This window comes from Lycium ferocissimum, chromosome 5 (genome assembly GCF_029784015.1).
Source record: "Lycium ferocissimum isolate CSIRO_LF1 chromosome 5, AGI_CSIRO_Lferr_CH_V1, whole genome shotgun sequence".
Lineage (NCBI taxonomy): Eukaryota > Viridiplantae > Streptophyta > Magnoliopsida > Solanales > Solanaceae > Lycium > Lycium ferocissimum.
In genome coordinates, this window is record NC_081346.1 from 74,057,388 (window position 1) to 74,111,247 (window position 53,860).

At 37.0% G+C, this 53,860-nt stretch overlaps 3 protein-coding genes and 1 long non-coding RNA gene across 4 annotated transcripts in view; 1 reads left to right on the forward strand and 3 right to left on the reverse strand.

Annotated features, from left to right (window-relative positions):
• The window catches only part of LOC132058031 (uncharacterized), a 7,520-nt gene extending 4,130 nt beyond the window's left edge, over window positions 1-3,390 (forward strand). Inside the window, exons 3-5 of the mRNA XM_059450599.1 lie at window positions 479-2,060; window positions 3,030-3,115; window positions 3,211-3,390. Coding sequence (XP_059306582.1) covers window positions 479-2,060; window positions 3,030-3,115; window positions 3,211-3,390 — 1,848 coding nt within the window. The remainder of the gene's footprint in view (window positions 1-478; window positions 2,061-3,029; window positions 3,116-3,210) is intronic.
• Window positions 3,391-15,033: 11,643 nt separating this feature from the next.
• Window positions 15,034-17,876, reverse strand: LOC132057424 (cytochrome P450 93A3-like). Its single transcript, XM_059450021.1, has 2 exons — window positions 15,970-17,876; window positions 15,034-15,762 (listed from the first exon to the last, which is right to left on the reverse strand). The coding sequence occupies exons 1-2, from the start codon at window positions 16,870-16,872 to the stop codon at window positions 15,118-15,120; spliced, it is 1,548 nt and encodes a 515-aa protein (XP_059306004.1). The 5' UTR covers window positions 16,873-17,876; the 3' UTR covers window positions 15,034-15,117.
• A 110-nt stretch (window positions 17,877-17,986) lies between these two features.
• Window positions 17,987-18,786, reverse strand: LOC132057426 (uncharacterized). The gene is made up of 3 exons (XR_009415146.1): window positions 18,666-18,786; window positions 18,472-18,577; window positions 17,987-18,390 (listed from the first exon to the last, which is right to left on the reverse strand). It is a non-coding gene; the product is annotated as an uncharacterized LOC132057426 (long non-coding RNA).
• A 22,409-nt stretch (window positions 18,787-41,195) lies between these two features.
• Window positions 41,196-46,834, reverse strand: LOC132058032 (uncharacterized). Its single transcript, XM_059450601.1, has 7 exons — window positions 46,245-46,834; window positions 44,888-45,715; window positions 43,245-43,709; window positions 43,053-43,145; window positions 42,840-42,965; window positions 41,663-41,976; window positions 41,196-41,553 (listed from the first exon to the last, which is right to left on the reverse strand). Exons 1-7 carry the CDS (start codon window positions 46,545-46,547, stop codon window positions 41,196-41,198), a joined length of 2,487 nt encoding a protein of 828 aa, XP_059306584.1. The 5' UTR covers window positions 46,548-46,834.
• Window positions 46,835-53,860: the final 7,026 nt, after the last annotated feature.

A 53,860-nucleotide genomic window follows, 5' to 3' on the forward strand; every position in this document is an offset into this window, starting at 1 on the left:
TTTAGCACATCCTAGTGCATTTTTTAGCATCCGACACGAGTGCTCCAACATTTTGGAGTATCCAAGCAACACAGGGAGCAAGTACAATGAGATGGAAGAAATACCTCATTGCTCACAATATATGTGTTTGTTTAGCCTATGAATCTAATACAGTAGAAACCGCTGCATTTGATCTTTTTTCTCTTGCTATTCTTTTTAATCTTGTTTTGCTTAAACCCTCTTAATGAATTTGGTTTGTATTTTTGGTGGAACAACGCATTAGTGTCTCCTTTTGCCAGAGTTTTAGAAAATGCTGGCTTATTGACAGAACCATTGCCAACAGTTCAAATCTTTAGTCTGTTTTTTTCTTTTTTGGGATCTTCCATGTTTTAACTTTTAAAACCATATTCTGTATTGTTTAGGTGTTGTAAGATGTGAAAATTTGGGTCACCATATGCAAGTTGTCAGCTTTTATTCTCTCCACTCTTGGTCTTGTTAGATTGAATTCTGCATGGACAAAGGATTATTTGGTACTCTGGAGCAGAAAATAAAGGAATCGGATAGTGGTTTGATTGTTACTGAGGTTTTTGTTCCTAATCCTGCAAATTCCTCTGAATTTATATTAGGTCCGTGCTTCAGAGATGGATTTCCTTCAGAGCTTGAGCCATTTTATCCCTTAGCAAAAGGGGAAAAGCTCCGTATGCACTCTCTGGGACGTGATTGGCAGAGACGCAAAACATGGAAGTCATGGCCAAATATGACTAGCAGATGGACTGATTGGGTTGATCGACTGGAGAAGGTAAAAGGGGAGAAGTGGAGAACTGCTGGTATATATGATGCCATCCAGCTTTCTAAAATCGACATACCCCGTGACAGCAGTCTTCTGTATGCTGCTTTGTGCTTTTGGTCAATCTCAAGTAACTCCTTCCACTTTAACTTTGGCATGATGGGTCCAACAGTACTGGATATTGTTGCCTTGACAGGGCTCAGACCTCATGGCGAGGAGATTAGCGCAATGCTCTACGTGCCAAGGTCCTTTACTTTACCGACGGGTGAGAACGATAAAAGTTTATCTTATGGGGAATTTCTTGAGGTCTCCATGCAAAAAAAGGATGTAACGGAGGATGAACATATCTTTTTCCTAATTATGTGGCTTTGCAAGTACGTCTTTTGCAATGGTTCATTAAGGGTAACAAAGGAATGCAGCCAATTAGCCGTTGCTCTTGCTTCGGGCAGGAAGCTTGCTTTGGCTCCTTTTGAATTATCTCATCTGTATCGAGGCTGTAGAGATTTAGTTACCAGAGAATTTGGTCGTTCAAGGGGTCCCTTCTGGATTCTACAGCTCTGGTTGCAGTCTTATTTCCCTGAATATGGACCTTGGCCTTTTGATTCACAAAATTGTCCAACTTTTGGGGTTTCCCTGGCTCGAGGGAAGTTAAAACAGAAAAGCTTCCGGGAATGCTTTAAATTCTTTTGTTCATGCTCCTCCAGAACTCCCAGCCAGTTCACTCCATTTTCTTCTAAGACCCATGGTCCTGAGTGGCTGACATTGTCACTGCATCATCACTGCCGAACATCTAGTAAGCAAGAGCTAAGCGACATATGGTCCAGTTACCTCATTGCTCGAGACCTCCATTATGGCCTTCATTTGGACAAATCAATTCTCTCCAAAGCTGGAGTGGAGTATTACGCACCAAATCAGTATGCTCGGCAGTTTGGCATGATTCAGGCTGTGCCTCTTGCTCATCAGTCTGCCAATACTTCATCACATAGTAGAATCGTTTTCAATTCAGTAAATTGTATCCAAGAAGTTGATTTAAGGTTTGTCCAATTGAAGAGAAAATTTTCACCTGTATACTTTGATGCCAATCCAAAATGTACTTCATCCTTTGAGTCCTGGTGGTCGACTTATATTGGTAGAACTCGGACTGAATCAGCTGAGGAGATCCTTGATAGGATTTTACCAGATTTTGGATTAACTACAACTCTGGTGCAAGAAAAAAAGAATTTCCAACCTGAGAATTCAGAAAGCCATGAACACATTGCTGGAGAACAAACAACCAAAAAAAGGTGGAAAGAAGGTATGGTAAAAAAAAAAAAGTGAAACAACTAAAATTTTTTTAGTACCTGAAAATAAAAGCGAAGTTGTTAAAACTATCATTTGGAACTTCTGCCTTTCTTTAGTTCTCGTTGTCTGTAAAAGTTGTAACTCTGTTTCCTTCCATTTAGACCCATAGAAATGAAGGGCCACTTTCTGAGAAGGAGTTGATATAATATGCGATACATAGCAGTCACACGGGGCTTACATCTGTGCTTTTTAACATAGTTTCTTGCTTCATGTCCCAGCTTAATTTGTTTGCCATGTCAAACTAAGTCATCTAATGTGCAATGGATGGAATGCTATTGGCTTTTCAGCTTTTAGTTACATGGCAATATATTTAGTTTCAAGAATGAATTTTATCCAGATATCAACTCGCAAGTATGCACAAATATGTGCTTGACGCACTTGCATGCAGAAGAATCATGAATTCATAATTGTCCGGTTTAATCTACATTCCATACTAAATAGACGCATCCCCTTCTTTTCTGACCTTAAAATCCATCATCTGTTATTATGGTTGCGGAGTTTGTGGGTTCCAGAAGGTAAAATGTTGCGTTCTCCACTTGATTTGAAGCAAAAGACGACTTCTTCACTTTAGCATACTTAATTTTTCCAGTGGTATCTGGGATTAAAAAAAAAAAACATAACAAACATCTCCACAGAGGAAGTTGGTGGAAACTAAAATAGGCAACTACGAGTTCATAATTGTTACAGTGTTATTTACCTCTGCTTGTACAATCTCTCAAGTGAAAGGCGATGGATGGCATCTGTTTTAAGTTCTCCATTTGACACTTATTGGGTATTGAATAAACCAGAAACGCAGTGCACTACTTATCAATCAATATACTTCAACATGGCTGTGAGAGATTGTCAAATTCTATACGACTTCTTTAGAAGGAACTTGTTACCCTTTCTCTAACTGTCTATAAATTTTTTCTCTTTTTCGTAGATTCTATTCCACAGCAACAGAAGTTTGAAGGTCAAGAAAAGGATGAGAGGCCTTCTAAAAAGGCAGAGAGGGAACCTTTCCAGGCTGTAAGTTAAACCCTTGAAGCCAAATTGTTGGTTTAATTTAACCCATTACACTTGCAACTTTTGTGGGGTAATATCTCCTCTCTTTCTTGTTTCAGGGCTTCCCGGATATCATTGCAAATAACATGCCAAAATCTGCTATTAACATAACCAAACATTCTCCTTGTGTCCATGGCTCAAATCACTCGTCCGCAGACGCTGTTAATTGTCAGAAGTCTGATGATGGCATTGCTGTGTCACAGATGAGACATCCCTTCCACATCACCACTTTCATCTGATGAAGTAAGTACGTATTCTTAGTCTTATCTCATGCACTATGCAAGCAAGGTTTGGATTGCACAAAAATATTTAAGTATGTATTTGTTTATGAAAAAAGTGGATGATAGAGTTCTGAGGACTAGCTTCGAGGCTTGATAGAAGGAGGTTTGGGAACTGGAACTGAAAGCAGAAAAACATAAATTATCGAGGATATGTAATGAATTTGACTAGAATATAGTAACAGAAATGGCAGACAAATGCTGTGATAACCGTTATAGAAGTAGAAGAAATTGTTGCATTTAGTGGGGAAAAATATCTAGCAAGAGAAAAAAAAACTTGATTTATTTGTTTGTACCTAAACTTTTTAGTTCATAATGATTTTTGTTTGTAGAAGTACGTAAAATATTTTGAATATCTCAAAATTAAAAGTAGTCATATAGTATTCAGCTTGTTAATAAGAAGGTACTGAACCCGTCATTTCAGAAGTACAATGTGTTTAATACCAACCAAGAATCTTAAGGTTAAACCCATTAAATTTAAATCATGGATATGCCTCGGGAGATAGTACTAGAATAACTGTGAATGAAAACTTCAAGATCCATATAAGGTAAAGTAGAAAAGATAAGCTAAGAAGTTAAATTTAGAGAAATAGGAAAAAGAGCAAGATGGTCCGAGCACATTCGCTGAAGGCTTAAAGTAATAGCATGTTGAAGGGAACACTAGGAATCCTCATAATAACAAGTAACATAGGTTGACTTGCACTTACTTGGGTGATGTACTTTGTCAAACCTTATCTTTTTCGAGGAGTATTTTGTCAAACCTTCGTGTTTTGTGGCTAGCAGTTCAATTAACAGTAGCAGGTGAGCTCTATTTCTTTTCCCCCTTGCTCCTTTATATTTTCCGATGTAAGAAATGGTTGACACAGTTCACGGCAGTTGGATCATAAATTTCTTCGATACTGATTACTTAGGTTGTTACAATTTAATTGTTATATGATTTTTTAATATATATTATTTTGTTACGATTAGAGAAGCGGGATTTTTTCCAGTGATACATTGCTAAGGTGGATGGCTGAGATGCCATGATGTTTTGAGCTCTTATCTAACTACCTTATTTATAGTTACTTCTCTTCTAATGTGGGTAACTTTTAATTCTCTTATGATTGTGTTCTATTGAAATTATATCATTTGATTATTAACCTCCGTTGTAGTAGGTTTCTTTATTTGTAGATTGGTTCAAGTAAAATGAATTTTCTTTTAAATCTGTTGCTAGGATGCTGCATCTTTATCATCTTTGTGGAAGACTCAGAGCAAGGTATCTTTTGGAGGAGACTTAAGTGGTGATTTCAAAATAAGTGAGGTGCAAGACTTCTTTACTCGAGTTAAAGCACAACTCCAAGATGTTCAATCCCCACTAAAATGTCTCGATACTCAGCTCAAGAACTTAACAAAACCACAGCTGAAGTTCAGAAGCTCCTGGTGATGCGTTTACACGAAGTGGTTCTCCCTGAAAACTATTCAGTTTTAGTGGATGCCCTTCCTATATATGCGGCATCACCCAATCTCTCGGTTGAGAAAGCACGTGCTTTGGAGAAACTCAAGAAGAATCTTCCATCCCTATTCTCTGATTTTCAGCAGGCAAAGACGTTGCAGGATGAGTATTATAGGAAGACTGCCAAGAAGGTTGTCCTGATTGACGAGCTTATTAAAGGGCAGGAGCTTTACAATGATCTCAAACACCATAGCATTGAAATTGATACATCTATTTCAGAGTTGAAGGTGAGCCTAAAAAATGCCAAGATGAAAAAGAGAGCAATCGAGCAACTAGAATTAAATTTGAAAAATAAAATTTCTCCTAAGTTAGCTGCATTGGAAGAACTGGGAGCTGAATTTCTTGATTCAAAGAAAGACTTGGCTGATTCTCTGACTACTCAAGCAGAGGCTAGTTGGGCAGACTACAAAAAAAAGATAATTGGCTTGGGAATGTGAAATTGTCAAGACACCTTCAATGTGAATTAGACCGGTAGTGCTTTGAGTAATTCACGTAAATATGTTTTGCTATGTACTCAACTTGCTTTTGTGGATGGTCTAAACGCACGTTTGTAACTTTTTGGTATCATGACAAGGTATATATTTAAATGTAACTTTATCATGACTTATTCGCTTTTGTTATTTTCTTTTTATACTGTTTTGAATTGATTGTCCTTATGTTGAGGTTTATCAGAAACAACCTCTCTACCTCTCAAGGTAGGGTAAGGTCTGCGTACATTCTACTCTCTTTAAACCTTACTTTGTGTGATTTCACTGGATGGGTATTATGTTGTTGTTGCTGCGAAGGTACTTTACCTTATTAGTTTGTTGCTAGGAGGATCCCTTCTCCAACTTTACCAATCTACTGTAGCTGAAGGTATTTTACCTTATTAGTTTGTTGCTAGGAGGATCCCTCCTCCAACTTTACCAATCTACTGTAGCTGACCGGGACCTTCATGCATTATCTTCTAGAGGCCACCTTTATCATGTGTAACCACAATGCCACTCAAATAGAAATATTTTAAATAGTTTGTTCCTTTGATTTTTTGCACTTAGGGTGTGATCGGTATGGAGGAAAATATTTTCAATTTTCTCATGTTCGTTTGATCAAAAATTTTGAAATTTTTTTTCTTTTGGAAAACATTTTCCTCAAAATTAGGGAAAATGACTTCCCTAATAAAAGTAAGGAAAACAAGTTCACAAGTCCATTCCACCAACCACCACTCAACCCAATCCCAACCACCAAACCCCAACCACTCCCAATCCCCCACCCACCCCATCACCCCACCACTCCACCCCACTCCCACCCACCACCCACCCCGCCTAAAAATAATTTTTTTTTGGAAAAATTTTTTTGACATTATTTTTGTTTTTTGCACCCCCCCACGAAAACCCCGCACCCTACCCCCTCCCCCCGGGCAAAAAAATTATTTCTTTTAAAAAAAAAAAAGTTGACTTTTTTATTTGCATCCCGCACCCTACCCCACCCCGCACCCCCTACCCCCTAATCGCCCCCCCCCAAAAAAAAAAAATATTTTTGAAAAAAAAGTTTTGACGTTATTTTTTTGGTTTTTGCACTATCCCCCCCCCGGCACAAAAAAATTATTTTTAATTTTTTCCACCCACACCTACCCCCTATCCCCCCCCACCCCACTCCACCCCAAGCAAAAAAAAATTATTATTTTGGAAAAAAAAATTATTTTTCCACCCCCCCACCCTACCCCCACCCCCCCCCCCCCCGGCAAAAATATTTTTTTTTTTGACAAAAAAAAGTTTTGACCTACCCCCCCCCACTACCCCCCCCTCACCCAACAAAAAAAAAAATTAGAAACCCAAAAAAATAATAAAAAGCTTCAAAAAAAAATGTTTGCGGGTTAAAAATTAAAACTTTTGGAAGGAGGGGGGTATTTTTTTTCGGGGGGGGGGGGGGGGAAAAGATTTTTTTTGGGGGCCACGCTACATGAAAAGATAATAAAAAACAAAAAAAAAATGTTGGGGTTGGGGGAGGGGGGGTGGGTATGGGTTCACGCAAGGGGGGAGGGGGGGTGATGGGGGATGTCGTCGGGTAGAAAATTTAGAAAAAAATTAAAAACTTCAAAAAAAATGTTGTGGGATGGGGTGGGTAGGTGGCGGGTAGGGTGCGAGGGGAGGGGTGGGTGTATGGGTTACGGTGGAGTGGTTGGGGGTGGGGGTGCAAAAAATAAAAAAAAAAAAATAATGGAGGGGGTGGGGGCATGGGGTGTGGGTGAGTGGGGTGGGGTGTGGGTGGGGGTATGGGGTTGGAGTTGGTGAGGGTTGGGGTGGGGGTGCAAAAAACAAAAAAAGAAAAAAAGAAATTTTTTTTGGAGGGGGTGGGGGTGTAAGTGGGTGGGTAGGAGTGGGGTGTGGGTGGGGTTGGGGGTATGGGGTTGAGTTGGAGTTGGTGAGGCTTGGATGAGTATTTTCCGGAAAACGTTTTCTATCAACCAAAAGAACATGAGAAAATAAGTAAGAAATTCACTTATTTTCCACCACCAAAACGAACATGAGAAAATAAGTGGAAATTCACTTATTTTCTAGAAAAAAATTTTCCAGGAAAACATTTTCCTCCATACCGAACACACCCTTAGGGTGTGTTGGTATGGAAAAAAGTGTTTTGCACAGTCTGTAGCGGAGCCAGAATTTTTACTAAGGGAACTTAAAATCTAAAAAAAGTATATATGAAGAAGCCAAGCGATTCAAGTCTACTATACATGCATAATGCGCTTCATTCATTTTGGACCATCGGCTAAAATTGATTATGGGCGCTAGCCGAAATATACAAAATCTATACACTGATCATGTATACTATATGTATATTACATGTATTTTTATACTAACATATACAAAACCTATACATTTGCTGGATATTTTGTAAATTAGATCACTAAAATGTATTGGACTGTACTTATCTCAAAATAAATTGGGATGACCTTATGAACCCCTTTTGGTATACATGCAAACAAGTATGTGACTCTAAACTCTATAACCTTGATTGAAACGAGGGTATACGGAAGTGGGTTGGTTCGATTTTTTAAATACTAAACCAAACCAAACCAATTGCGTCGGGTTTTTAAATTTATATACCAAGCCAAACTAATAAAATTCGGGTTTTTCAACATCGGGTTTTCTCGGGTTTTTTTTTTTGGAATAGCCTTGATACAAAACATATAACTTTTACTTCAAATATTTCTTTAGTCCTAATAAGATACAACTATAAAATTAAGGTGTTTCATAAGAAAATAACAAAAAATGTGATAAGAGTGATGACATTGTATTAAAATATTCAACAAAAGATAATAAAATCGGTTATAATAAATATTGCTAATTAATAAGCTATAAAGAAAATGACCATAATCTAAAAATACTAAGTCATGCTAAAATAAGTACGGCTAATAAGTATTAATTACATGACAAAAAAAACTTAAGTTATGTATTTTCACTCTCTAAACCAATTATGCAAAAATAAAGAATAGATATTCAACATTATTGTCATTCCTAGTGATAAATTGAATTTCTTTTATTAGTATTAGTGTTGAGTTGGTTTTAGTTTGGACTTTATATGAGTTACTAACATCCATAGGATATAAAACTTATTGACATTCAAAATTTTAAGTTCAAACTTGAATAATATGATAATCTATATTATTATAAAAGCGTGAATACAAATGTTGATTGACCAATATACCCTTAAAATATTGAACGACTTTTATACCCTTAACAAGTTTTAATCCCATTTTGAACATACTTCTTAAACCTAATATCTAAAAGAACGTTACAAGTATTTCTTTCTAGATTTAATCCTATGACAACTAAAATAGTCAATACCTAATTAAGGTCTAAAACGTTGACTATAGAGCATATTTCCGCAAATACTACTAGATTGACAAAAACCTGATTATTCCCTCGGAGTAAATATCTGATAGTCTTTCTATTGTAATTTTTATATATATAAAGTTGAGAATGTTAAATTTTCTAATAACATCTTTAATATCACTATTAAAATTATTTTCTGATGGAGTAACAATTTTGTACCTCATAAAACAACTATAATGTAATTACAAGTAATATTACCTAACATTTCTTTTTTGGTGATAATTGAAAGGGAATAATGTGCAAAGCATTAAAAGCGTGAATATAAATATTAGTTGATCAAAATATTCTTTAAATATTGAACGGTTATTATACCCTTTTATGTTAAAAAAATTTCTACAAAATAATATCATATTGGATAAAATTATAATATTAACTTTTCTCCCTATTATTTAGGACTTCAAACCCAACTGAAAAACTACAATCTTAAAACCCACGTAATTATATTAGGATTTGACTAAATATCTTAGACTTTAATTTTCAGTAAAGAATTGTTATTTCACTACAATTGTGAAACTATAATCCTAAATATCTACGCTATCAAGAACAGAGATAACATTATTATCATCTTGAAGTCTAAACAAAAGATGCACAAATTAAATCAGAATCAATAGTAGATTGGTTTTATATATTAACAGAAATTGTAATGTAATTACAAGTAATATTACCTAATTACTTTTTAGTGATAATGATAGGGAATAACGTGCAAGCGCACGTTGGTAGAGACTAGTAGATAAAAAACTACGAAAAAATTTAAAAAATATTTATAAATTACATTACAAATAAATATTTTTATGTATAAAATATTTTAAAAATTGAATACATGTAACGTCGGGTTGGTTTGGTTCATAATGAATTTTTTTAGCTAAAACCAAACCAAACCAATTATGGTCGGTTTCTTTTTTAACACCAAACCAAGTCAAACCAAACTACTAGTCAGGTTTTTTTTCTCTGTTTGACTCGGTTTATCGATTTGATGCGGTTTGTCGGTTTACTTTGTACAACCCTAGTTGAAACCCTACACGTTTTAGTTAATAAGTACAAATAATAGATTTTGAATCAAAATAATAAAACTGGTTAGGGTAAAATTTTAAACTCGAACCCATAAAGTTTAATTTTTTTCACTATTATAACTGTCGATAAACATTCCGAATGCAGACCACCAATTCCTCAGAGTCAAAAGATGCAGATTAAGAAGAAGAGACAGAGCGAGAGAGTATAGAACAAAAGTAAATTAATTGACAAATTTCACTGTAAAGTTTGCCAGAAATTAAGTTTGCATGTAAGAGCTTTCTGCTTTTACAAGAATAAACAGTTGAATATTGAAAAAGCTACTCCTCCCCTCCCAATTTGTTTGTCACTTTTTATTTTTTGAGAGTCAAACTTCTTAATTTTGATCGTGTATTTGAACATAAATTTTTTTTAAAAAATGTAATAAATTTACATATTTAGAAATTACCTAAAAAGTATTATAAGTCGTCATAATTAATATTTTAAAACACATATGAAAAATTACGGTAAAAAAATAATTCATTTAACTCTCAAAAAGTAAAAAGTATCAAATAATTTAGTACCGCGGGAGTACTACCTACCAATCTGTCAAGCAAATGCGTGTGGATGTTTTTTTATGCTCATTAATTACATGTCATTCAATTTCTCCCTGACTTATTTCTCTCTCCACAAAAATTTTATCTTTTCCAATGTTAAAAATTGTCAGCTGCTAAAAATAATCATTACATATCATTTAATTTCTCTCTAACTTCATTCCCTCTGCAAGTAAATTTTATTTTTTTAAATGCAAAAACCTGTCTACCTACTAAAAATGATCATTACATATCTATTTGTAGGGCTTACTATAAGCTTGCATGCTATCATAGATTTTGAAAATTTATCTTTAAAATATTTTCAAGTTTTAAAAAAGAGAAATTTCACTTCTATTTACAAATTTCAAATTTTTTCTTATTAAAATGTATGTCCAAACGCAACTTCAAATTCCAAAAATCATAGCTTCAAAAACTCTAATTTTGAAGTTTCAAATTTCTAACTTTAAAATCTATTGACAAATGGAAGCTAAAACTGTTTATGTGGGCCATCATCATATATGTTTAAGTTCATACATTTGTCAGCATTTTCTACTACTCTCCTTTTTGTTTTCCCCCTTGAATGAAATGAGAACATTAGAATTAGGTTGGCGATTTAATTCAGGTAGTAATAATATGTAAGCTACTTAAGGAAAGTTAAGGTGAAACAAAAATGTATTTAAAGCAAAGTACTTAGAAAATGGGAGGTTAAGAATATTAACATTTGTTGTTATATAGTACTCCCTCCGTCTCAATTTATGTGATATACTTTGACCAGGTACGAAGTCTAAGAAATGAAGGAATTTTTTTGAATCTTGTGATCTAAAATAAGCCAAAGATATTTGTGTGATTATAAATCATCTCGTTAAGCGTAAAAGGTACTCCCTTCGAATAAAAAAGAGTGTTCACTTAGCCATTTGCACACCTCTTAAGGAAATATTACCTCCTACAAAAGCATATGTAATTTGACTAAACTGTCCCTAATTAAATAGGTATTGAGATTTGATCACATAGCACTTAATAGGGGTAAATCTGAAAAAATAAGGTTAATTATTTCTTTATTTGATAAGTAGACACTCTTTTTGACCCAAGAAAAAAAGGCTAAGTGGACACTCTTTTTGATCCAGAGGGGGTAAAATTTAAAATTAAATTATTACCAAATAGGAAAAAATGTATCACATAAATTGAGACAGAAGGAGTATAATATAAGGTTTAGGTTAATTAAGGGTAATATTTATCTATTCTTAAAAAGCTGTGAATAAAGAATGGATCAACCAACGGAAATAATATGAATGCGTTCTTCAAATGGCCTTGGTTGTTCCATCAACGGCTGAGAGTCAATAGATCAACCAAAGAATAACAGGAATAACCGAATAAGACTCTTAAATACTCTAAAAAAAAATTAAAAAATAACCACTAACTAAAAAGAGAAAAAAAAAAACTATTTTCTAAAATTTGTTTAAGACCATAAGTAATTAATTCTTCTTAAGGCATGTAATTTGAACTATGTCACATAAGTCACAATGGTAAATATTTACTCTTATTAATTTTCTTTACACCAAATCAATTGAAGTTACTATGATTAAGTAATTCAGTAAAGGAAATACAACAACAAACTCAAATGAAATCTCTCAAAAGTGGGGTCTAAGTAGAGTGTCTGTTTACCTAATTCTTACCTTGGGAGGTAGAGGGGTTGTTTTCAATAGACCCTCGGCACAAGGACAAGCAACTCAAACTAGTGTAAACAAGCAATGACAAATTCAGTAAAGGGCATAATATATATTAATTAATTATGATTAAATAATAAAAATATATATGAAAATACATATAATGTACTTGTTGATCAGGTATAAAATATTTTTTGGTAGCAGTTTGGAGGTAAGTTATGCAACTATTAAATTCTGCATAAGTAATACCACGTTTGGTAGTTGGTAAGAAAGTGTGTTATTTATATATGAAATTAATACGAAATTTGATTTGTAATTTAGAAACTTACATAGCTAATACTTGTTGGGTTTTAGTTAAGTTGAATGGGAAATATTTCTGAAAAGATGCAACTAAACTGAAAATTTGCAACTTTTGAGTTGCACCTTTTCACTAAACCAGACCAATGGCTATATAAATCTGTTCAGTCCTTCAGATATTCCGGATGAAAAATTCTGAATTCTTTTATCTTCTTCTTCTTCTTCTTCTTTTGGACGCTGTGTTCATGCCCACAGGTAGATAGGGAGACGGTACAGATCCGTAGGAGCTTATCAGCGGATTCACAGGAGTACTCCACTACTCCGGAGGTGCTACTTATGGTCATATTCTTTTGTGTATATATTTGGGTACGACGGGGTCCTGTCCCGTCCTTACATCTCAGTATTCTAGTAGAGGCTCGTAGATACGGATGCGTGGGTAGTTGATGTCTTATCGATATGTCAGTGTATATTTTGTATATCATTTTTGTAGGGCTTATGTATATATATGTATGTGTTTCCTTCGAGATTGTGTATGTTCAGGTTGGGTATGATGATTAGCGTAATGAGTGGTGCTCGGCGGTCCGCCTCCGGTACCCGTCATGACCCCCCGGTCGGGTCGTGACAATACTTATAAGTATTAATCTACTCTCTCAGTCCCAAAATGAGCGTTGATTTAGCTCATTTCACGCCATTAAAAAATCTATAAATACAATACATAATTTATTAAAGTATTCCTATTCAATAAGAACAAATTAAATTTTCCCTCTTAAATATCATGTATCTTATTAATCATTTTGACATTGAAAATCAATCTTCAAGATTCAAACAATACATAGTGTTATTGGTGTTAGATCTTTAATAATTATTATAATTCTAATATTTTAACCATTAAATTTTTCTTGAGAATACTAAGAAGAAATAGTTCTTCAATAGAATAGTATAGTTGGAAAAAGAAATTCCTAAAGTAATTGTTATTTTGGTTCAGAGGTTGGACACTTCTAACTTATCTACGTCAAATGATTGAATTGCAATTCTTATCTCCTTCTTCTCATTTTTCTCTTCAATTGATATTACTTTCATTCCAAAATAAGTGTTATTTTAGCAAAAAATAATAAGATTGTCTCAAAATAACAATCGCTTTAGAAATTCAACACAAAAAAGAGAAAGGGGGTTAAATCTGGGCTAAATTGCTTCTTGTATTTTGAAGTGAAGAGGAGAGTATAAATAAAAGGAGTGAAAGTCATCGTTGGAAGTCATCGACCAAAATATAGTCTTTTCACACTCTTGTTTGATGTGGAACTCATGCAAGTTGCCAAATCAGCGAAAAGTGTCAAATTGGTAAACTTGGGTCCTACTACATGTGTTTAAAAGGTACAAGGTTTAGCTGAGCTATCTAAGTGAAAAATGGGAAACATAAATTGAGGCACTGTGGACCTCAAGGATTAAGGCAAGTTTTACTCTAAATTCATGATACTAGTTTGAATTTCATTATGGGTAGTAGAAACCCTAGCTTGGATTAATGAAATTTTGAGATATGAGATGGATAATTAGAGTTTTGGGTTCTAGCAAGAACATAGTGTAGCATGAGAGCTTTTAATGGTTTGAATACCCTATTTCATGTATTTTGTCCCTAAATTGGTGGAGAATTTGCTTCACGTAGCCTGTTGAAGTTGAGTCGAGGAGAATTGAAGACAAGATGCGAGTGATAACTTAACTCATAACTCAGCATAAAAAAAAGCCTCAAATTGCTGGGCTTCTATTGCGGAGGTTGAAAACAACCCCCGCACATTGATTAAATTACAGCGGTTAGGCTATCCCCCGCAAGTACTTGTCTTGAGAAATTACATGATTTTCATTTGAACTAGTTGAAATGATTTGATGATTTCACGCATTTACATGTACTTGTATGTGTTTAGCAAGTTATGCATGTATCCCTTAAGTGCATGTCTGTACCTTATTTTGAGTATCTAAAACAAGCTATAGGTATGAGTTAAAGTTTCTTTAAAAGAGTTAAACGTAGAATTGTGTTAAGTTACAATAATAGAATTATTCATTTGTAATGCTATATGAATTACTTGCATACAATTTACAGTATGCACGAGTTTAAGAAGAGTTCCTCGGAAACTCTAACAGATTTGATTAGGTATACGCTCCCTAGAGAGTGACCACTGTAATCATTCCGCGCTCCCAAGAAGTGAGCGCTTGTCATTTATGCTCCCCAAAAGTGAGCATCTTTATCATTTATGTTCCTTAGTAACCGAAGCTTATTGTGTTAGCACCTCTAGATTACAAGGTTTGTGTCAGATCGTCATGATGTACACAACTAATGAGTTTAAAATATGAGTGAAGTACCTTGAGTACAACTTTGAGACATACCAAGCCAAGAAACTAAATGAAGTTTCAGCAGTCAACACAATGTTTGAGCATACATAGCCTTTATATACGTATAATTACCAGATAATTTTGAGTTCTTGAAGAGAACATTTTATATAGCATGGCTCTCAGATTACTTGGCCCATGACAGGGTATGGTTTATACTATCACTCATTGAGTTATTAGTGGACTCCCGCCACTTATATGGCGAGCAGGTTCGCTTAGTTGATGAGTCCACTCAAGTGCCGTCCACATCCACTTAATTTGGGTCATCGCATTCTGCTTCAGTTAATTTGGCTTAAATATCTAGAGGCCGAGATACATAGTACATATATACTACTTGTATGAAGAGTTTTAACCACCCAAATAGAAATGATTTGGTTACATAGGCGCATGCTGGTCTAGCCTCTTTAAGTAGACATAGTTGGAAATGGACGAAGTCTCGCTACTGGAACACAATTTAGAGTATTAGCTATGCGAAGGGTGATCCCAGGTCTCGCTTCCATGTCAATTTTTCCAGTATCTTTGTCACTAAGTCTCCATTCAAAGCACTGAATCATGGCAGCAAGGGTTGTTAAAATTACTTGTAATGCTAATGTTATTCCAGGGCAACCTCTTCTCCCGCTCCCAAATGGCAAAAACTGGTAATGTTGTCCCCTCAAGTCAAGTTGAGTTTTAGTGCTTCCATCTTCATTCAGGAACCTTTCTGGTTTAAATTCAAGTGGATTTTCCCAATATTTTGGATCCCTATTAATAGCCCAAACGTTAACCATTAGTGTGGACTTTGCCGGTATGTGGTATCCTCCGACACTACAGTCTTCATTTGATGCTCTAACAATCAGTGGTATGGTGGGATGAAGTCTCATAGTTTCCTTCAAGATGGCTTGAAGGTAAGGTAGGTCTTCAATATCTGATTCTTCCACGAGTCGGCTCTTCCCAATAACAGAATCAATTTCTTGTGCTGCTTTCTGCATAATGTTTGGATGGTTGATTAGCGCGGCCATCACCCACTCTATAGTAACAGCTGATGTATCGGTTCCAGCAACAAATAAGTCCTGCGAAAATTTGAACAACAACCAGTTATCCCGTCACATACAATAATATGTAGCCGTGTAGAATTTGAAACGATTTAACTTATTCATACTGATATTTCAAGTAGTTTTTATACTGTCAATGTATTTTAATCTGTATCTGTTGTAGCAGGTAACCTACCTTATTTTCCAAGTTGCTAAATGAGAACTATTAGACTGGGTCGTCATTACCTGGATGAAAGCCTTGATATTCTCTCTTGTCAGTTTTCTCTCTGAGCTCTCGTCTTCAGATATATCAAGTAAAATATCAAGCAGATCTTTTATTACTTCACCTGATCCGTTCCTCTTTATGTTCGCCTCTTGGTGTTCAATTATTGTTCTTTCCATCACCATATCGATCCTGTTGCAAACATCCTTGAGCTTCTTCCCATATCCGTGCAAATCTACGTTCTTTAAAAATTTAATATAATCTGATGGATTGAACTTTCCAATCAGCTCAGTTGCCTCTTGACTGAGTTTCCTTATATTCCCAGCTTCATCTTCAGTCCCAGAGCACCTCGTACTCGTAGCCATTCTTGAAATCACATTATTTGTCAACATTACAAGTTCACGTCCAACATCTACTGTTTCCCCTGCTTTGGCCTTGATTAACAGTAATTCAATGAACTTGTTTATTTCCTGACTTCTAACAGGATGCAACAGTTGCAGTGTTTTTCCACCAAGGAGTTCAGTCATGCATAGTTTCTTCATAAACCTCCAGTAAGGTCCATATGGTGCAAATGCGAAACCCTGTGAGCCATAAGTTAGATAATCAATAGTTGCTGTTAGAGGTCGATCAGAGAAGGATGTCTCGTGAGTTTTGAGGAATTCTTTGGCCATTTCTGGCGAAGAAACAACTGCACACGGTACAGAACCAAACCATAGGAGCATCAAGGGTCCATATTTATCAGAGAGCTTCTGAAATGATTGGTGAAGCAACGGAGCGAGGACATGGAAGTGGCCTATGATTGGAAGAGCAAAGGGACCTGGAGGAAGGCGACAAGTGGGACGCTTTCTGAACAAAGCTCGAAGCAAGATCGTCGGGATGAGCCATGAGAGGAATAGAATGATGTAGCTATTCATCTCTGCCATCATCTGATTAGCTTGCTGCTTACTGGAAGACTAACTTGTGCAGCCAGCTATTTAAGCAGTGATATAGGTGATGTCATTTATTTTCCATAACCTTGTATATCTTATTTACTTGCCAATGCCTTTTGACACATTCTAGTTTGAGTCTGATATTCCTAGATAATATATCATCTTGTTTTCATGGTTCAAGCCAAGCATTTTACTAATCCCAAAGTCCCACATAAATAAGAAGCAAAAGAAGATACCTTGTTTTCGTGGGTTAAGCCAAGATCCTGGATCATTCTATTACAGAAACAGTCAAGCAGATGGAACAAGTGAAGAAACCGATAATGTGCAGCATTATTATAGTGGAAGATCACTCAAACCTAGGATGTACATTATTCTGGAGTAAATATCTCAAAAGATCACTCAACTATAAGAAATTATGTGGTAAAGTCATTCAACTTTATTTTGTATCATAAAATCGCTCACGGCTTTTCTCATATAAAATCACTCAATCAAATTTATCATCATAAAATAGATTTGACATGGCAAAATAAATCAATTTTTCATGTCATGTAGACATGGTCCCCACAAATCAACAAAATCTTCTCTTATTCATATTTTAATTTAGGCGGAATAGCCTGGGATGCCCCTGTACTTATCCAATTTTGTTATGCCAGTGTTCGTACTTTACGAGTTTGCCAACTAAATGCCTCTACCCTTAAAAAATAAGCATTTTAAGCCCCTCTGTCACTGCGTGTTCCTCACTCGGTCTGACATGGATGACTCATCAGAAAAATTAATGCGACATCATATCCTCATCATTGGCCTCATCATTTTTTATATTCATCTACCAAAAACATTTTTATCCTCTATTCCTTTTTCAAAATGTAATTTTTATATGAAAAAAAAAATTGAAAGTTGCTAGATGATATTTTACACATCCTATAACCATTTTTCTCGCTAACAGATCCGCCAATGAATAAACCAAAACCACCGCATCTCCGTCACCTCGCCGGCTGTAAATCCCCCAATATATGTAAATGAATAATTTAGAGCTATGAAATATCGAATTCTATCCCTTGGGATTGGACGGGAAACAACAAAATAAATAAGAGAAGAAAAAAGAAATGAATAAACTAGAGAAAAAGATGAAAGAATTCCATCCAACATACTCATTCTTACTCTACGTAGTCCTTGGGTAGAACAGTTCCATATCTTAGGCTCTCAATAGTTTAAGGCTGCTAACCTACAATTTCCGCATCAATTAGAAACCATTTCTCATTTAATCGTGGATTAGGAACTAAATAGTTCAAACTATCCAAGAAAGATATCACGTAGTCGAAGCGTGGCTCTCTTGAAGGGCTCGATCCCTTTAAAGATGTAAGAAGTGAAAAACAATTATTGAAACCAAAGGTGGTAGGTTAGCTCAGCTGATTGTCACCATTTACGCGATCAGTTGAAGGATTGGTGACATATAGGTTTAGTCCTCGTGTCCGTCCTGGGGCCCCTCCTTTGAGCAAAGACAAGTCCAGAACATACCTGCACCAGAGGGGCATCAGATGCCAGAATTCCGATATGTACTTTGTATACAAAAATCAATGGACTGGGCAAATCACATACACGTTATCTGATGCCTTTTGATATTCTGCAGCACCACAGTTGATTAAAATCTTCTGATCATTCTTTGAGACTAAATGTTCGACAGGCAAGTCGACTAATTCTGGATCTGCATTTAAGAAAAGTTTATAAAATCAATATAGCGTAATATTGCCTGATAGAATCAAGGTAAGAACAAGCTATGTCGTCTAGCTTACATGTTATAGGAGCAGTCTTCACGCCTTCAGTGAGACCCAAGATGTTCTACATAAATAGAAAGTTACATCATGTCGTGTCACTAAATGCGAATTTATTCGGAGTCTCATTTAGTGTTATTTGGCAAGATCTGATGACCGGCCCTGTTTGCCCTGAAATTCCACCGATCCTTACCAAATGGGCTGGGGACATATACGGATTGCTTACACGAGCACGGCTTAGCTTATTTTTTTATTTATTTGGTCCAAACACCGAGGACCCTTGTTTGGAGACCCGTCGTGTGTATTAGCTCATAGATTTGGCGAGATCTGATGACCGGCTCTGTTTCTCCTGAAAATCCACCGGTCCTTACCAAACGGGCTGGGGACATATGCGGATTGCTTGTACGAGAACAGCGTAGCATATTTTTTCATTTATTTGGTCAAAACACCGAGGACCCTTGTTTGGAGACCCGTCGTGTGTATTAGCTCATAGATTTGGCGAGATCTGATGACCGGCTCTGTTTGCCCTGAAAATCCACCGGTCCTTATGAAACGGGCTGGGGACATATACAGATCACATACACGGGCACGTCGTAGCTTATTTTTCCATTTATTTGGTCCAAACACCGAGGACCCTGGTTTGGAGACCCATCGTGTGTATTAGCTCATAGATTTGGCGAGATCTGATGACCGGCTCTGTTTGCCCTGAAATTCCACCGGTCCTTACCAAATAGGCTGGGGACATATACGGATTACTTACACGAGCACGTCGTAGCTTATAATTTCATTTATTTTGTCCAAACACCGAGGATCCTTGTTTGGAGACCCGTCGTGTGTATTAGCTCATACATTTGGCGAGATCTGATGACCGGCTCTGTTTACCCTGAAATTCCACCGGTCCTTACCAAATGGGCTGGGGACATATACGCATTACTTACACGAGCACGTCGTAGCTTATTTTTTCATTTATTTGGTCCAAACACCGAGGATCCTTGTTTGGAGACCCGTCGTGTGTATTAGCTCATAGATTTGGCGAGATCTGATGACTGGCTCTGTTTGCCCTGAAATTCCACCGGTCCTTACCAAACGGGCTGGGGACATATACGGATTTCTTGTACGAGAACGAAGTAGCTTATTTTTTCATTTATTTGGTCCAAACACCGAGGACCCTAGTTTGTAGACCCGTCGTGTGTATTAGCTCATAGATTTGGCGAGATCTGATGACCGGCTTGCCCTTAAATTCCTCCGGTCCTTACCAAATTTGCTGAGGGCATATTATTGACACCCAATTTTGTCCCGCCTTTCTTCCAAAATATTTATTTGCGTTTTCAATATTTTGACAACTTAAGAATAGTCATGTATACTTTACTACAATTATTAGCTTTCTATTAATATGGTCGTTTTCATTTTGTCCAACTATAGTCATCGCCTATTATCGTTATCATTGCCGTTATTATTATTATTATTATTATTATTATTATTATTATTATTATTATTATTATTATTATTTTATTATTATTATTATTATTATTATCATCATCATTATTATTATTATTATTATTATTATTATTATTATTATTATTATTATTATTATTATTATTACTATTATTATTATTATTTTTTTCATCATATTTCTATCACTTAATATTATAATCGCCATGATCACTTTTAACATTTCTATTTATTATCCTACGCAAAAACGCATCGCATTTTTGTTTATACAATTAAACGACGGCGTTTACCTATTTTATAACTCTATAAATATTATCGCAACTATTACAATATCATATAATTTTATTTTTTTAGTTGAGCGCTAATAAATATATTTTATATTAAATCATATTTTAGCACACAAGAGTCTTTCATCTTAATTTAGAAGCCCAAATAAATATAAGGGAAGAAAGCATATTAAGTCCAGAATAAATAGGCTTCATACTAGCCCAATTTACATAAAATCTGATCATTATTTTGGCTAAGATTAGCCCACAAGAGAGCCCAATCCAAACAGCCTATTTCCATACCCTTTTTTCCACATGGACGCCACGCGAGTGCCCCGTCAGCACCACATAAGGCGCCAAACGTTCACAGCATAGGGCTAGCACATGCCCCTCCCACACACTCCACATGCTGCTCACACGCCTCCCAGGTCCAAACACACGCCTTCCATATGTCACTCTCGGATTGGCTGAGCAATTAAGTCTTAAACCCTAGGTTCCTAATTGATATTGGATGGTCTATTTTACCCTCACTTAACCTAAGCGAAATACCCATTATACCCTTTGATGCCCTAATATTCTAGGTTTTCATTCATTGAACATCATAGCCGCGCCTCCTTCTCTCTGCCATGGGAGGAAATAATTTTGTTTCCTTCTCCATTTTTAACAAATTCTGACCTTCATACCGAAAAGGGCAGGGATTGTATGGCAAATTCCGAGTAAACCTCTGTAAGAATCACGTGAAAATGATTCAGAGAGGGCTGACCAAAGATTTTGAATTTCTTTCCTCTTTTCCGCAACAAAACCAAGCAAAGCAGAGGCTATACACGGGATTTCTCTTATTTTTTCGCCATTTTCGGCATCAAGAGGTCTGTCCCCTGTTGTTTTTTTTCGACGTGGCTGCAGGCTTACGCCAATGAGTCCGTTTGAAACCCAAAGTCGTGGTTAAAATCTCGCTCAAAAAATGTAGAAGGAGAACCCTAATCCTATTCTATAAATATCAACGTTTTCGAGACCAATGGGGAGGTGAAGAGCCACGGCCTCACTCTCAAAAAAAAAAAAAAAAAAAAAAAGCAAAAATATCCAACATATCATTCTGAATAGCTATATTTCACTTTTCGGTTTGAAACTTTTGATTAATCTAAGCGGGTTCGGGTTCGTCGTGTTTTTGAGCGTGGATCCGGGACCTAAAAGCCCTAGTTCGCTGCACCCGAAAAAGGTTCGTAAATCTCCTTCTTTTAGTCTTATTCGTTGTTTCTTGTCATGCTTTATGCTTACTGTTTAATTTAATTATCTACTATTAGTAGTTTTTAAGCATGCGTAGGGTATGTTTAATGGTCATTCTAGATTTAAAGATGTTGTAATAGCATAATGCAGTTCTGTATGCTTATGCATGTCTTAGTTAGAACTCCTGTAGCTTATGTTAAGATCGGGTAACTATTGTATGCCTATTTATATGGTTAGTCTTCTAATTGGTAGTGTTTCAAGTATGATTAATAGATGTTTAGTTTACTGTTAGTTAGTTCCTTTGTCGTTAATAGTATAGGTATGATTGAGATGTTATTTTAGTTGATTAGTAGTACCTAGTTGATAGCTTGTTAGTCGTAGCTTAATAATCCATACTTTCATTCATTAGTGTAACTTGTTGAAACTAAATGGAATTAATGGTACTCTTATTAATCAAATCAGGTTGCTAGTGACCTTTTAAATGGTTGAGTTCGGGTTCTGCATACAATGCTGAAAAGATTTGTTCAGCCCCTGTGTTTACCTACTCGGTTTCTGTTTAATCTGCCTTTATAGATGTCAATCTGTTGCATGAAGTCCATTATCAACTTACCTTAGGATCATCCTGTCTAAAACATGTATAAGAACTTGCACGTATGCACCATCATATAAACTTGTGCTTGATTGATTGAACCCCCTAGATAAGAATCCACACCTAAACATAGTACTAGTTGATTAAAATGGCATAAATATTAACTTAAAGTAATATGGCTTGCCTGTTTTAATTGAACATGATATCACTGATGTCCCCATGTTAATTTATAATCTAAAAATGGTAAGTTTGGGTTTGGTATGAGTTATCTGGTTCACTTGGTCTCCCATATGATAACATAAGGTCCAAACTGACTTAAAAGGTCATCATACCATAATTAGTGTAGGATTAAGACTATTCTAGTAGCTATGTTAGTTTAAAATGAGATAAGTATATATCTACATGGTAAATATGTATGTGAAGTTCTGTTATTTTTTGTTTGGCTTCGGCATCAAGGATTATATTACCTTGCGTTTAGTTTTTGCAATAGTTTCCATGCCTAAAAAATGGTTAAAATCAACATGTGTCGTTTTATGTTTGCGTTGGTTAAGCATTTGTTTCAAAAGTTTCCAATCAGATTCCCCCCTAATCGAATTTTCTTTGATTCTATATATATATCAATGATATATATACTCCATGTATTGTTAATTGGGATTGCGTGAAATCTTTATCTCCTTTCTTTGCATGTAAAAAAAAAAAAAAAAAAAAAAAAAGCAAAAATATCCGAGACTCGATATCTAGACTCGAAATCTATATTTCACTTTTCATCTTTAAACTTCTCTGACCAAAATGAAGGAGAGGCTAGGAAAAGTAGTAATATTATGTCATGGCCTACTTCCTGTTGCTTATTATAGGGGAAGAGTTATATCTTGTTGTTTCTTTTTGTTTGTTATGAGTGTTATGTCTGTTGGTGGTGATTTATTTCTGAACATTTAACCTTGTTTGATCATTTAGATTAATCTCTAGTTAATAATCCAAGCATTTACTAAAAAAACCTATATTACGTCATACCGATTTAAGATATTAGTATGCGGGCTGTTAAGAATTAAAGGTTAACCTTTTTCTAAGAAACTAGCTCTTAAAACTTTTTCTTTTAAAATTAGAACTTATGTTTAGCCATAAATCTCTTCAACGGGTCAAAATGACTTTAGCAGCTTAGCTCGGTTAGTATCGAATTCGTTAAACACTTTCGGTCAAAAAATGGCTTTTGTTTTTGAGTCAAAATCCAAGTCCAAAATCTTTAAGTTTAGTAAATTGAATGATTCATTTTTATAGCATGTTTTAGGCTTTCGGTGTGATCATATTTGATACTTTCCTTTTCTTAAATCGAGTCCATAAGTATCATTTATTACCGTTTAAAAAAAAAACTCTTAATTATTAATTTCATTAAAATCAAATAGGATCATAATATATTAACCTAAGTTTGGCCGGTTAACCATTTTTAACGAATCTTAAAGGATGCTTAACCCTTTCCCTTTAGGATAATTAGAACCCTTACCTAGAATTCATTAGGTTCGTAAGACCTTAAAAAATGGAGTTTAGTTTAGCAATATTTAGTTAATAATTAGGTGTCCTAATTCACCATTAAAATGGCGTAGCTTATTTTTTTATTTATTTGGTCCAAACACCGAGGACCCTTATTTTGAGACCCGTCGTGTGTATTAGCCGATAGATTTGGCAAGATCTGATGACCAGCTCTGTTTGCCCTGAAATAACACCGGTCTTTACAAAATGGGCGGGGGACCTATATGGATTGCTTACACGAGCACGGCGTAGCTTATTTTTTTTAATTTATTTTGTCCAGAAACCGAAAACCCTTGTATGGAGACCCACCGAGTGTATTAGCTCGTAGATTTGGCGAGATCTGATATCTGGCTGTGTTTGCCCTGAAATTCCACCGGTACTTACCAAATGGGCTTGGGACATATACAGATTGCTTACACTGGCACGTCATAGCTTATTTTTTAATTTATTTGGTCCAAACACTGAGGACCCTTGTCTGGAGACCCGTCGTGTGTATTAGCTCATAGATTTGGCGAGATCCGATGACCGGCTCTATTTGCCCTGAAATTTCACCGGTCCGTACCAAATGGGCTGGGGGCATATACGGATTGCTTACACGAGCATGCGTAGATTATTTTATTTATTTATTTGGTCTGAACACCGAGGACCCTCGTTTGGAGACCCGTCGTTTGTATTAGCTCATAGATTTGGATAGAACTAATGACCGGCTCTGTTTTCCTTGAAAATTCACCGGTCCTTACCAAACGGGCTGGGGACATATACGGATTGGTTGTACTAGAACGGCTTAGCTTATTCTTTCATTTATTTAGTCCAAACATCGAGGACCCTCGTTTGGAGACCCGTTGTGTGTATTACTCATAGATTTGGCGTGATCTTATGTGCCGGATCTGTTTGCTTTAAATTCCACCGGTCTTTACCAAATGGGCTGGGGACACATACGGATTGGTTACACGAGCACGGCGTAGCGTATTTTTTTATTTAATTGGTCCAAACACCGATGACCCTTGTTTGGAGACCCGTCGTGTGTATTAGCTCATAGATTTGGCGAGATCTGATGACTGGCTGTTTTTTCAAATTCCACCGGTCCTTACCAAATAGGCTGGGGGCATATACGGATTGCTTACGCGAGCGCGACGTAGCTTATTTTTTTTATTTATTTGGTCCAAACACCGATGACCCTCATTTGGAGACTCGACGTGTGTATTAGCTCATAGATTTGGCGAGATCTGATGGCTGACACTGTTTTTCTTGAAATTCCACCGGTCCTTACCAAATGGGCTGGGGATATATACCGACTACTTAACCAAACACCACGCTGCTTATTTTTTATTTATTTGGTCCGAACACCGAGGACCCTTGTTTGGAGACCCGTCGTGTGCATTAGCTCATATATTTGGCGAGATCAGATGACCGGCTCTGTTGGCCCTGAAAATCCACCGTTCCTAACAAAATGGGTTGGGGACATACACGGATTGCTTACACGGCGTAGCTTATTTTTTTATTTATTTGGTCCAAATACCTATGACCTTTTCGGGAGACCCATCGTGTGTATTAGCTCATAGATTTGACGAGTTCTGATAACCGGCTCTGTTTGCCCTGAAATTCCACCGGTCCTTACCAAATGGGCTTGGGAAATATACGGATTGCTTACACGGGCACGTCATAGCTTGATTTTTTATTTATTTGGTCCGAACACCGAGGACCCTTGTTTGGAGACCCGTCGTGTGTATTCGCTCATATATTTGGCGAGATCATATGACTGGCTCTGTTGGCCCTGAAAATCTACCAGTCCTTACAAAATGGGCTAGGGACATATACGGATTGCATACACGAGCACGGCGTAGCATATTTTTTAATTTATTTGGTCCAAATACCGAGGACCCTTGTTTGGAGACCCGTCATGTGTTTTAACTCATAGATTTGGCGAGATCTGATAACCGGCTCTGTTTGCCCTAAAATTCCACCGGTCCTTACCAAATGGGCTTGGGACATATACGGATTGCTTACACGAGCACAGGGAAGCGTATATTTTTATTTATTTGGTCCGAACATCGATGACCCTTGTTTGGAGGCCCGCCGTGTGTATTAGCTCATTGATTTGGCGAGATCTGATGACCGGCTCTATTTGCCCAGAAATTTCATCGGTTCTTACCAAATGGGTCGGGGACATATACGGATTGCTTACACGAGAACGACGTAGCGTATTTTTTTTATTTTTTTCGTCCAAACACCGATGACCCTTATTTGGAGACCCGACGTGTGTATTAGCTCATAGATTTGTTAAGATTTGATGACCGACTCTGTTTGCCCTGAAAATCCACCGGTCCTTACCAAATGGGCTGGGGACACATACGAATTGCTTACACGGGCACGTCATAGCTTATTTTTTTATTTATTTGGTACAAACACCGAGGACCCTTGTTCGGAGACCCGCCGTGTGTATTAGGTCATAGATTTGGCGAGATCTGATGACCGGCTCTGTTTGCTCTGAAATTCACCGGTCCTTACCAAATAGGCTGGGAGCATATACGGATTACTTACGCGAGCACGGTGTAGCGTATTTTTTTATTTATTTAATCCAAACACCGATAACCCTTGTTTGGTGACTCGCCGTGTGTATTAGCTCATAGATTTGGCGAGATCGGACGACCGGCTCTGTTTGCCCTGAAATTCAACAGGTCCTTGCCAAATTAGCTGGGGACATATACGGATTGCTTACACGAGCACGGCGTAGCGTATTTTTTTATTTAATTGGTCCAAACAACGATGACCCTTGTTTGGAGATCCGCCATGTGTATTAGCTCATAGATTTGGCGAGATCTGATGACCGGCTCTGTTTGCCCTGAAATTCCACTGGTCCTTACCAAATGGGCTTGAGACATATACGGATTGCTCACACGGGCACGTCATAGCTTATTTTTTTATTTATTTGGTCCAAACACCGAGGACACTTGTCTGGAGACCCGTCGTGTGTATTAGCTCATACATTTGGCGATATCTGATGACCGGATCTATTTGCCCTGAAATTCCATCGGTCCTTACCAAATGGGCTGGAGACATATACGAATTGCTTACACGAGCACGGCGTAGTGTATTTTTTTATTTATTTGGTCCGAACACCGATAACCCTTTTTTGGTGACCCGTCGTGTCTATTAGCTCATAGATTTGGCGAGATCTGATGACCGGCTCTGTTTGCACTGAAATTCCACCGGTCCTTACCAAATGGGCTGAGGACACATACGGATTGTTTACACGAGCACGGCGTAGCGTTTTTTATTTATTGATTTGGTCCAAACACCGAGGACCCTTATTTGGAGACCCACCGTGTGTATTAGCTCATAGATTTGGAGAGATCTGATGACCGGCTCTGTTTGCCCAGAAATTCCACCGGTCCTTACCAAATGGGCTTGGGACATATACGGATTTCTTACATGGGCACGTCATAGCTTATTTTTTTATTTATTTGGTACAAACACCCAGGACTCTTGTCCGAAGACCCGTCGTGTGTATTAGCTCATAGATTTGGCGAGATCTGATGACCTGCTTTGTTTGCACTGAAAATCCAACGATCCTTACCAAATGGGCTGAGGCCATATACGGATTTCTCAAACAGGCACGGCGTAGCGTATATTTTTATTTATTTGGTCCAAACACCGAGGACCCTTATTTTGAGACCCGTCGTGTGTATTAGCTGATAGATTTGGCAAGATCTGATGACCAGCTCTGTTTGCCCTGAAATAACGCCGGTCTTTACAAAATGGGCGGGGGACCTATATGGATTGCTTACATGAGCACGACGTAGCTTATTTTTTTAATTTATTTTGTCCAAAAACCGAACACCCTTGTATGGAGACTCACCGAGTGTATTAGCTCGTAGATTTGGCGAGATCTGATATCTGGTTGTGTTTGCCCTGAAATTCCACCGGTACTTACCAAATGGGCTTGGGACATATACAGATTGCTTACACTGGCACGTCATAGCTTAATTTTTTATTTATTTGGTCCAAACACTGAGGACCCTTGTCTGGAGACCCGTCGTGTATATTAGCTCATAGATTTGACGAGATCTGATGACCGGCTCTATTTGCCCTGAAATTTCACCGGTCCGTACCAAATCGGTTGGGGACATATACGGATTGCTTACACGAGCATGCGTAGCTTATTTTTTTTTATTTATTTGGTCCGAACACCGAGGACCCTCGTTTGGAGACCCGTCGTTTGTATTAGCTCATAGATTTGGAGACTAATGACCGGCTCGTTTTCCTTGAAAATTCACCGGTCCTTACCAAATGGGCTGGGACATATATATTGGTTGTACTAGAACGCTTAGCTTATTTTTTCATTTATTTAGTCCAAACATCGAGGACCCTTATTTGGAGACCCGTCGTGTGTATTACTCATAGATTTGGCGTGATGCCGGCTCCGATTTGCCTTAAATTCCACCGGTCTTTGCCAAATGGGCTGGGGACACATACGGATTGGTTACACGAGCACGGCGTAGCGTATTTTTTTTATTTAATTGGTCCAAACACCGATGACCCTTGTTTGAAACCCGTCGTGTGTATTAGCTCATAGATTTGGCGAGATCTGATGACTGGCTCTGTTTGCTCTGAAATTCCACCGGTCCTTACCAAATAGGCTGGGGGCATATACAGATTGCTTACGCGAGCGCGACGTAGCTTATTTTTTTATTTATTTGGTCCAAACACCGAGGACCCTCATTTGGAGACCCGACGTGTGTATTAGCTCATAGATTTGGCGAGATCTGATGGCTGACACTGTTTTCCTTGAAATTCCACCGGTCCCTACCAAATGGGCTGGGGATATATACCGACTACTTAACCAAACACCACGCTGCTTATTTTTTATTTATTTGGTCCGAACACCGAGGACCCTTGTTTGGAGACCCGTCGTGTGCATTAGCTCATATATTTGGCGAGATCAGATGACCGGCTCTGTTGGCCCTGAAAATCCACTGTTCCTAACAAAATGGGTTGGGGACATACACGGATTGCTTACACGAGCACGTCGTAGCCTATTTTTTTATTTATTTGGTCCTAACACCGATGACCCTTGTTGGGAGACCCGTCGTGTGTATTAGCTCATAGATTTGGCGAGATCTGATGACCGGCTCTATTTGCCCTGAAAATCCACCGGTCCTTACCAAATGGGCTGGGGACATATACGGATTGCTTATACGAGCACGACTTAGCTTATTTTTTATTTATTTGGTCCAAACACCGAGGACCCTTGTTTGGAGACCCGTCATGTGTATTCGCTCATATATTTGGCGAGATCCGATGACCGGTCCGTTGGCCCCGAAAAACCACCGGTCCTTACAAATGGGCTAGGGACATATACGGATTGCTTACACGAGCACGCGTAGCATATTTTTTAATTTATTTGGTCCAAATACCGATGACCCCTGTTTGGAGACCCGTCATGTGTTTTAACTCATAGATTTGGCGAGATCTGATAACCGGCTCTGTTTGCCCTAAAATTCCACCGGTCCTTACCAAATGGGCTTGGGACATATACGGATTGCTTACACGAGCACGGGGAAGCGTATATTTTTATTTATTTGGTCCGAACATCGATGACCCTTGTTTGGAGGCCCGCCGTGTGTATTAGCTCATTGATTTGGCGAGATCTGATGACCGACTCTATTTGCACTGAAATTTCACCGGTTCTTACCAAATGGGCCGGGGACATATACGGATTGCTTACACGAGAACGACGTAGCGTATTTTTTTTATTTTTTTGTCCAAACACCGAGGACCCTTATTTGAGACCGTCGTGTGTATTAGCTCATAGATTTGTTGAGATTTGATGACCGATGCCCGTTTTTGCCCCGAAAATTCACCGATCCTACCAAGCGGGTCGGGGACACATATGAATTGCTTACACGGGCATGTCATAGCTTATTTTTTTATTTATTTGATCCAAACACCGAGGACCCTTGTTCGGAGACCCGCCGTGTGTATTAGCTCATAGATTTGGCGAGATCTGATGACCGGCCCTGTTTGCTCTGAAATTCCACCGGTCCTTACCAAATAGGCTGGGAGCATATACGGATTACTTATGCGAGCACGGTGTAGCGTATTTTTTTATTTATTTGATCCAAACACCGATAACCATAGTTTGGTGACCCGCCGTGTGTATTAGCTCATAGATTTGGCGAGATCTGATGACAGGCTCTGTTTGCCCTGAAAATCCACCGGTCCTGAACAAACGGACTGGGGACATATACGGATTGCTTACATGGGCCCGTCGTAGCTTATTTTTTCATTTATTTGGCCCAAATACCGAGGACCCTGCTTCGGAGACCCGTCGCGTGTATTAGCTCATAGATTTGGCGAGATCTAATGACCAACACTTTTTGCCCTGAAATTCCACCGGTCCTTACCAAATGGGCTTGAGACATATACGGATTGCTTACACAGGCACGTCATAGCTTATTTTTTTATTTATTTGATCTAAACACCGAGGACCCTTATTCGGAGACCCGTCGTGTGTATTAGCTCATAGATTTGGCGAGATCTGATGATCGGCTCTGTTTGCTCTGAAATTCCACCGGTCCTTACCAAATGGGCTGGGGACATATACAAATTGCTTACACGAGCACGGCGTAGTGTATTTTTTTATTTATTTGGTCCGACCACCGATAACCCTTTTTTGGTGACCCGCCGTGTGTATTAGCTCATAGATTTGGCGAGATCTGATGACCGACTCCGTTTGCCCCCGAAATTTCACCGGTCCTTACCAAACGGGCTAGGGACATATATGGATTGCTTGTACGAGAAACGGTAGCATATTTTTTTATTTATTTGGTCCAAACACCGAGGAATATTGTTTGGAGACCCCCGTGTGTATTAGCTCATAGATTTGGCGAGATCTGATGACCGGCTCTGTTTGCCTTGAAAATCCACCGGTCCTTACCAAACGGGCTGGGGACATATACGGATTACTTACACGAGCACGACTTAGCTTATTTTTTTTATTTATTTGGTCCAAACACCGAGGACCCTTGTTTGGAGACCTGTCGTGTGTATTAAGATTTGGCGAGATCTGATGACCGAGTCTGTTCGCCCTGAAAATCCACCGGTCCTTACCAAACGGGCTGGGGACATATACGGATTGCTTGTACGAGAACGACGTAGCATATTTTTTTATTTATTTGGTCCAATCACCGAGGACCCTTGTTTGGAGACCCGTCGTGTGTATTCGCTCATAGATTTGGCGAGATCTGATGACCGGCTCTGTTTGCCCTGAAATTTCACCGGTCTTAACCAAACGGGCTGGGGACACTTACAGATTGCTTACACGAGCACGACGTAGCATATTTTTTTATTTATTTGGTCCGAACATTGATAACTCTTTTTTGGTGACCCGTCGTGTGTATTAGCTCATAGATTTGGCAAGATCTGATGACCGGCTCTGTTTGCCCTGAAATTTCACCCGTCCTTACCAAATGGGCTGGGGACACATACCGATTGCTTACACGAGCACGGCGTAGCATATTTTTTTATTTATTTGGTCCAAACACCGAGGACTATTGTTTGGAGACCCGCCGTGTGTATTCGCTCATAGATTTGGCGAGATCGATGGCCGACCGGCTCATCGTTTGAAAATTCCACCGGTCCTTAACCAAATAGGTTTCCGGGGACATATACTCACATTGCTTACACGAGCACGGCGTAGCATATTTTTTTATTTATTTGGTCTGAACATTGATAACTCTTTTTTGGTGACCCGTCGTGTGTATTTGCTCATAGATTTGGCGAGATCTGATGACCGGCTCTATTTGCCCTGAAATTTCATCGGTCCTTACCAAATGGGCTGGGGACATATACGGATTGCTTACACGAGCACGGCGTAGCATATTTTTTTATTTATTTGGTCCAAACACCGAGGACCCTCGTTTGGAGACCCGTCGTGTGTATTAGCTCATAGATTTGGCGAGATCTAATGACCGGCTCTGTTTCCCCTGAAAATCCACCGGTCCTTACCAAACGGGATGGGGTATATACGGATAGCTTTACGAGAACGACGTAGCTTATTTTTTTTTTATTTGGTCCAAACACCGAGGACCCTTATTTGGAGACTCGTCGTGTGTATTAGCTCATAGATTTGGCGAGATCTAATGACTGGCTCTGTTTGCCTTGAAATTCCACTTGTCCTTACAAAATGGGCTCAGGATATATACGGACTACTTAAACGAACACCACATAGCTTATTTTTTACTTATTTGGTCCAAACACCGAGGATCCTTGTTTGGAGACCCGTCGTGTGTATTAGCTCATAGATTTGGCGAGATCTTATGACCGGCTCTGTTTGCCCTGAAAATCCACCGGTCCTAACAAAATGGGCTGGGACATACACATTGCTTACACGAGCACGACGTAGCTTATTTTATTTATTTATTTGGTCCAAACACCAATGACCTTTGTTGGGAGACTCGCCATGTGTATTAGCTCATAGATTTGACGAGATCTGATAACCGGCTCTGTTTGCCCTGAAATTCCATCGGTCCTTACCAAATGGGCTTGGGACATATACGAATTGCTTACACGGGCACGTCGTAGCTTATTTTTTTATTTATTTGGTCCAAACACCGAGGACCCTTGTTTGGAGACCCGTCGTGTGTATTAGCTCATATATTTGGCGAGATCATATGACCGGCTCTGTTGGCCCTGAAAATCCACCAGTCCTTACAAAAAGGGCTTGGGACATATACGGATTGCATACACGAGTACGGCATAGCATATTTTTTTATTTATTTGGTCCAAATATCGATCACCCTTGTTTGGAGTCCCGTCGTGTATATTAGCTCATAGATTTGGCGAGATCTGATAACCGGCTCTGTTTGCCTTGAAATTCCACCGGTCCTTACCAAATGGGCTTGGGACATATACGGATTGCTTACACGGGCACGTCATAGCTTATTTTTTTATTTATTTTGGTCCAAACACCAAGGACCCTTGTTCGGAGACCTGTCGTGTGTATTAGCTCATAGATTTGGCGAGATCTGATGACCGGTTCTGTTTGCCCTGAAAATCTACCGATCCTTACCAAATGGGCTGGGGCCGTATACGGATTGCTTACACGAGCACAGGGTAGCGTATATTTTTATTTATTTGGTCCGAACACCGATGACCCTTGTTTGGAGACCCGACGTGTGTATTAGCTCATAGATTTGTTGAGATTTGATGACCAACTCTGTTTGCCCTGAAAATCCACCGGTCCTTACCAAATGGGCTGGTGACACATACGAATTGCTATCCACCGGTCCTTACCAAATGGGCCGGGGACACATACGAATTGCTTACACGGGTACGTCATAGCTTATTTTTTTATTTATTTGGTCCAAACACCGAGGACCCTTGTTCCGAGACCCGCCATGTGTATTAGATCATAGATTTGGCGAGATCTGATGACCGGCTCTGTTTGCTCTGAAATTCCACCGATCCTTACCAAATAGGCTGGGGGCATATACGGATTACTTACGCGAGCACGACGTAGCGTATTTTTTTTATTTATTTGATCCAAACACCGATAACCCTTGTTTGGTGACCCGCCGTGTGTATTAGCTCATAGATTTGGCGAGATCTGACGATCGACTCTGTTTGCCCTGAAATTCTACAGGTCCTTACCAAATAGGCTAGGGGCATATACGGATTACTTACGCGAGCGCGACGTAGCTTATTTTATTTATTTATTTGGTCCAAACACCGATAACCCTTATTTGGAGACCCGACGTGTGTATTAGCTCATAGATTTGGCGAGATCTTATGACTGGCTCTGTTTGCCCTGAAATTCCACCGGTCCTTAACAAATGGGCTGGGAATATATACGGACTACTTACACGAACACCACGTAGCTTATTTTTTATTTATTTGGTCCGAACACCGAGGACCCTTGTTTGGAGACCCATCGTGTGTATTAGTTCATATATTTGGCTAGATCAAATGACCGGCTCTATTAGCCCAGAAAATCCACTGGTCCTTACAAAATGGGCTGGGGACATATACGGATTGCTTACGCGAGCACGGCGTAGCTTATTTTTTTTTATCTATTTGGTCCAAACACCGATGACCTTTGTTGGGTGACCCGTCGTGTGTATTAGCTCATGAATTTGGCGAGATCTGATGACCGGCTCTATTAGCACTGAAAATCCACCGGTCCTTACCAAATGGGCTGGGGATATATACGGATTGCTTACACGAGCACGGCGTAGCTTATTTTTTTATTTATTTTGTCCAAAAACTGATGACCCTTGTATAGAGACCCACCGAGTGTGTTAGCTCGTAGATTTGGCGAGATCTGATAACTGGCTGTGTTTGCCCTGAAAATCCACTGGTACTTACCCAATGGGCTTGGGACATATACGGATTGCTTACACTGGCACGTCATAGCTTATTTTTTTATGTATTTGGTCCAAACACTTAGGACCCTTGTCTGGAGACCCGTCGTGGGTATTAGCTCATAGATTTGGCAAAATCTGATGACCGGCTCAATTTGCCCTGAAATTCCACCGGTCCTTACTAATTGGGCTGGGAACATATACCGATTTCTTAAACAAGCACGGCGTAGCGTATTTTTTTATTTATTTGGTTCGAACACCGATAACCCTTTTTCGGTGACCCGCCGTGTGCATTAGCTCATAGATTTGGCGAGATCTGATGACCGGCTCTGTTTGCCCTTAAATTCCACCGGTCCTTACCAAATGGGCTTGGGACATATACGGATTGCTTACACGGGCACGTTGCAGCTTATTTTTTATTTATTTGGTTCGTACATCGAGGACCCTTGTTTGGAGACCCGCCATGTGTATTAGCTCATAGATTTGACGAGATCTGATAACCGGCTCTGTTTGCCCGGAAATTCCACCGGTCCTTACCAAATGGGCTTGTGACATATACGGATTGCTTACACGGGCACGTCGCAGCTTATTTTTTATTTATTTGGTCTGTATACCGAGGACCCTCATTTGGAGACCCGTCGTGTGTATTAGCTCATAGATTTGGCGAGATCAGATGACCGGCTCTGTTGGCCCTGAAAATTCACCGGTCCTTACAAAATGGGCTGGGGACATATACGGATTGCTTACACGAGCACGGCGTAGCTTATTTTTTTTATTTATTTGGTCCAAACACCGATGACCTTTGTTGGGTGACCCGCCGTGTGTATTAGCTCATAGATTTGGCGAGATCTGATGACCGGCTCTGTTTGCCCTGAAATTCCACCGGCCCTTGCCAAATGGGCTGGGGACACATAAAGAGTGCTTACACAAGCGAGGCGTAGCGTATTTTTTTATTTATTTGGTCCAAACATCGATAACCCTTTTTCTGTGACTCGTCGTGTGTATTACCTCATAGATTTGGCGAGATCTGATGACCGGCTCTGTTTGACCTGGAATTTCACGGTCCTTACCAAATGGGCTGGGGACGCATACGGATTGTTTACACGAGCAAGGCGTAGCGTATTTTTTTATTTATTTGGTCCAAACATCGAGGACTCTTGTTTGGAGACCCACCGTGTGTATTCGCTCATACATTTGGCGAGATCTGATGACCTGCTCTGTTTTTCCTGAAATTCCAGCGGCCCTTACCAAATAGGCTGGGGGAATATACGAATTGCTTATGCAAGCGCGAAGTAGCTTATTTTTTTATTTATTTGGTCCAAACACCGATGACCCTTATTTGGAGACCCGTCGTGTGTATTAGCTCATAGATTTGGCGAGATCTCATGACTGGCTCTGTTTCCCTTGAAATTCCACCGGTCCTTACCAAATGGGCTGAGGATATATACGGACTACTTAAAAGAACACCACGTAGCTTATTTTTTATTTATTTGGTCCGAACACCGAGGACCCTTGTTTGGAGACTTGTCGTGTGCATTAGCTCATATATTTGGCGAGATCAGATGACCGGCTCTGTTGGCCTTGAAAATCAACCGGTCCTAACAAAATGGGCTGGGACATACACGGATTGCTTACACGAGCACGGCGCAGCTTATTTTTTTATTTATTTGGTCCAAATACCTATGACCTTTGTTGGGAGACCCGCCATGTGTATTAGCTCATAGATTTGACGAGATCTGATAACCGGCTCTGTTTGCCCTGAAATTCCATCGGTCCTTACCAAATAGGCTTGGGACATATACGGATTGCTTACACGGCCACGTCGCAGCTTATTTTTTATTTATTTTGTCCGAGCACCGAGGACCCTTATTTGGAGACCCGTCGTCTGTATTAGCTCATATATTTGGCGAGATCATATGACCGACTCTGTTGGCCCTGAAAATCCACCAGTCCTTACAAAATGGGCTAGGTACATATATGGATTGCATACACGAGCACGGCGTAGCATATTTTTTTATTTATTTGCTCCAAATACCGATGACCCTTGTTTAGAGTCCTGTCGTGTGTATTAGCTCATAGATTTGGCGAGATCAGATGGCCGGCTCTGTTGGCCCTGAAAATTCACCGGTCCTTACAAAATGGGCTGGGGACATATACGGATTGCTTACACGAACACGGCGTAGCTTATTTTTTTATTTATTTGGTCCAAACACCAATGACCTTTGTTGGGTGACCCGCCGTGTGTATTAGCTCATAGATTTGGCGAGATCTGATGACCGGCTCTGTTTGCCCTGAAATTCCACCGGCCCTTGCCAAATGGGCTGGGGACACATACAGAGTGCTTACACAAGCACGGCGTAGCGTATTTTTTTATTTATTTGGTCCAAACATCGAGGACTCCTAATAAATTTGAGATCAATTACAAAAATGTATAAGAAAATATTCTCAATTTTTATGATCTTAAATGTGCTCCTAAAGCAGCATTTACAAAAAAAGAGCTTTAAAATGTATTATGAGATTATTTTATGCCTAGTTGTGACTAAACAAAATTATGTAACATTCTTTGGTGAATAAAACAAATTGTGATAAACATTATATAAGGGTAAGACGGTGGGTTCAAGTCCCAACACACCATGAGGGTAAGACATTGGTTTCAAGTCCTGATACACCATGATGATAAGATATTGGGTTGGGTCCCAACCCATTATAGCCTAACACAGCTTAAGACCTTGGGTTCTAGTCCCAGCACATTACGGCCTAACACGCCTTTATATGAGTAAGGCATTGGGTTTAAGTCCCAATGAACCGTGGTGATGATAGAATGATGACAATGTGTTTTTGATGAAAAATCTTGAACGTCCCCCCACTGGATCTGCTCCAATCGCTGGAGCGAATGTGAGAGCGATAGATCAAAAGTCTGAAAGATGACAAAATAATTATTGTGGTCATATGAATAAACGTAGGCGTGACAAGAGACAAAATAAGAGTCATCATTGTGATAATTATAAAAGAAAAAACACCATGGGTTCTCAAAATGATCCTTCAACAGGTGAAGGTAATTTTTGCCTCAATGTGGTATGAAAAGGTCATTGGGCACGAGGTTGTCATGCAACCTAATTTGATAAGTTTTATAAATTCTCCATCAAAAGAAAGGAATACAAAGTGGAGGCACACTTGAGATTTTGAAGTGATATTGAGGTGGGTCATATAAATATGATAAATGCCAAGACATGGCAATGAGTTTATAAGAAAAATTTATGAAGCACGTACAAATGGTTTTGGTCAATTCTTTGAAGAGAATGTGACTTGTGATAAGCATCATGAATGCTCGACTATTCTTGAAGGTGAATGTGTCAAAAGGTGATGAAAATTATTGTAAGAACGTGCTCATGTATGGTTGAATAAATACCACAACTCACCTCTACAAGAGGTTTGAGAGACATAAAGAAATATTTCGGCATAAACGATCATCGGTCACGTACTGTTAGTACGTCACAACTATTGTGATATGTCTTATCATAAACTATCAAAGGGCAAAAGCAAGAAATTAATCTTGCCTATAAAGTTTTTGACCATGACCATAATGACAATAATTTTCTCCTAAAAGGAGATGTTCACCATACGGATGGTGTTATGAAATATGTGGTAGTACAAATTTAATTGGGAGTTACGGAAGGGCTAATTTGTTACTATCCGGAGGAAGGAAATTGTTCATAATATTGGGGTTTTAGTATGTCTCAAAAGAAAATTATTAAGTTTCAAAGTCAATGAATTATATTGAGACTATAAATTATGGGAAGATTTAATCTTCATATTACTACAATCAAAGTGGGTTATAAATAATTATGTGAAAGTTGCCTGCCCGACTTTTCCTCCTATTTGAACTACACAAATATGGGCATGATGATGGAATCACATGCAATAATAAACTAAAAGTTTACTGAATGAAATATCAGTTGGCATGATCGGTTGGCCATTCCGGTTTAAATGTGATGCGAAAATAATTGAGAATTAACGTGGTTATATATAGAAGAAATAAAAAGATTCTTCAAGAATTCTCTTGTGCTGCTTGTTCTCATGATAAATTGATCATCCAACTGAGGTTGGGATTGTATCCCATGATTTTTGGAATGTATAAAAGGTGAATATGGGCCCGTTCACCTGCCATGTGAACCACTTATTATTATATGGTATTAATAGATGCATCTATGGTATGGTCACATGTGCTTTGGTATCAACTTGAAATTGGTTTTTGCAAGGTTGCTTGCTCAAATTTTTAAATTAAGAGCACGGTTCCAAACTATGAAATTATGTTGATAATCTTTGGTTTTATATGGTTTATATCCAAGTTGGTTTAGCAGAATTTTTATGCCTCCAATTATAGCTAAACCATTGGTTATGAGAATAAAGCTCCCAAATAAAAAATTTGGTATGAGATGTGTTGTTTAATACGTAGCAATACTTGAATGCATCAAGCCAATAAGGTTCCCCTATAAAGTTGGTTCAAGGTCAGGAAACAAATAATTCCCTTATAGATTTTTGATTGTGCAGTATATGATTCAATTGCTCCACCACAACGCACAAAGATAGGTCCCCAAATAAGGTTGGGGGGTAAATGTTAGATTTTCTAACATTAGGGGGAGAGGTGATAAGAGGCTGAAAAATAAGTTATATGTAATGAATTATCACTGGTATGATCCTCGTTGAAAAGATAATTCAAGTCAATTGCCATATGCATTTGCTGACCCAAAAGTGAACATCATATTCCAGCTGCAAATGCTCATATTAGAATTAAATTCCTTGAAGGACATAGTCTATGGCGATAGACCAATCGGTTCCAAAGATAAACTCCTTGAAGAAGGAGAGGAGAAAATGATCAAGATGGTCATAATAATGAAGGGGGTGCTTTAAAAGTGAGCCATGACATAGCACTTTATAAAACTTTAGGAGGGTTCAGGTACCTGAAAATGATGAAATAAAATGAAGAGATCTCAATAAGCTATGTCGCATTAGAATATCAAATGCCCGTCGCGTATCTTTGATATATATAATGTAGCGCTCAACATTATAAATGGTGACGAGGATCTTGAAACCAAATTTGTCAAAGAGTTGACAAATAAATGATTGGCCAAATAAAATACGCAATCAAGTATATTTTGATCACTTGAAAAAGAGATGTTTTGGACCTATAGTCCAAGGACCTCAAGGTATAATGCCAGTAAGTTATAAATGGGTTCTTGTGCGAAAAGTAAAATGAAAAATGAAATCCGTAAGATATAAAGTACGGTTTGTACCTTGTGTCATAAAAGTTTTTCGCAAAATTCCTGGCACTATTGTATGGAGATAGGTTCTACTGTGGTGGATGCAATGAGGTTTCTGATTAGTCTGGCAATACATGAAAATTTTGATATGTGTATAATAAACTATTGTCACAATGGCTATATAGACAGCAAAAGAAATCTGTGAGGGATTTAAACTGTTCTGAAGCATATAAAGGTTTATAAAAATAAAGTTTCAACAAATCTTTATAAGGGTTAAAGCGATTCCATTGAGTGTCCCAATGGTTGTAATGTCGCTTGATATGAATAAAGATCACTCCAACCTCAAGATGAAGAGCTTATTGGTGATGAAACTCCATATCTCAGTGCAATTGGGGCACTAATTTGTCTTGTCAATACCCGATCAAATATATATATTTTGCAGTGAGTTGATTGGTGAGATTCAGCCCCTCTCCGACAAGAAGACATTGGAATGGTGTTAAGCGTATATTCATATATCTTCAGGGAACAACTGATATGGGATTATTCTAATGAATCCAAGCCAGAGATGATCGGTTATGCAGATACATGTTATTTGTTTGATCCACAAACATGTTATCTTCAACGGAATGGTGAGATAGATGTTCAATGAATCCGATCGAGTGATCTTGCAGATATGTTCACAAAAGCATTACCAACATCAACCTTTGAGAAGCTATGATACAAGATTGGAATGCGTCGTCTCCGAGATATCAAATGATGTTCTTGTCAGGGGGAGTAAAATACGTGTTGCACTCTTTTTCCCTTAACTAAGGTTTTGTCCTAATTGGGTTTTCCTGGTAAGGTTTTTAATGAGGCAGCCATCACTCAATGCGTATTATAAGATGTAGGTACTCTTTTTCCTTCACTAAGGATTTTCCCATTGGGTTTTAACGAGGCACACTATCTCTCAAATGGACATCTAAGGGGGAGTATTATGAATACATTACGTCATGAGATGGGAACATTACGTTTATGGTGGCTGCCCATTTAGTTTCCCAAATATGTTATGAATCCATTTATTGTGTGAATGTTCCATTCAATGAACTACTAGCATACATGTACCTTATTAATGTGTAACTTAAGGCTTGTATCTAACGGATGGTTTGTATATTCTATAAAAGGACATTTTTCAACTTTGTGGAAGATAGACTTGAAGTGACTTGAACATACTTAAAATAAGAAGAAAAGCTTTGTCCTCCTCTCTACATCATTATCTACATTTCTTGTCTTATATTGCTCTTATTTTACAACACCTTAGAAATAATTATTTGATAGTCTTTAATCCTCTGGACATTGACATGACAAATAATTTAGATAATCCGTTTTTAACTCATTCAAATTCAATCCAACCCGTCCAATTGTCACTACTACTAGCCTTCTGCGATCTTCGTCACTGATATTTGGTTCTTGCTAAACATGTGCGATATATGAGAATACTTTCGTGCCTACATTTGTCTAAAACTATTTCGCCATCTAAATACATTTTATAACAAGAGTATGGCCGTATATACATACATTTGTTTTTCATACATATACATCGATCGAGCTAAAAGCAGATAGAACTTCCTAGATTCGCCTCAACATTTTACCCTGTCATCATGTCAAAATTAGTGCTATTTTGAAGCATCCGTGCACATTAATGGTCAACCTATGCCACCAGAAAGCATGTTTTTGGAAGTATATCTACACTTCCTTGTTTCACTTTGCAAGTTTGGACCAACATGGCTATACTTGAGGATACCATTCAAAAGAGAGATTATACATATCAGAAAAGTTATTCACATACTCTTATACTATTGATCACTAGCCAGCAAATTCACGTTAAGAGCGATTTACACAGGCGATTCGATTATCTTACTCTTGAAGTTTGTCAAGCTTTCTTCCACTCGAGCAATGTCCAAATCGGCTAGCTCCTTCATTTCCTCGATGACAAGAAACTCAGCTTCCATTCCATCAAGAGCATTAGTCTTTTCAAAACACTTCTTAGCCAACCTCAATTTTTGATCCTGGATTGCTTTTCTCTTCGTCTTTGCATCCTTCAAGCTTGCCTTCAACTTGCTGATTTGGTATTCAAGTTTGTCATTTCCGTCTTTGAGATTAGTATAGAGTTCCTGATCCTTTGTGAGCTCGTCGATGAGGAGAACTTTCTTGGCAGCCTTCTTGTAATAATCTTCTTTGTCCTTCTTAGCTCTACGCAAGGTCAAGGAAAGATGCAGAAGGTTCTCTTTGAGTTTCTTCAAGGCAAGCGATCTCTCAGCTGATAAATCCGGTCTTTGCAGCATATACGATAGTGCCGCACTTAATCTGAGCGGTTTCGGGTAGAAGCAAGTCTTGAGAAGGCATGATTAGTAATCTCTCAATATCACCTTTTGCTGTGGCAAGCATTTCTACTGATGGCTGAGACCTCGGCGTGGCAAATATCTTGTCATCTATAGGAGAAGATTGGTCAGCAAAAGAACCGAGAGATTGAGCTCGTTTAATTTGTCCACTAACTTGCACAAAGAAGTCTTCTAGATTATCAAATTTCACAGGGCAGTCAGGTAGCTCAATAATATCAGATGTCATGCTTCTGGTATTAGCTAATGATTGGGAAACTCTGCATTTTTCGCCTTCCTGGAAATAAAAAGCTCTCAAAATTAGACGGGGTAATCAGACATAACGACACGAGTAATAAGGAGAGCAATGGTGGAAAGTAACAGAGTCACCTGCTACTGTTAATTGAACTACTAACCTCCAAACATGAGGGTTTAACAATATACGTCCTGTAAACATTTAAGCCTTCTTTGCATGTGCTCAGACCATTTTGCTCTTTTTCCATTTTCTCCAAATTTAACTTCTTAGCTTCTCTTTTCTACTTTACCCTTGATGGATCTTGAAGTACTCATTTCAGCCACAGTTATACTAGTACTATCTCCAAGATACTACTCAAGAAATTTTTTATCACCCAACGGTATGTTATGTAGTGGTCATGTAACAGACCTTCAAGGCTCTTGTACTGAATTCAACTTTAATTACTATCCATACTTACATTCACCATTTACAAACAAGAGCTTTCACTTACCTGTTTTAACTAAAACTAGATCCCATTTTACCACTCATCTTGAGATCCTGCATTTCTCTGCCTCTTTTCACTATGCCCCAATTTGAAGTTAAATTTAATTTTTTTACTTCACATAACAAATACTTTTTATTAACGAGCTGAATACTAGACGACTAATTCTGGTTTTGAGATATGTCGAACTATTTGACATACTTCTACAAACATAAGTCATACTAAACCTATTTAAAAGTTAAAGAAATTCAATTTAACAAACAAATCAAAAAAAGGAACTTTGTTTTTGAAACCGTGATATAGATAAAATGAAAACTTTCAAATCATTTCCACAAATAGATATAATTATAAAAAATACATGAAAAAACATTGTTGAGACCAAAAAAAATAAACAATTAAAAAGGAACTCAATAGCTGATTTTACCTCAGCTTGCTCAGTTTGAGGTCTATCACTGTCCATTTTAATCCTCGAATGATCATGTGTATTGTCACCAAGTGTCCGATGTTTGTCAACGTCGTTGAAATGCATCGGATCTTTTCTATCAGCACCCTGTATCAAATAAATGTTTATCTTTAGTCTCGTTTGTGTTTGTGTTCCAAATAAGAATACATGTGTATCATTTTGGTGTTATCTTACCTTATTTAGACTCTGATTTCCTTTAATAAGTTCAAAGACTTGTTTGAAGTTATCGTCAATTAACTTGCAAAGTCCTCTGAACTCATCCTCTACCTAAATAAATTGACAACATGTTTCAATTAAAGTGAGTATAATATAGTTGTTCAATACAGTGTAATAATATAAGAAAAAAATCCATAAAAACAAACTTACCGACTGCTTAAATTCTCTTAGTTCTTGCCTCAAAAGAATCACGTCATCATCTTTCATGGTAGCAGGGACGTCACGGTGGACACGGGGGGATGGTTGACGTGATTGATCATTGGCAACTGCAGAAACTGGAACTTCACTCTGCAAAACATGCTGTTTAGCCAACCTTTCATCACTAGGATGACTCACGGAAGCTGAATTTGTTGCGTGCCGAATTGATAATTTCTTTGTCGGTCCTGCCTCGAGTCGCATCTCTCTGCGTTTCTTATGAGGTGGAGAATGTGAAAGACGCTGTTGTTGTTTACCAATAACCCTATCAGGTGGTGTAGAAATAAAATTGTCATACTCGTCGACTTCTGTCCCTTCATTGGCAGGGGTATTTTGGTGTGAATCACCTACAGTAACGGGCAATCGAAGAGCCTCAATCTCTTCAATGGTCGGCACGACATTTGCGTATGTAACTCTTCCCTGCAAAGGTATGATAAAGAATATCTCAATTATTAAGTTAATAAAACACAATACAGAATACAATAAAAATTTATGAAAATGTTATAATTAAAATTATATCACATTGAAACAATGTACGATACAAGTGTATCTCAATAAAATATATTAAATATACAGATGGAGAAAATACACACATCCATTTATGTATTCACATGTGTTTTTACTAGCAATCCGTAAATACACAAACATACATATGTATTTACTTCAAATTATTTGCTCAGCCAGAGTCAAGTGTCCATGATGGCATATAGAAGATCCGTAAATACACATACATACATCTGAGCATTTCTAGGAGCATGTAAAGCACACAATCATCTAGATTTGGGCAAGCTGGCTATAAGAAAGGTGTTGGCTTTGAAACCAAAAATTGCAGCAACATATGTAGTTTTGTCAAATATCTATGTAGCTGATGGTAAATGGGATGACTCTGCAAAAATGAGGAAGTTGATGAGAAGGATGGCTACCAAGAAAGAGGCTGGGCGAAGTTCCGTGGAGATAAAGAATCAGAACTATAGTTTTGTTGCTAGAGATAAGATGGGTTCACATATGGATTGTGTCGGTGAAATTGTAAAAATCCTGGTCGAGCATGTGAGAGATGCACGATATATTCCTGATTTGGACTTCTTTATACATGACCTAGAAGAAGGAACTTGAAAAGTAATAGCAATGAGGGTCAAAGTGACTTCTTGTTGTATATGTTGGTATAATTCATTTATTCTTTTGGTGCAGTTGAATTCAATTAGAAAATTACAGTAATTTTAATGCCAATATAAAACAACCCCACATTATAAATCATCAATACCAATTTTAATACCACATTCTCACAGCAGTAATTCAAGAAAATAAACAAACAAGATTAAACAGCATAACCCCAAAACACAAAAAGGAACACAACAAACAACCAATAAAATACATAAATACATCTGTATACATATGTATTTACTTGAAAATTCAATAATTTTAATACCAATATAAAACAACCCCACATTATAAATCATCAATACCACATTCTCACAGCAAGAATTCAAGAAAATAAACAAACAAGATTAAACAATCAATAAAATAAAATACGTAAACATATGTATTTACTTGAAAATGCATCAACTATGAACAAAAAATGAATAAATGAAGAAACTTACCGGTGAGTCGTCATCTTTAAACATTCCACTCATTAAAGATGAGTAACTTGGCTGACTTTCAATGGTTCTCCAATTTAGAATTCTCGGAATCGAATTCCCATGCTTAATGGCCAAGTTGGGATACACACTGGAACATGTCTCGTATAACCAAACTTGCATAGCAGGAGGAAAACCTCTAAGACAGAAGAACGTTGACTCGGAGGTCATCTTTTGGTGAATACTTCTTATCAAATCATTGAATGCTACCTTACCCCATGGGTAATCTTTGTATTTTCCATTCTCAACCAAGTCAAAATGAAGCCTCGGAATCCTTGTAGACTTATGCTCACCAGACAAGATGTATGAATGGATAAAATACAAAATCGCAAGCTTAACTGCATCGCCATCCTCAAGGTTCTTATTTTTTTGCTTGAAGCATAGTTCCAATTCATTTTTTCTCACATTATTCTCAGATCCAGGAAAATATTTATCCATAAGCCTATTCTTACTATCTTCATTAACTATGTGAACCCCTTCATCACCATAACAGTTTAGTCCGGACATTATGGCAAATTCCAGGATGGTAAACCGCAAGACAAAACCATTGATTTCAATAAGAAAAGCATCTGGTTTACTTTTCCTTAATTCTCTAACCATGAAACATCTAAACATTTGTGCAGTTACTTCAAAGTGTTGCATACCAAGGAATTTTCCAAAGATAGTTTTGGAAAAAAGTTCTTGCTGCCTTTTTGAGAGATTGGACTCCAAATCAGAAAATACCTTTGAATTCGTATAGCAGGAATATCGTGGAGAAAGCCTTGGCAGACGTTTGACATAGAATTTAGGATCCTGCATACAGTTTTTTTATAAAAAAAAAAAAAAAAAACTCAACAAAATACATGTGTTTACATACAAAAAAATTACAGATACATATATACCATAAAAATAAAAAATAAAATATACAGCCAGTGCTAAAATGAAAAAATAATACATCCATATTAGATATATGATTCCAGATACAATTGTATCTGGAATTACCTTATCATTATTAATACATTGAAATCAGCAAATTTTATGGACAAAAGAATATGGAGAAATTCATATAGATAATTTGTACATATCAAAAAATACAAACGGTTTTGGACAAAATAACATAGTCAACAAATTATATTAAGAAATACATATAAATACATGTATTTGTCTGTATATATATGCCTATTAAAGCATCAACTACACACAAGTTACATAAATATATGAAGTTTCTCGCTCAATTCAGGATAGAATACACAAAATGAAGTAATATCATAAAAACATCTCAAAAATCTCAGTATATTTTGAAATACGAAAATACAAATTACATTGTATTGAGAAATAATACCTGCTCCGCCACCTCTTCCATCTCCTCGTCTTCTTCCATTGGTTGTTCCTCCGCTAGTTTTCTAAGATTTTTTGCTTGTGCAGCACCTTTGGTTTTGTTAGATTTGGGAACTTCAGATTTCCGACTTGGGAGGGGTTCATGCATTTGCTTTGCATGCCTCTCAGCATACATTTTTTCGGTAGACCCTGCAACAACATTATGTTGTTGAGAAATTCCTAAGTCGAATGATGGAGCACAGATAAAATCATTGGGATTAAAGGGAATACCTTTAGTAACCCTTGTTGGCACTTTTGCATCAGCCATTGATTTCGAAGAAATTGGGAGTTCTGAAGTAAAACCCTAAGTATGAATGAGTTCTATTAAGTGAAATTGAAGAAGGAGGAAACACCCACAAAATAAAACGAACAACCAATAAAATGGGAAACACCCACAAAATAAAAACACCCAAAAATATTGTGAGAGAAACACTTACCTATTTGTGTGCAATAACGATCTGGGTTGACGGAGAAAGTGGAGATAAATATGGTGATTGAAAACAAGAAAAAGAGAAAGGAAATAGAGAGAGAAAAGTGAATGAAAAGGGATTGAATTTTGATATACAGGGCATGAAATACGGTGTTGGGGTAAAGTTACTGTATGTTACTAATTGTAGCTATAATATGTAAATCAAAAATGTTTTATAGCTACTAATAATAAATAAATAAAAGGTAGTTACTATATATAAATAACACTTAGCCTTAGATATGCCAAGTAAAAATTCCAAAAATTTATTCGGGTGTTTGTACCAATCCAATGACAACATGACATGTGTTTGAATATAACACAATTTTTACTTAATCGTAGTTAGTTTATGTGTATTTTATATCATTAAATCATTTATAAACCATGGTAAGTTGAATTGATTTGGTGTAAATATCAGCCACTGGTTAGTATTTACAGTTTTTCACCCGATGCTCGGTACCTGCCTTATTGCCCAATTAATTTGGATTCACGCCGGAAAGTCCCATTTAAGGGTAAAGCTTTTCCTATTAGAGAGGACTCCACTCGAGACTTGACTTTTGAGACCTTTGATTAAAATGGAGGTGTATTTAATGCTCCACCATAACCTTTAGTGGTTGTCTATATACTCATGGTCTATATCAAACTAATGAATGTGCGCCTTTGATTTATATAATTTATTATTTAATCATGGTTAGATAGTGTGTGTTTTCACTTTAACTTGATTGACATAGTTAAATTGCATAATTTATAAATATTAGGTGTTGTAACTGATAAGGTTAAATTACTGAACTAATATACGCATTAGGTTTGAGTAACTTTTTATGAAAATATGATTAGTTGTGGAGGATACATTTGCAAACGAAAAATGAGTTGGAATGGAGCAATAGAATAGTGAAGATTCATCTACCGGATTCAAACTCGTTTTGAGACTAAAAATTATTATTGATGCATTCAATGTTTATACCAAATCATATTAGCTTTTTGTGATTAAGTGATTTAATAAGGTAATATGTGTTTTTGTATATATAATTTAAAAACTTAATCATGATTAGATGTTGTGTATTTTGACTTTAATTTTAATTTGAGTGATAGACTTAAATTGCTTGATTAATGTTGATTAATGTAACTATTAAGTGTTATAATGGATGCTTAAACAATATTTATCATAAAATTCATGACAAGCTATACGATGAAAATTGTGTAAAAGGAAAATGAATTTGAATGGAGCAATTGAATAGTGAGTCATATACAATAACATGCCCAGTGTAATTCCACAAGTGGGGTATGAAGACGGTAAGATGTACGCAGATCTTATTCATATCTTTTGTGGGGTAGAGAGGTTATTTTCGATATACCCTCACAAATTTCAAAGTAAGCAATGTAAGGAAAACGACAGTAAAAGGCAGACACACAAAGCAAATAAAGCAATAGTAATAGCAAGAAATGGAGAATACACATAAATATGAGATTAGGGAATAATTCAAATAGATGTGGAAGGAGTATAAGATTGATGAGGAAAGTTACTTTGTTGAACAAAATATGAGAATGAAAAATTAGTTCCTTACGTTTGGGTGTAGGTTCAAAATAGTTCCTCAAGTATGCACCGAACAATTTTGGTCTTTTAAGTTTGTCAAAATTTACCACTTCCAATCTCCTCAAATATTTAACAATTATGTTCGTTAGATTTGACGAAACGGTGGAAACAAAGATCTATCATGAACATTAAGAAAGTCCAATCAAATCCTAAGATACGCAATACAAATAACTACACTAGATACTAAAAATAGGTCCAAAAAAAAAAAAATTACACCTCAAAAGTTGCATCTAACTCTAAAAATAAATGAAAAATAACAGAAACTACAAAAATCATACTCCAAATGTGAGTTCCGCTAATTTTCCCTTTTTACCATAGTTCCTATCAAATCTAACAAACAGTGTTCAATAAAATTTAACAGAGACTACAATTATTAACTTTTGACAAAATTTTAAGGACCAAAGCTATTCAGTACATACTTAAGGGACTATTTTGAACCAACACTCAAACATAAGGAACCATATTTATCATTTTCTCAAAGTAAATCAAGAATCTCCAACCTTCCAATTTTAACTCCATCATCAACATCAATACACTCTACATAACAAAACTCCAAAATTTATGGTCAAATCTTGAATCTTTAATTAACCCATCTGATTTTCAACTGCCCTTATAATTTTCTTGGGTGATCACTGTGATAGAGGTCCAGATACTAGTAAAGTTATAAACTTTTTAATTTCTTTACCCTCAAAGTACCCTAAACAATCCCATATTTTCCTTTGTGCTAATCATGATTTTGCATCCGGTGCATTCTTGGGTGTAATTCCAAGTCCACCTGAAGAGACATGCATATGGAAAGAGTGACAAAATGGGCATTTATGTTTGAGGGTAAATTCAAAATAGCCCTTTAAGTATGCACTGACTACTTTTAGTCCTTTGAGTTTGTCAAAAGTTAACACTTCTAGTTTCCGTCTAACATTTAACAGTTTATACTCGTTAGATTTGACGAATATAATGGGGAAAAAATTTAAGCATGAGCATCAAAAGTTACAGTAGACTCTAAAAAGATATGAAAATATAGCAGAAATTACACCTGAAAGAGTTGCATCAGCTTCTAGAAATAAATAAAAAAGGCTTAATACCTAGATGGACCCTTAAACTTGGCATGTTTTGTAAGATAGACATATAAACTTAAAAGGTGACCAGATAGACATTTAAACTTGCCCAAAGTATATTTTTTAAACACATTTCTCCATCTGACAACTCGCGTGTCGTGACTTTTGGGATAAGCGCGTGAAGCGTTTTTAAAATTGTTGAGTCAGAACATAAGATAATAAAAAATAAAAATAAAAACCTCTTTATATAACTTATACTCATTAAAAAAAAAGCCCTAGTTCCATTCTTCTTCACGCTAACAACACCATTGAAGCCACAAGTTTCAGAGGTCATCCCATGTGCTTTCTTCAACCTCTCTCTCACATTAGTGTAAAAAACTCTAATTTACCTCTCTTTCTTAATTGATATTCAAATAAGTTGAAAATGAGACTAGGTAATAGGATGTTTTCTGTAATTGTGGAAAAAAGAATCTAAAGAAGTGTCTTTTTTGTCTTAATATGGTGGTTTATCATGTAATTCTACGGCTTGAATTTAGTTTACAGTGTAACTCCTATTATTAGGACTATGTAAATGTAATCTAATGTTGTAAGGCCATTTTGATGTAATTCTGCAATTTCGATGGAAATTATGCATTTTGTATGCAATCTCAATTTAGTACATCCATGTTGTAAATCAATGTATCAGTCAAATATATATGAAAGAATTCGGAATTACTCATGTTCAAGTTGTTTACGATAGACCTTCGACTAAAAAAAGTGAATAACGACTAACGACATGATCATCAAAATCATTCATACTAAACCTTGAAGGCCTGAATTGTAAACTATGCAACTTGGACAAGTATAATATAGAGCATCCAACTTCTCACCAAACTTGGTTATAAAGAGAACTGAAACATTTGGCATAGTTGAAAGGACCGCCAACACCACTTCGTCATCAAAATTTTAAAACAAGAAGTAGAAAATTGAAATAGATACCATCAAGAAACTTTCGGATATCCTTGTGCTATAATTGCTACAATTAAAGCTCAAAGTATGAGTTGCAAAAGAATTGCTTCCAGACCACAAAACTGATGGATAACAGGCATATATGTGCAGCGGAAGCAAACAACTAAGATCAAATTCTTATATGTAAAGTAGACAAACACAATCAAACACGAGATTGGAATACTAACCTTTTGAAGTTGTTACACAAATCTTCAACAATAGTCGTGCTCTCCAGGTCTGCGATCTTCTGTTGTGCATCCTGAATTTCTATGAACGAAATACTTGAGTGGCAAGTATTGCGGCTGGAGTATCAATATCACTTAGGGTTGAATGACCTTGTTTATATATACACGTTTTAAGGTAAAACCCTAGCCAAAAATGTGTGGCCCTTTCCTTACCCACCAAGGATATTGTTTTTTCTTTTATTTTCCTTGTTCTAGAATATTCAGGCACAGCATGGACCACAAATTTAATAATGAGGCTTCCTATTGCGGTATTAATTCGGAACATGAGTGAATTAATCCTACCACAATAAATTATAATTTATTCCACTAAAAAACTGTAATTGCACTCCTCAGTTTAATTTCGAAATCTTTCATTAAAAACTTATTTAAATTCCCATGTTAAGATTACAGATACCAATCAAATAAATTAAATTACTGACAATTTAATTCATCAACTAATTTTATCCTTTATACTTCCGCTTAACTTATTTCATGTAACCGATACAAAATCCACCTACAGGGTATTCACATGAAAACTTATAAGCATCCATAAAGGGGTATCATCAATCTCAAGGTCGAGACATGGATTCTATCAACTAATCGTTATTTCACAAATGCACTTTGTCATTATCCAATTTACCAGGAATACATTGACTCGCAATTGAGTCGTACCTTTTAATAAATCAAAATAATGAATAAAGCACATTGATCATAGCAATCATATCAAGATTAAGAGTATAAGTACATTTAATGAGCTAGAGAGGTTGTTTTATAAATTCAGTACAAAAATACTTATCTCTACTCTACTGTTCAATACATACAAAATGTACTAGCATAAGAAGTTGGATTAAAACCATTCCCATAATCAAAGATAGATTATATTTTAATCTTAATCATCAAGATACTTTGCCCAGTTTCATCTTTGATTGTGAACATTAACTTTATAACTTATAAGAACCGACAATTTAATCTTCTGCGCATGAGCTAAAACTCCATACACCAAATCGTCTACTATATAAATAAAGGGCACACATATGAACAAATGATCTATTTAAAATAAGACTTTATTGAATTGAATAAATAAATAAATAACTGTTCATAAAGAATAAAACATAATACTATAATCAAATCGCATGGTTAATAGTATATCCTAACAAAAACAACCAGTGTTGAAGAAATTAATGTAACATCCCAAAAAGCAAAACACGTTGTGCTAAAGCACTTGATTTACAAAAGTCCTCCTCCTAAAGTGATTCTTAAATACAGCAAAACAGTTGCATCTTCACTGAGTCACTCTATCATTTGATGAAGCAACATTTTTCAATTTTTTTCTGGCACTTGCAATACTGTTTCTGTGAGGCTGAATTTGGGAAGTGGTGATAGCTTTCTTGCCTTTCTGTTTGAGACCATGAGGTCGAAAGCCAAGATCAATGATGCCTTTCACTTGGCATCCCTTGCTGCAATGTTTAAGTAAATTCAAATTAGAATCAACGTCTCAAAATAGTGTATATCCTGCGGTATTTAAGAAAACCAAATTTACATACATTGAATATTGATGTTCCAGTATGTATGTCAGTGTAAATACCATATCCCCGCGCCCTTGGTCTTGTAGCACCAAAATCATATTGTGATGAAGTTGCGGAACTAGTAGAAGCAGTTGTGGCCCTAGAATGAGCACCAACACCACTTCTTCTTCTACCTTCCCCACTCCAAGTCCTGAAGAACTAGTAGGAATCCCACCAACTCAAGAAAATCATAGTTTCCATGTGAAGTTCACCTAAAACTTACACTTTTGAATCAACATACATACATTACTTCAACTTGAGTACAACAAACAATAATGTAAAACAAATATTATTAGAATAAGAAAAGAAAAAAAAAACAACTTACCCCAGTTGATGAGTTAAGTAGTAGTAGCTTTTTAGGGTTACCCCATAGCTGGAAATTGCTGGTTCTTGACAATGTGATCTCTTTTTCACTGCATATTCAAAAAATAAAGAGAAACTTTTGAATTTTATCGTGTTAAATTAAATGATGTGTATAGTCCTTTAAATGTTGTTTTCTTAATCTTGTGACCTACACTTTTGAGACGGAACAAAAAGAAAAGCAAGACACCAAAGTGGGTATGGCATATTAATTAACTACTCTCCCCGTTCCAATTTAAGGACTCAGTTTGATTGGGCATGGAGTTTAAGAAACAAAAGAGAACATTTTAATCTTGTGGTCTTAAATTAAAAATGCATTTAGTCCTGTAAATCTTGTGGTTTTAAACTTGTCATGTAAAATGTTGGAATTAAGAAACTTACTAAATATAGAACGAGACACTCTTTTTGGAACAGAAAAAAAATAAGACACTTAAATTGGGAGAAAGAGAGTAGTAAGTAACTACTCCCTCTGTACACTTTTCCTTGTCCAGTATTCTAAAAATAGATTTTCACTTTTACTTGACACTTTTAGCATATCAAGAAAAGACAATTTATTTTTCCCTGTTTTACCCATAGTATTAATTACTCACTTCAAATCATTTTTCAAATCCAATAAAAATATGCACCAATTAATATGGGTACATTGGTAAATTATGCACTTCATTTATTATTTCTTAAACAGCGTGAAAAGTCCAAAATGGACAAGCAAAAGTGAACGGAAAGAGTACATAATTTATCAATAAGAGATGTATTTATTACTAATGTATACTCATTTTGGATGCGATATATGACAACGTTTGGAAGATACAGGGGAATTACAATTACATATAGTACTTGAAAAGGCAGTGGGATTAAGAGAGAAAAGCACCATCATTATGATCAATTCTGGGCCAATAATAATTAGGCGAAATGGCTTCAGATAAAATGTTTTTATTACTCCCTCCATACCAATTTAATGTCTTACTTTTCTTTTTGGTATGTCTCAAAAAGAATGTGTCTTTCCATATTTTATAAATTGACAATTCAAACATCATACATGGCAAGTTTAAAACCACAAAATTCAAATTACTTTTTAGTACATTATACACATCTTTAATTTAGAACCACAAGATTGAAAAGTCTCCCTATATTTCTTAAACTCGACGTCCAATCAAACTAACACACTTAAATTGAGACGGAGGGAGTAGATGATTTCGATACCATTTTGAAATAGGTTTTACCTTGTTTGCTTACTACTTAAAATATGTCACCTACTTCAATTATACGAAATCACACTAATACCTCATATGTGTATAATTAAAGGATGTGAAATATTTTATGTGGTTAATTT

Bases quoted from the DNA above. Each gene is read 5' to 3' on its own strand.
- LOC132057424 (XM_059450021.1), bottom strand. From the start codon at position 16,872: ATGATGGCAGAGATGAATAGCTACATCATTCTATTCCTCTCATGGCTC. The intron at 15,763-15,969 runs GTAATGACGACC...AAATTTTCGCAG, and splicing joins ATATCAAGGCTTTCATCCAG to GACTTATTTGTTGCTGGAAC.
- LOC132058032 (XM_059450601.1), bottom strand. From the start codon at position 46,547: ATGGCTGATGCAAAAGTGCCAACAAGGGTTACTAAAGGTATTCCCTTT. The intron at 42,966-43,052 runs GTAAGATAACAC...TATTTGATACAG, and splicing joins GAAATCAGAGTCTAAATAAG to GGTGCTGATAGAAAAGATCC. The intron at 41,977-42,839 runs GTAAAATCAGCT...TTTTATTTCCAG, and splicing joins CTCAAACTGAGCAAGCTGAG to GAAGGCGAAAAATGCAGAGT.